This window comes from Saccopteryx leptura, chromosome 4, assembly GCF_036850995.1.
Source record: "Saccopteryx leptura isolate mSacLep1 chromosome 4, mSacLep1_pri_phased_curated, whole genome shotgun sequence".
Classification (NCBI taxonomy): domain Eukaryota; kingdom Metazoa; phylum Chordata; class Mammalia; order Chiroptera; family Emballonuridae; genus Saccopteryx; species Saccopteryx leptura.
Window position 1 is genome coordinate 3,381,741 of NC_089506.1, and position 72,089 is coordinate 3,453,829.

The 72,089-nt window shown below is 49.3% G+C and overlaps 1 protein-coding gene across 1 annotated transcript; it reads left to right on the forward strand.

Moving 5' to 3' along the window:
• The first annotated feature begins 13,321 nt into the window (after positions 1–13,321).
• LOC136403484 (mucin-22-like) lies at positions 13,322–30,368 on the forward strand. Its single transcript, XM_066382270.1, has 3 exons — positions 13,322–13,439; positions 16,837–16,947; positions 29,068–30,368. Exons 1-3 carry the CDS (start codon positions 13,322–13,324, stop codon positions 30,366–30,368), a joined length of 1,530 nt encoding a protein of 509 aa, XP_066238367.1.
• The last annotated feature ends 41,721 nt before the right edge of the window (positions 30,369–72,089 follow it).

Sequence of the window (72,089 nt, forward strand, 5' to 3'; positions counted from 1 at the left end):
TCCACCCGGCATGCCCACTAGGGGGTGGTGCTCTGCCCATCTGGGGCTGCTGCTCTGCTGCTCAGCAACTGATCCATTTTGGCACCTGAGGTGAGGCCATGGAGCCATCCTCAGTGCCTGGGGCCAACTTGCTCAAACCGTCTGTGCCATAGTTGTGGGAGGGGAAGAGAGAGAGAGAGAGAGAGAGGAGAGAGGAGAGAGGAGAGGGGGAGGGATGGAGAAGCAGATGGGCACTTCTCCCATGTGCCCTGACTGAGAATCGAACCCAGGACTTTTACACACGGTGCCAACGCTCTATCACTGAGCCAACCGGCCAGGGCCACAAGTGAAACTTAGAGTGAGGTCTTACACTCTATCTCTGTGAGAGCAGAAATTATACATACATTATCCGGAATTCTTCTGCTTGGGAGGCTGTCCCTTCTACTGCATCAATTTAGTCGATCCTAAATTTGTAAGAGTATGGACTCCTAGATACTTTTCCTATGTCTGGGGTTGCCATCTAACACTAGCATGCTAACATTATTCTTACCATGTTCAAACGCCTTCAGCTGTGGCTATTCCAAGGCTTTGAGTTGGCACCTGTGCCCTGTCAGCACATGCCCATCATTATGTGGCTGTCATTTCTTATGAGTATTTCCTTATTTTTCTGGCACTACAGGGTACTTCAGGCTCATCATATTATATTCTCTCCAGCCCTATACTCAACCAGTTCTCCGAGGAGTCCCGGTTGTTTTTAATTGGAGAATGATACTATGGGGGGGGGGGGTCATTGCTTCCAGTCCATCTCAGATGAAAAACCAAGTGTGTTTACTAACCTGTGTATGATACATGTATCTACAAGTATTGCTCTATATAACCACCTGTGCCTATCTAAAACTAAACATGAGGGTCTCCTGTCCCCAACTCCAATCTAGAAGCAAATGAATTATTGTTGTTTCCTCTCATCCTTATTGATCAGCTTCCACTGCGACATTGAGAAACTCGTCCCAATCATCCAATCGTCCAATCGTCCACCCTCCGTCCACTGAATTCTTCATTTCCAGGGTACCTGTGTGGCACAGTCAGAACTAACTTCTAACCCCTGGGGAACAACTTCAACAACTAGAACAGGTTGTTGGGGTGAAGCTGCCTTTGCCTTTATTCCACACACGACAGTCACACACCCCAAGGTACTTAGGTCGGCACTTTTCCCCTCAACACGTACAGTAAGGTTGTTTCATGCATTTGTAAGAGTTAATGTCACATTCTGCATTCCATCCTGCAATCGTCCGAGTACACGTGCAGGCGTACACACACACACACACACACACACACACACAACAAAACTGCTGTCAATATCTATGGATCTGACAAATGAATAATGAATAATGTCATGTACCCAACATTGCCATATCAGACAAAACAAGGTCACCACCCTAAAAAATTCCCTGTGCTCTACCTCTTTGCCCCTTCCTCTTTCCCCTGCATCCCTGGCAACCATTGGTCCCTTTAGTGTATCTGTCACTTTGCCTTTTCCAGAAGGCCACAGAGTTGGAATCATGTAGCATGTAGCCTCTCAGACTAGCTTTTTCTCTTCGATATGCATTGAAGATTCCTTCGTGTTTTGTGGTCCGGTTTCTTTTTATAACCTAAAAATATTCCATTGTATGGATAATCATTGTATGTTTAATCATTGTTCAATTGAAGGACAACTTCCATGTTTTGGTGCTTTTGTAAATTATATGTTTGATTAATTTCAAATTCAAGTTGTTCATTGATGCTATTTAGGAAAGTGACTGAGTTACATATAGTAACTTCTTATCCTGTACTCCATAGTAGTTTAAGAATTACTTGTTGCTCTTGATTCTTTGGGATTTTCTTTTTTATATATATATGGACAGAGAGAGAGTCAGAGAGAGGGATAGACAGGAACAGACAGACAGGAACAGAGAGAGATGAGAAGCATCACTTATCAGTTTTTCATTGCAACAACTTAGTTGTTCATTGATTGCTTTCTCATATGTGCCTTGACCGTGGGCCTTCAGCAGACTGAGTGACCCCTTGCTCAAGCCAGTGACCTTGGGTCCAAGCTGGTGAGCTTTGCTCAAACCAAATGAGCCCGCACTCAAGCTGGTGACCTCGGGGTCTCAAACCTGGGTTCTCCGCATCCCAGTCCGATGCTCTATCTACTGCACCACTGCCTGGTCAATCTTTTTGGGATTTTCTATATTATTGTTGTATAATCTGCAAGCAAGGATAGGTTTATTTATTCCTTCTCAATATTGACACATTTAATTTCCTTTTTTTCCTTTTCTTGTTTCACTGTACTACCTAGGATTTCTATTATAATGTTAAGTGCTGAGATCAAACATTCTTGACATTTTTTTCTGATTTTAGGAGGAAAGTGTCCTGTTTTTCATATATACATACTATTAGCTGTAGGTGTTTTGTAGATGTTCGTTATCAAGTTGAAGAAGTTTTTCTCTCTTCCTAGTTTTCTGAGAGTTTTAGTTATAAAAGGGGTGTTAGATGTTCTCAAGTGCTTCTCTGAACCTGTTGATGTGATAGATTACGTTAATTGATTTTCAAATGTTGACCTAGCTGAGGTACATGAAACAGATGTCCAGTGAGTGGTCATGGTGGATAGCTCTCCTTGTATAAAGTTGTACTTGATCTGGCAGTATGTTGTTGAGGATTTCCACTGTATGTTCATGAGATATGTTGGTCAGCGCTTCTTTTTTGTAGCATTCTTATCTAGTTTGGTATGAGAACCTTGTAGAATAAGTGAGGGTGCATTACCTCTGCTTACATTTTCAGGAACTGATGTAAAAAAAATAAGACAGTGAAACCAAGGGGGTTCAAGAAAGAAGAGGCAAGATCACAGTCACAGGAGTGAGCCTGGGTGCAGTCACCTTGGCCCTCAGGAAAGAAAGTCACAGAAGCAGAAGAAGTGAGCCAGCTGGGCTGCGTGGGCTCGGGAAACATGTTACAGAGGCAGAAGAAGGGCCCTTGGAGCTCAGGAGAAAAAAGGCAAAAGACAAGTGCCTGAGAGAAGAAGGGAGGGAAGTTGCGGGTATGAGAGAGAGAGAGAGAGAGAGAGAGAAAGCACTGGGTCCTTTGTCTTAAGGATTTTTTCTATATTTTCTGAAGGCAAGAATTTTAGGAGAGGTCTCAGGGGAGGATTTCAATAGACTATTCATTGGCTTTCCAGGTGCATCCTTCACTATGCTTATGCATCAAAACGAACAGATAGGGTAAGGGTCAGGGTCTCTATGGATGGGTTGGCAGTAGGGTAGGGGGTCACTAGTGATTGCATCTGGTTCTGGTGTCAGCCATGGTGTTACTTCATCTGGTTTGACTGCCTTCTGGGCCTGGAGCTGAAACGCAACTGAGGCCTACACGTCACCTCTAGTTTGACCAACACTCTGACTCTGTGGTCAGCAGACCCGCGGCTCTGTTCCTAAGATTCTTCCAGGCTGGCCAGAGCCTCATTGTCCTGAGGCTGTAATGCCTAAGGGAGCGGTCATGCCAGGGAGAAGGGGGCAGGTGAGTCGGGGTGCTGGATGGGGCCAGATGGGACCAGCCATCCGTCTGTTTCCCCATTCCAAAGAATTTCTCTAACTTCTTCTTCTCCTGTCTCAAAACCAGACACACAAAGAAATACAGCCTGTGGGTGCCTCTACTGCACGTAGAGAGAGAAACAAAAAGCAAGCCCTGCAATTCAGAACGGCTTCTGATCCCGGGTCGGAGGCACACAACCAGCCAAGTTTCACGGCCTGATTAGCATTAATTTACTCACAATTTGAAGAAACAGCCATTAGCTTAGGAGTGTCAGGCTTTGGGAGCGGTAGGCCAAGCCGCAGTCATTGCCAACTTCCCCCAGGGCCAGGATTGAAGCTGCCCGCCTCGACGCAGAAGCAGCGATCGTTGGCCACCGTCCTGGCCCCCGCCATCTGTCCTGCCTCCCATACAAACGCCCTCCCCCGCTGACTGGTATCTGGGGCATTCCACGGCCCGCCGGCCGGCGCACACATTTCTGAAAAGCCTTGCCGGGCAGGAGCCTTCCTGGCCACTTGCATCTGTCTGGGTTTTTGACAGGACTTGCTCACAGGCTGGCCTGGAAGGCACCCTCAGGCAGGGCAGCGCCCGTGTGACACATTTAAGGTCTTGAATTATTGACTGCTTCCTGCTGAAGCCAACGCGCACCAACCCTCCGCGTCCACGCCGTGGGATTCCAAAGTGGGTTTAACGGACCGTGCATTTGGTATTTTGTTTGCAATCACTGTTTATATGACGTGGGGGAGGGCCGGGGAACAGATAGATCACATTCATGAGCACAGTTCCGTAACTGTGTTCCTCTGCGTTTGTTTGTCTAATCTCCCCTCTCCTGGACACGCGCCAGCGGCCTCAATTACTGAAGCAGTGATGTATACGTGTGAGCCCGTGGTGGGAGCGGTCTCCTAGGAACGGAGCAGAAAGGGTGCTCATGGCGACTGACCGTCGCTGCCAAAGATTTAGTTGGAAATAAGCCCAGAACTCTTCATTTCTTTATATCCTATTCAGCACTTTATGCTCTATCAGGGTTAAATGATTAAAAGTTCCATAACTAATTTACCCAGGATTCACTTAGAGTTTAAAGAAATGAAGGTTCACTTGCTGGGTTCCCAATAAAGGGTCAAGATGCCACTCCCACAGGGCCTTTAATTCACGTCCCGGTCAGCCCAACGTCTCTCTGAGAAATGGGTGTTCCAGTGACACGTCACCTCTCCTTCTGTGCCGACAGGAAGCACATTCAATCCACCCTGGAAAGCGTGACGAAGGCAGCACTTGCTGAATTTCTAGAGTATCAGTTTCTTAATCGCCCCTCTCTTCCCCTACACTTCCAACTCTTAAAACTTAGGAATAAAAGCAGAGAGAGAGAGATACAGAGAGAGAGAAATGACAAGTGTGTATGTGTGCACACGCGTGTGTGTGATTAGTACTTGGTAACCAATCATGTGAGAACATTAAACGCTCTACTCACTATAGCTTAATATTCTTTTCCTCCTGCAGAATAGCTTTCCTTCGAGTGGATTCTGCTTTAACGAGAAAGCTTTAAAAACAATGGAGACACTATAGGGAGAACCACAGCCTACATCTAACTCCAGCCAAATGCCAGCATCACATTTATTTAAACACGTGCTTTGTTGTTTTTCTTTACTCTGAAAACCACATAGCCTGCATTAAAAAGGCTAAGTCAACCTTGAACGTCATCGTGATAATGGCAGAACCCCTCCCTGACTGCACAAGAGTCAGGAACAGGTGGGTCCAACACTTCCATCCCTCATTCAGTCTCCCTGTCTGCTTGTCTGAGACCTCTGCGTATCTATAGATGTGTTTTATGTGTGTGTGTGTGTGTGTAACAATTTAAAGTATAGAACCCCTAATAACATAACTCTGAACTATAAAAAACTGAAAAGAAACGAAAGAATAAAGAGCTCATCCCAGGATTATGTTGGGAAAGTTGAACATTTATCTCTCGGTCACTAGTAGAAAAAGTAGGCAACATACACTCTACAATGCAAACACGAGATCAACTGGCTTGAATCAGCTGAAATATATAAAGGGTGACCTCCAACCACTGCAGAATACAAACTCTCTTCATGTGGAGGTGAAATGTTTACCAAGATTGACTCATTATCTGACAACAAATCTAGGGCCTATATGCATATATATATATGGATATATATATGGATATAAATTAGTACTTTAAGTATATATATTTAAATATTTAAATTTTTGTTAAAGTTTAGCTGGCACACAATACTATATTCGTTTCCGGCACACAGCATAGTGACTCGACATGCCTCACAAGGTTGTTGACATGAACTGTGCTGTCAGAGAACTGACTCCTGTCCTGACTGCAGGGCTGCACTGTGAGCAACATCTCTCTCAGCCCTGCATCCCGCCCCCAGCCCCTGGGAACCCCAGCGTTTCCTCTCTGTTTCTACCAGTGTGTGTGTTTCAGGTTCCACAGAGGAGGGATCTCTCGGGTTATCTTTCTGCTTGATCTCACCTGGCCTCAGCACACAAATTTCATCAGCGTGGTCGCCAAAGACAGGGTTTCCTTCTTTTCTGTGGCCGTAACTTTCCACTGTATCCACTGGGCTGCTATTGTGAGGGGTGTGTGTGTGTGTTTGTGTGAGGGGTGTGTGTGTGTGTTTGTGTGTGTGTGAGGGGTGTGCGTGTGTGATTGTGTGCCTGTGTGCGTGTGTTTGTGTGTGTGTGAGGGGTGTGCATGTGTTTGTGTGTGTGTGTGTGTGTGAGGGGTATGTGTGTGTTTGTGTGAGGGGTATGTGTGGGTTTGTGTGTGTGTGTGTGTTTGTGTGTGTGTGTGTGCACATGCGCCCATTCTCCAGTAAGTGGACACTTAGTTTGTTTCCACGTCTTGGATACTGAGACTAACGCTGCAATGAACATGGGGTGTGGGTACCCCTTCAATCTTCTGTTTCATTTCCTTTGGATAGAAACTCAAAGGAGATATATATATCTCCTTCTGAAAGCCAAGGACCGACCTCGATGGGCTAGAAGTGTCAGGACCAAGGTCATCTTGCTGAGGTTGACAGTGCCCTCAAGCCCGGGTCAGGGTAATGAGGTGTCTCCGAGGACTGCCTGGGAGGCGAAGGAGGAAGGGACAGTCTCCCTTTTCCCCAGACAGGGGTCACAACCTGCAGATTTTGAAAATCCATATAGGTTTGGGCCAAAACTCTTTGTTCAAAATGGTCAAGTCCAAAACCTTCAGAAAGCAGAATTCATACCACTGTGAACTGACCCGAGTTGTGTCCACACCCAGGGTGTTTGATGCCTTCTTCATCCACTATCACGGAATGTTTGCCTCTTACGGTAGAAGCAGTCGTGTATCGGATTAAAGGAAGCCAGCCCAGATATGTTCGGAGGGCGTGGGGGGTGGGGGAGAGGAGTTTATATGGTATATACATTGTATTACCTTCCTAAAAGTTAAAAGATCTATCCCTAAACATTGTTTTGAAAGGGATTGCTGACCAGTTTTGGATCAGGGTATTATAAGGCAGCAAGAATAAGAAAATGAGAAAGCAGTTCTCTTTCCTCCCCCGAGCACTCCACTTTGTAGCGAGCTGACTCTCTGCAGATAACTCATCTCAGATTCCTCACCTGGACAGTGCACCAGAAACACACACCCACTAGGGGCAGTTGGAGCGTTACAGAAGCAAATGTTGTAAATGACTACAATGTTTCATCATATCTCATATTTACAGAATGTAAGCTCTTCTCCACTCTTTTCCATTGTTTTAATCATTTTATTATACTTTTAAGTGTTTATTGATTTTCGTGAGAGAGGAAGGGAGAGATAGAGATAGAGATAGATAGATAGAGAGAGAGAGAGAGAGAGAGAGAGAGAGGCAAGAACGTTGGTCTGTTTCCGCATGTGCCCTGACCAGGGATCAAACCAGCAGCCTGTACAGACTTCAGCCTGATGCTCTAACCAGCTGAGCTTTCTGGCCAGGGCTATTTCTTTATCACTTTATTATTAAATTATATGTGATACTTTCCTGAATGGAGCAGCAGAGGATTAGGAAGCCGTGCTCTGTCGCTGCCCTACTGTTAAGAAGAAGAGACCTGTGCGCCCCACCAGGTGGGCTGACTGCACACCCCCCTCCGGCAAGCTCCCCAAAGCAAGCCCGCAGGGGCTCAAAGCTCCAGCAGCAGCTCCAGGGGGCGTTCTGCAAGGACAGGGGCGCTGACTGCGTCCTGCGGACAGCTGGCGTGCACATTGCGTTCAACGCAGTCCACCTTTAACGGCTTTCACGCTGAAATTCACCCACATCTTCCCGTAAGAATCAGGAAGTGCAAGGCCGGTGTTTGTCTTGCACTTGGGCCACCGGGATAAGAACTGTGCACAGTCTCCCCCCCCTTATCCACAGGGGACACATTCCAGGACCCCCAGGAGAGGCCTGAGACCACAACCGCACTCCAACTGCACACCCTGCTTTTTCCTTAGGTGCACAGTCCTATAAGTGCCCCTTATCAGTTAGGTACAGTAAGGGATGAACAACAGGAACTAGAAATACACATGGGCAAGTGTGAACATCCCCTGTCCTCACAGTGGCGTGAAAGTGGACTCCCTGCCTCCCTCTCTCCTCCCCACCTCTCAAAACCCCTTGCGGTGGTCCTTACCCATTTTGTCTCTGAAAGGATACACTTTCCGGTGGGCGTGTCCCCACGGCAGGCAGCCTCAAGGACCCGGCGCTTTGAGGCTCCTGTCCAGTGAAACCAGGGTGACTTGAGCACAAGCCATTGGGACATGGGGACAGTCCAAGGCCTGAACTGCGTGCACCTGCGTGGGGACACCGGACAACGCAGGAGGAGCGTGGGTGGTGACGTCACCTCCCCGCGGGGGGGGGGGGGGGGGAGGAGGCACCTGCCCCTCGGAGAGATTTCATCAGGCTACCCAGAAGGAGGCGGGATTTAAAACGGAAGTATTGTTTATTTCTGAAATTTTCCATTTCATCTATTGAGACCGATGTTGACCCTATGTCACTGAGACAACGCAGCCCCAGATTTCTGGTTCTTCAGTATATAGTGACACCGATGCAGGGTCCCTACCATTGCCTTTTATCCCCTAAGTCATGGCAGACAGGAAAACGGAAGACACCGATAATTGGCGAATGAAAAGGGAGACCGAGGCTAGATTTAGTAGACTTGGCGTAAATTTACGTGCTCAAAATGAATGGCATTTGAAATTGGGGAGGGGGTGGGGACAGGCAGGAACCCCTGTAACCTAAGACAGCGTCACGGCTGCCGTGCCTTTTCTCCTGATTTATACGCACACGTTATACAACAATAAAAAAAAATAATTGCAAGGTGTCAACACTCCGCTTCCCTGAATTACGGTTTTTCATTTCCTCCGGTGTCACAGAACAATAATGGATTGATTGGTCTGGCTCTCATATAAGGAAGGAAAAAAAAACTGTCACCCAGCTAATTGGAATCCTGTAGCATCTCTTTCCTCAAAGGTATTAATTTGCGTGAACGCACCTGGTCCCCTTGGGCGCACCGGTGCTCGCCAGGGACTCGTGTTTCCCACGGGCTCCGCCTCGAGCTGTCCGTGCCGAGTGTCAGGCTGGTCCGCCCGAGTGTCCGGATCGATCTGGGACCTCGCTCAGGCCCCGGGAACGTAACCTGTGCCTGGACTGTGACTCTCACAGGTGTGGTTTCTTCAGACACTGGACCCGGGGTGAGAGGAGCCCCCGAGAGGGCAGGTCAGCTCTCAGTCTGACGCTGTCGGCTCTCCGGATGCCCTTGGGTTGATACCTGAGGAACGGCTCTGGGTCGGAGGGCCTGCTCCTCTGCCCGTCCGTGTCCATAGAGCAGAGGGCACCCACGCCGGCTTACTCCAGAGGGAACTGGACACCGTGGGTCTGCGTCAGAGCAGTAGAGCAAGGCGGAAACTCCAGGTGCGGAAAGCACCCCGGGACGGAGGGGTGGAGGGAGAAGTGTCCACAGCAGGGACAGGGCGGGCACTGCCCGGGCAGGACCGGGATGTGGAAGGAGGGCCCCCAGGTAGTAGCCAGGGCCCAGAGGGAGAAGAAGCCATTGAGGAGACATTGTCACTTGCAGAGATAGAGACAGACAGACAGGCTGACAGGAATCTCTACACACTTGTTTTAGGGGAAAAAGGAGCATGTTTCTGAAAAGTTCGAGGAGTCGGGAATGTCGTGAGAAACTCGCCCAGCTCTGAGCCGGTCACCCGGGTGGCTGGCACACCCCTGGGGGTGCTGGTGTCCTCGGGAGGGACTACGTCCATCTTCTTTAGGGCGACCCGGTCCTCACAGCCGAAGGTCTCAGAGCGGACACTGCAGTCCCCTGGTGGCCAGGGGGAAGATGCCACTCTCCTTGGCTTGTGTGACAAATGGCAGACAGTTCAAGCGCAGGCACGTGTTCACCACGATGGGATGGGAGAGGCCCCGTGCGCACGAGAGACAGGGCAAGAACTACGTCCCCAAGACAGGGGAGCCAGGTGGGTGACATGGACATGGACGTCCACCACCTCGCTGCCACACCGGTGGTCATTCCCTCCGTCTCAGCCAGCGGCCAGGCACGCGCTGGGGAACTGGGTCACAGCACCTTAGGAAGACTCACCACCTGGAACTATTTCTCATGAAAGGAGCCAGGAGCCAGGAGAGGGCCGTGTGGGCGTGTGGCTCTAGGCAGCGAGATGCAGTCCAGTTTGAAGGGGACACAGGGGCAGTTCAGGTCAGAAACGACAGTAAGAGCCTGGCTGGAGCCCGGGACTCCTATCTCAGAAACACTGCGGAGACCAGCGCTGGGGCTGAACTCCTGGCAGCAGAGGTGAGCTGCCCGTGTCTGCACTAGACTTCCTCCCTGGTTTCGGAAACAGTTCCCTGAGTGGGCAGCGAGCCGACGTGGGTTGCAGGAGGAAGCAGAGACTGGCCACTCGGGACACGGCCTGGGTGTGTCCGTGCTTTCCACGGGGACACAGTCTCTTCTGCTTCCCAGAGACAGAGTTCTGGTTTTCTCTGTCACAGCATCGTGTGCACAGGCACTGTAACATTCTCAACTAAGAAAATGCTACTCAGGCCTGACCAGGCAGTGACACAGTGGATAGAGTGTTGGACTGGGACGCAGAGGACCCAGCTGTGAAACCTTGAGGTTGTCGACTTGAGCGTGGGATCATAGACATGACCCTATGGTCGCTGGCTTCAGCCCAAGGTCACTGGCTTGAGCAAGGGGTCACTCGCTCTGCTGTAGCCCCCCAGTCAAGGCACAGATGAGAAAGCAATCAATGAACAACTAAGGAGCTGCAATGAAGCATTGATGCTTCTCATCTCTCTCCCTTCCTGTCTGTCTGTCCCTATCTGTCACTCTCTCTGTCTCTGTCAAAAAAAAAAATGCTACTCAGATCTCATTTTTCTTCTTAATTCATTTTCCTCTCCTCTTATTGATTGAGTTAAATAACATAATTAAAGCAACACCGTTTTTGTATATTGTCTGCAGTCAGGATGTTATCTGCCAATTTTTTTTTTTTGGAGTTGTATATAATTATATTAAACTGAAGCTTTTCAAACTAACTCAATTGATCTTTAATAGAATATTGAGTTAATTAATTGATGGTAGGAAAGTATATATATATATATATATATATATATATATATATAAATGTCTAGATAGATATCTATGCACATATCTTATTCACTTCAATCTGAATGGCCCCAAATGTTTTTATACTTGAGTGAGTCCATTCATCTTGGCTATCCATTATACAAAACCTGACTTTGGTTCAGACCTTATTCCTTATTTTTATTTATTCTTCCGTGTCTGTATATACATTCTGCCTGCAGAGAGCCACAGTCTTTCAGACCCGCTACCATCTCCGAAGAGTGGATGGGTACCTTCCGTGTGCCGTATTCAACTTGAAGGCCAACCATCCACTATCATCAATCATTCATGAAAATTTGATACTGAAGAAAACTCAATAGCCATCCCCAAATAATCTTTTTTTCTTTTATCATTAAGAGAAACAATGGCAAATTATGCATGAATGCTCACAGTGGAATCTCTTTAAGTGCTTCTGATGGCCTCCATCAAATATTGATGCCACAGGGGAGGCATCCTGGACGTCTCGCCAGCCTTTACCGGAACACCCTGCCGTAAAGCCGCTGGGATCTCCGTGGCGAAGGGGCTGGTGCCATCCATCGAGAGCAAGATGCATCCTTTTGTAAGTGGGGTCAGAGATACCAGGGCGTCTGCCCTGACCCGGAAGTCAGAAGCCCTGGGTGAGAGTAATGACTGGTAGAGCCAAGCTCTGCGTCCACCTGTTTCCAACAGGCCTACATGGGGTCACCCGGGAGCCCCAGCTCCCCTAGACACAAGCACTGTGGGAAAAGAAAAGAAACAGCTAGAAGAAACGAACGGCAGTTTAAAAACAGACACCGAGTCAGCAATGAGGTCTAGCGAGGTGTTCAAGCGACCCACGTCTGCCCGAGCGCTCAGCGCTGACACATTGATACGTCTGGTGGTGGTGGTGGTGGGGGGGGCTCAGGTCCCGTCTTCCTGGAAGGAAACGGCATCTCTGCCATGTGAGACTGGACCTCTGGGATGAGGAAGGAGGAGAAAGATCCCGGGCTATGAGTGCTTCTGTTCCCGTGATGAGTGGCATTGCCCGTTTTTGTAATGCTTTCTCTCTTCACCGTGCCTACACCCCTTCCATGTGTAACCGTGCAGCACCAGGCTGTGACGGCAGTTACTCTGCAGAGAAGAAAACCCCCCAAGGGTCCAGGTAGGTCACTGGGGAGTCCCCGGTCGACACGTGGGCTCCAGGAAGCCTTTGAGGACCGACTGCGGCTTCTGTGCAGTCATGCTTGCAGAATTTTTTTTTTTTTTCTGGGGATGACATCTACCGGCTGACAGATGATTCTTAATATTGCATACCAAAGTTGAAGAATTAGTGCTGTAGGAGCTAGATTCTAATAAACTCATCTGGGGCAGGTGATGACGGGCTGGGAGACGCTTCTCCTGGCTCCCTTGTGTTTCTGCGCTCCCACAGGCAGAGGCTGGCCCTGGACCGCCTTCCCCAGGACGCGTGCCGGGAAGACAGAGCCAGGGACGCCGTCTGTCACAGCTCGGGAAGGGTGGGCGCAGAGCCTCCGGAGAGACAGACTCTGTCGGGAGCCGAGGACCGAGCTGCTTTCTGACCGTTTCTGGAGGAGCTTTGTGCCCCCTTCCCTCGGGGTTCCTCTCCCGGGAAGGGGCCCGGTGCACGTGTCAGTGTCGGGGTGCCTCTCCCGGGAAGGGGCCCGGTGCACGTGTCAGTGTCGGGGTTCCTCTCCCGGGAAGGGGCTCAGTGCACGTGTCAGTGTCGGGGTTCCTCTCCCGGGAAGGGGCCCGGTGCACGTGTCAGTGTCGGGGTTCCCCTCCCGGGAAGGGGCCCGGTGCACGTGTCAGTGTCGGGGTTCCTCTCCCGGGAAGGGGCCCGGTGCACGTGTCAGTGTCACCTGAATCTCTCAGCATCATCCTGTGGGAACCGGGACACAGAGAACTGGGATAGGACAGAGGCTGACCATCTGGCTCCTGCAATGCTGTGTGGTCACGTCGTCTGCCCTGACCCTGAGTGGTATCTCTTCCAGGCAGCCAGCACCCGGGAACCCGCGGCCGACTCACTGAGCAGTATCTACCTTCCCCCATTTTGGCCACAAGCATGAGACCGAGGACAAAGGCAGGTCTTTCCGGACAAGGGAGAATCAAAGGCCTTTCGGACGGATTTACTGGATTGGAGGGAAGTGGCGAGTCCCAGGCAGCAACCAGCATGTACCGCCTGCTGGGCCGTAAATGCGCCTTCGGACCACAGCTGTTCAAGCGTAGGAGGGATGGGGTGAGTCCCATCACGGAGGCTCGAAGACGTGTGTCCAAACAGCGCTCCAGTTGTGGGCACCTCTCCTGAGGAAAAGGGGCTTTCTGGACAGCCAGGTGCCGGCTCAGGGTGGCCCCTCTGTAATCACTAGGACTCTTCTGGGGGGGGGGGCAACTCCATGTGCTCCCCCTGGTGTTTCCAGCTCTGGGTTTCCAGGAGGGACCGAGGTGCTGGGAGCTGGCACATCCTGGAGGGTCCCATGCCACAAACTTTCTAGAAGGATGATTTCCATAGGGGGTGCCTCCTGGACAGGATTGCTTGTTCTTGGGGACCCCGCAGCCCTAGTGAGCCATTAGGGATCAGTTTCTCTGATGGAGGCTGCCTCCAAAGGGAGCTTCTGGAAGGGAAGGCACTCTCCACAGGGAGACAACCCCCCTGGGGCGTTGGTCTTGCTGCCCTCTGGACAGCTCCCGGGTACACCCTGCTTGAAGAGCGGCCATCAGCTTCCTAATAGTCCTGCGGCTTGTGTTCCAACAAGCACCTGGCCCTGGAGGCCTTGCCCTGCGATGCCCATTGGGGTGTGTCCACTCAGATGCAAGCACACCCGGGGTGGGCGGGCCTGCTGACCCCCACGGTATGTTCCAGAATGTCACAGACTGCGCCCTGGACCGATGCCTAGCCCGGTGGCCCCTCTGAACCCTGTTTTTCACTTGGCCCCAACCTGGGCCCATGAGAATCACAGGCTGTCAGTACAGGAGATGGTGTACCCCCACCCCCACCCCGACCCCTGAAGGGACTTGAAGAAACAAGATTTCATCAGCTCAGGCTGCCACGATGAAAGAAAGTGAAAGAAAGACGGGGTGGCTAGAACAACAGAACTGGATCTCTCTCAGTTCTAGAGGCTGCGAGTCCACAATCAAGGTCAAGGGAGTCCACGATCAAGGTCAAGGGAGTCCACGGTCAAGGTCAAGGGAGTCCACGATCAAGGTCAAGGGAGTCCACGGTCAAGGTCAAGGAGTCCACGATCAAGGTCAAGGAAGTCCACGGTCAAGGTCAAGGGAGTCCACGATCAAGGTCAAGGGAGTCCACGATCAAGGTCAAGGACGTCTGTGGTGGGGCCCCTGCCTGGTGGACACCAGCTCCTGGCCTACAGGGCGCAGGTCCTCACACAGGGAAGAGCGAGAGAGCCCTGGTGACTTCCTCTTCTGAAAGGGCACCAAGGACCTGGTCTAAACTCAATTTTAACCAACAGGCCCATTTCCTAACACCATCCCACGGGGAGAGTATTCCAGATAGGGAATTTGGGGACATTCAGTCCATAGCAGAGCACTAGCCTCTTTCCTCACAGCTGAAGACCACCTGCTAGGATGACCCAGCCTCCCTGACAGTGCCCCGCCCAAGAGAGCCCGATCCTGCCCCCCCAGATTTCCTGTCTGTTCAGCCAAAGCAGATGAGAGGCAGGTGTCCCCGCCCCCAGCCCCTCCCCCACCCCAGCCCCCCCTGAAGCCTTGCTTTCGAAAGCTAGTGATGACAGATCTCTCCTCCCCACCTCCCCAGGGAGGTGTAAGTCCTCCACCGTCCAGAGCCATCTTTCCAGGGACCTGAGAGCCTTCCCTTTGAAATGTACACACCTAAGGAGGAAGTCTCTCCCCCTGCTCCTCAGGGTGGCGGAGCCCAATTTCCATAAACCCAGTCAGTGAAACCCAGACTAATAAGCCCCCCCTCCCTGGCTGTAACTTCTCACTTTCCTGTTGCTGCTAACCCCCCCCCCCCCCCACACACACACACTACCCTTCCGACTCTCATTCTCTCTTCGCCCTCTAATCCGTCCTTCCTGTGCCTGGACGCACACCACAGGCCAAGGGAAAGGTCTGTACAGAAGCCCGCGGAGAAAGCCACCGGGTCTACCAGGTCCCTGGTGCTTAGAGATGGTGATCCGGACACTGGAGGCCGGGGCTGAGGGCCACACCGCCCGGAGTCCGGCTGATGGCAGCCTTCATCGGACACTGTATGAGACGCACTGAATAGACTGTGCCCCCTCCCCGTTAGATCCTATTAGTCTGCGTGGCTGACAGAGTGGAGACAGTGTAGCCATGAGTGGGTCGATGATCGAAAGACAATTCCCGGGGGGCCTCTCGGGTTTCTGCGTACGTTGCAATAAAGCAGACGCACTGGGGGGGGGGGCTGCCTTTGTCTCATACTATCTTTTCTCCCCAAAGGTCAAGGGTGTTGTCACCGTGATCACAGCCTTGGAAGAGAAGAGAGGGCATCCCCAATCAGAGCAGAAGGCAAGTGTATCTATCTGCCGGCCGTGATAGAAGTCATGTCCCCAGTGTCCCCAGGGATGGACCCCTCTCCCGCCGGGCCACCCACTGTCTGCGTAGGCAGCACCCGACCATGGCACCCTGCGCAGAGGGAGTGAGGGCTGTGGGACCCACTGCAAAAAATAAAATAAAAAAGGCCACCGATACTCTGGCTTCCTCCTGTTTTTGTGAATAATGACGCCCTTTGTTCCCGACCCGGTTCTCTCTCAGGGCCCAGCCAGCACTCCCGACCCGGTTCTCTCTCAGGTCCCAGCCAGCACTCCCGACCCGGTTCTCTCTCAGGGCCCAGCCAGCACTCCCGACCCGGTTCTCTCTCAGGGCCCAGCCAGCACTCCCGACCCGGTTCTCTCTCAGGGCCCAGCCAGCACTCCCGACCCGGTTCTCTCTCAGGGCCCAGCCAGCACTCCCGACCCGGTTCTCTCTCAGGGCCCAGCCAGCACTCCCGACCCGGTTCTCTCTCAGGGCCCAGCCAGCACTCCCGACCCGGTTCTCTCTCAGGGCCCAGCCAGCACTCCCGAGCCGGTTCTCTCTCAGGGCCCAGCCAGCACTCCCGACCCGGTTCTCTCTCAGGGCCCAGCCAGCACTCCCGACCCGGTTCTCTCTCAGGGCCCAGCCAGCACTCCCGACCCGGTTCTCCCTCAGGGCCCAGCCAGCACTCCCGACCCGGTTCTCCCTCAGGGCCCAGCCAGCACTCCCGACCCGGTTCTCTCTCAGGGCCCAGCCAGCACTCCCGACCCGGTTCTCCCTCAGGGCCCAGCCAGCACTCCCGACCCGGTTCTCTCTCAGGGCCCAGCCAGCACTCCCGACCCGGTTCTCTCTCAGGGCCCAGCCAGCACTCCCGACCCGGTTCTCCCTCAGGTCCCAGCCAGCACTCCCGACCCGGTTCTCCCTCAGGTCCCAGCCAGCACTCCCGACCCGGTTCTCCCTCAGGTCCCAGCCAGCACTCCTGACCCGGTTCTCTCTCAGGTCCCAGCCAGCACTCCCGACCCGGTTCTCCCTCAGGTCCCAGCCAGCACTCCCGACCCGGTTCTCCCTCAGGTCCCAGCCAGCACTCCCGACCCGGTTCTCTCTCAGGTCCCAGCCAGCACTCCCGACCCAGTTCTCCCTCAGGGCCCAGCCAGCACTCCCGACCCGGTTCTCCCTCAGGGCCCAGCCAGCACTCCGACCCGGTTCTCTCTCAGGGCCCAGCCAGCATGCCCGAAGCCGGCAGCCAGGGCTCCAGCGTGTCCGTGGGAGAGATGACCAGACCTTTCACACGTTTGGCCTTCCTTGCATTTGTTTTCTGTCGACTCATTTCAACTCTTTGCATTTTATCCACCAAGGAGGAGTGGGACACGTAACGAGTTGGGGTGTGCAGGGCGCTACCGAACACGCCTCCGTCAGAGTGGACTGTCTTACGTGTGCTTGTTACTCCGTGTGCTGGGCAGGCGTGGAAGGCCCACCACGCTCTAGCAGTTACAGGGACGCGGGTGACGCAGCCTCACGCAGTCGGACACACGCTCGGGGATCACCTCCTTGCACTGGAGCTCAGGGGAGGATGGACGCACTGCAGGGCTGTCCACGGCCACCTGATGGGCCGGTGCTCACGTCCGCTGGGCCAGGGAGCAGACAGGTCTGTGGGCAAAGAGAGGAACCCACCTTCTCGGACGCCCACTGCTCGTCCACGTGGCCTCCCTGACCCCTTGTTTCTTATTTCCGCCTCTGCTCGGTCAGGGACCTCCCCCCCCCCGCTTCACTCAAATAAAATACAACAGCACCTTCCCCAGGATTCTCGCCCTGCCGTGGACTGTCCCACAGACACGGAGGCCCCGGGGGATTGGAAGGGTAGAGGATAAGGGAAATGAAACAATCACATAGAGGTGACACAGAGCAGCAAGAGAACAGAACTGAATTTAAGACATACATATGTGTGGGCACCCCACCCACACGAGAGTGTCAGGGACACCCCCAAGCCGGAGAGGCTCAGAGATAGAAAGGGGACAAGGCATATAATAAGACGTCCTGACCCAGCGGGCAGGTAAGGGGCCTCTGGGGCTACAAAGGGTTGTTGCAGGATGCTCTGTAAAGAAAAGGGTGTCCTGCCCTATCAACGGGTCAAAAAAGTTACCTCGGATCATCCTTTCTGCGCAAGGCCCTGCATTCTCGTTCTTCCAGGCAGTAAAGGGAGGGATGGAAGATTCTGGAGCCTGGCATAAAATTGCCCTTAGCTCAGAACATCTGCCTTCCACCAGGCCCATCTGGGGGTGACTCATTCACAGACAGACGTCACTAATGATCACAATGCGTACATGGCTTTATACTTGTCTGCTCTAGAACAGGGGCCGGGAAACTATGGCTCGCGAGCCAGACGTGGCTCTTTTGATGGCTGCATCTGGCTCGCAGACAGATATTTCATAAAAAAATAATAACGTTAAAAATATAAAACATTCTCATGTATTACAATCCATCCATTTCCTACCACTTATGTTCATGGTTGCGGGTGGCTGGAGCCAATCACAGCTGTCCTCTGGGACAACACCACATTTTTATTGGATAATGCATAATGTACACGGGTCGTTGTATGGCTCTCAAGAATTACATTTTAAAATATGTGGCGTTCCTGGCTCTCTGAGCCAAAAACTTGCCTGACCCCTGCTCTAGGAATATTGCTTTGTCCGCAATTTAAAAATTATAAGATTTCTGGAGTGTATTATCTTGAAACTCAGAGAATGAAACATCATGCAGTAGTTTTTTTTTTTTTTTTTTCCAGAATATTTACTCGCAAGTCACCCTACTGGGAAGACTCTAATGTAATGTTAGTGGAAATGTGGCACTCTCAGATTTTCATTTAAACTCTTTTGTTTATTTGTTTATTTATTTATTCATTTTTAAATGAGAAGAGGGGAGAGAGAAACAGACTCACACAGGCGCTCCGACCGGGGTCCACCTGGCAAACTCCGTCTGCAGCCATGGCTGGAATCAACCAAACTATTTTTACCTCCTGAGTCTGAAGCACTCGGACCAACCAACTGAGCTATTCTCCGTGTCTGGGCCAACAATTGGCCTATGGAGCCACTGGTGTGAGAGGGAGAAGGGGGAGAGGGTAGAGAAGCAGATGGTTACTTTTCTTGTGTGCCCTGACCAGGAATCGAACCCAGGACATCCACGTGGCCAGGACCTGAACACTTTCAATGATGGGTTTTAGAGGTAGTGATCACTGAACACTGGAGACTGCTTAAAAATCAAATAATCGTATTTTATGGTATGAAATAAGCTCAGCAGTATCTGGCCCTGGCTGGTTGGCTCAGCAGTAGAGCGTCAGCCCAGGGTGTGGAAGTCCTGGGTTTGATTCCCGGCCAGGACACACAGGAGAAGCGCCCATCTGCTTCTCCACCCCTCCCCCTCTCCTTCCTCTCTGTCTCTCTCTTCCCCTCCCGCAGCCGAGGCTCCATTGGAGCAAAGTTTGCCCAGGTGCTGGGGATGGCTCCATGGCCTCTGCCTCAGGCGCTAGAATGGCTCTGGTTGCAACAGAGCAACGCTCCAAATGGGCAGAGCATCGCCCCCTGGTGGGCATGCCGGGTGGATCCTGGCTGGGCGCATGTGGGAGTCTGTCTCTCTGCCTCCCCACTTCTAACTTTGGAAAAAAATTAAAATATAAAATAAATAAATAAGCTCAACAGTATCTCCCAGAATTTTTATCTGACTAAAACTTCACGGAAACACAGGGGATATCCTGGTGTTTATGCTGCTCTACACTGCGCTGGCTTCACCATGCCAGCCCCTGTGAACTCGGTTCTGAGGACCTCTGAGTGGGCCGTGCGGTTCAGAAGGCGTGGTGCTCTCAGGCTACCACATCCTGGAGTGGACGCTTTAGAAACTTACTTTCGAAGGTTAAGTGTCTCTAAAAATGCATCCTATGAAGTGTCAGGGTGGTGGCCCTTTAAAAGACTGATCTCGGCTTCATTTCCTTTTATAGGACGTCAGAAAATCCTGCCCTGTGGCTTCCTCTATTTCATGGACAGGTAGTGGGTTGTCACCGGACCCAGACTCCCTGGAGATTTAACAACATCAAGATCAGTGATAATGGCTAGGGCCAGGCTTTATTCCTGGGCTTCCTCAGACAGCGCATTAAACTATAACCTTGACCCCTTGCAGAAGGCATCACATTGATGCCAGAAGGTGCATTTTCACCAATCTTGGGTACAGCATCATTTACACAAGTCTTACTTCTCACGCAGACCAAGACAAACAAGTGTTAAATCTAACACAAGTCAACAATGCCCGGGTCAATCTAAAATAATTGTCTTGGGCTCCAAGGACGCAGAATAATTGAGAGGACTGTCATCATGTGTGAGAGGAAGACTAATCTGAGAAAGGGAACTATTCACACAAGCCGGTCACACAGACATGCCCAGGACTTTCGGCAATGTCGGCGTGCTTGTGTGTGAGGCGGTTATTTTGAATATCAGGTCTGCCGTTAGCTGGCGTGAGAAAATTCCTGCTTTGTTACATTGGGATAATCATACATCTCTCCCAAGGGGGTGGTTGGGATGACGCGGGAGAATCATATGGATATACTCAGCGATTCTGTCATTTCTGCATTTGTACACAGGGGAGAGAAAGAGGTCACATGAGCTGTGAAACAAAACCGACGTGACCAATGAGGTCCTGTCCCTACACTTGCAAAATGCTTCGACTCAAAGATGAGCTCATCCTCTAACGGTTCCTGGATAGGGTTCTTCTGTCCTTTCAAAAGTCATTATATGTTATCTCTACCCCTTAGACACCAGGAAGAAATAAAAATAAGAAGTCCCTCATTTAATCAATTCAGATGAGTGCTTATCATATTCTAGACATTTTTCTAGGCACTGGGAATAAATTAGTGAATTAAACAATAATAAATATTTTCATTTTAGGGGTTTAAATTCTAGTATACTGTAAGCTTAATGCAAATAAAATCATTTTATCATTCTTGAAATAATGCAAATATTTCATGGACCATGCTATGGACTGAATGTTTCTTTCACCCCAAAAATTTTTTTGTCAAATTCTTCTTCTTTATATATATATATAATGTATTCATTTTCAGAGAGAGAGGAAGGAGAGGAGAAAGAGGGGGGGAGCAGGAAGCACTAACTGAGAGAAACCTTCTCAGCCACCCTGGTCCCCGTTAGCACCTGGCAATGTTTAATGATCAGACCACAGGGTTTTAAGCCCCTCCCTAAAGACAGATGATTTTTTCCCCCAGTTCTATTGAATTTTCACTTGTGCCCTGAAGGTGACAGAGCCAGCGGCCTTCCCACAGCCGTTTAAAGCTTGTGCTCCTTAGAGAAGAGAGAGAAGGGGGCTTTACAGAGCTTCAAGCTGTCCCCCCACAGCACCCTGTCCCCCGTGCCTGGGCTACCAGAGGCCTCTGTCCTGTCTGCTGACCAGTCCGCCTTCCAACTCCCCGGGGGGCCAGTGGAGGAAGAACCGCCGGTGTGGGTCCCAGGGACAGTGGTGGCTTCTGCCAGCTTACACTTGGCCTTCCACAATATAGTATTAAAAACAAAACTGGATGTGACCATCTCACTACATCACCAGGTCTCCGACACCGTCCAGGTGAGCCCGACTCCTACCTCACCCCTCTCTGGAGCTCTGACTGTCCGCATGTCAGCTGGGGTGGCCTCAGCTCTCAGAGAGGCCAAAGAAAAGTGGTGATTCTACAGATTCTAAACCTTTCTTCGGAGATTATACATCAGAACGGTACAGGCCAGGGCAAGGTTTTATTCTGCTTTCTGTATGCTAAATACAGAGACAAAGTAGAAAAGTAATTTTTTTTTGTAAATAATATATATATTTTTAATTTCAAATCTGTCATTCCCTCTGATAGAAGATAAAAAATTTTGGGGAAAAAAATAAAAAATTATCTTTCAAAATTTAAAAAAACTTCCAAATAAATTTTTCTTAAAAAAAATGTATGACGCCTGACCTGTGGTGGAGCAGTGGATAAAGTGTTGACCTGGAAATGCTGAGGTCGCCGGTTCAAAACCCTGGGCTTGCCTGGTCAAGGCACATATGGGAGTTGATGCTTCCAGTTCCTCCCCACCTTCTCTCTCTGTCTCTAAATTATTCTTTCTTTTTTTTTTTTGTATTTTTCTGAAGTTGGAAACGGGGAGAGACAGTCAGACAGACTCCCACATGCGCCCGACCCGGATCCACCCGGCACGCCCATCGGGGTGACGCTCTGCCCACCAGGGGGCGATGCTCTGCCCCTCCGGGGCGTTGCTCTTCCGCGACCAGAGCCACTCTAGCGCCTGGGGCAGAGGCCAAGGAGCCACCCCCAGCGCCCGGGCCACCCTTGCTCCAATGGAGCCTTGGCTGTGGGAGGGGAAGAGAGAGACAGAGAGGAAGGAGGGGGGGGTGGAGAAGCAAATGGGCGCTTCTCCTATGTGCCCTGGCCGGGAATCGAACCCGGGTCCCCCGCACGCCAGGCCGACGCTCTACCGCTGAGCCAACCGGCCAGGGCCTAGTACATAAGCTTTTTAAAGTATCTTTTTTTGCCACTTCTCATAAAGGTAACAGGATTGGATGCCTTCCCAAAACACAAAGTTATACACACACACACACACACACACACACACACACACACACACACCTTATGTTAGTTTCATTAGTCTTCCATTAAAAAAAGGATGGTTTAAAACAATAGGAATATATTCTGTATTGTTCGGAAGCCTGGAAGTCTAAAACCCAGATGTTGGTAGGACCATCTGTCCTTAGTGTGACTGCCCCTTAGTTCCTGGGGTTTCCTGACAATCCTGGGGCCCCCGGTTGGAGGAAGAGCACCTCAGTCCCTCCACATGGCCTTTCGTGTGTCTCTGTGTCTGTTCTCCTCTCCTCACGGGAACACCAGTCAGGTTTGATCAAGGTGGCTTCCTACTCCAGGACAACCTCCTCTTAAATTAACCTGTTCCATCTGCTTTGGCCTATTTCCAAAATAAGTTACATTGTGAAGTCCTGGGGGCTGGACATCAACGTGCACTTTTTCATGACACAATTCAACCCATCACTCCCACTCACCTACACACACAGGCACCCAGCACACCTACAGACACACAAGCACACACACACACACACACACACACGCAACAAAGGCAGGGCTGATTTTAGCTGGGACTGCAAGGATGGTTCAACATCAGAAAACAGGTCCTCATAATTCATCACACTGACAGTCACATCACCATTTCCGTTGATGACAGAAGAAACATTACATCACACTTGACCCGTGCATCCTATATACAACGCTGGATTTGAACTTTAATCTAATTAAAGTTTATCTACTGAAAATATTTCTCAGGTAGCATATGATTTATGAAACTTTAGGAATATCCCAAATGATCGGAGGGGAACATGACAGACAATCGCCTTCTTAATCTGATAACGTTGCTCTGGAGTCCTTAGTAATGTCCCAACATAAAACAAGACAAACTTGCATGAACGCTGAAGAAGAAACAACACTTGCATTCGTCCAGGTGATTAGATATATCACTGGGACTTTTCACAGACTTATCAAGATGTGTACTTAGTTATGCTGTTGTTTGTTTTTAGTGTTGATGGCTCGTCAGCAAGGCACGAGAAGACAGTGGTAGGAACGGATGGAAGGAGATCATCGCTGACGGAAGAGCCTCCACGACCCAGATCGGAAATAGCACCTAACAAAACAGAACCAGCTAGAAAAAGACAAGCACTGAAGCCTCATCTGCCCCATGTGCTTATCAGTTAGGTTTTACCACAAGCAACACCTGAGACCTTGGGTTCGGGATGACAGAATGCCAGTCAGAAAGGAGGGTGAGTCTTCTGCTCTCAGTGTCAGTCAGTTCAAGAAAGACCGACTCACCGGCATCCTAACAGAAGAGGGTGGTGAGTAAAGCGAAACACCCATTTATTCACACCTATGTCTAAGAGTTCTCTTGCAGATGGTTTAAGCGCACTGTCAGAAACGACGTCTGTTACACGACATCCACTTTATAATTCATTCAGATCATTTGTGGTCCTCCTAAAGTCTAAAGAGAAAGACAAACCGTAAGTCTTGTTAAAGAACGAAATTGACCTCAGAGGACGCAACTAATTCCGAAGCGCCCGCTGGAGGGTCCAGGGACACGCTTTGAATCCTACGGTTCAGAATTCCAAACGTCTGGCTCTGACTCGGTTAGGGAGCTGCGCTGCGGGAATCGAGGGGTGGGGGGAGGGGAACTGCAGCCCCCAGACCACGCCAGGGGCAACCGCTGTGCTGAGCACGAACCCACGATGTTAATTATCTGCCGTGGTCAATTACCCACAGCCATGATCCCCCTTCATTGCATCAAAGAATCGGAAGTTTCCCAACTTGACTCAGATCACATACAAATCGGGTTGAACTTGAGTGACAACATTCTAGACTATGAAGGACAAGAAAATAAAAAAATGGCCCTGGCCGGTTGGCTCAGCGGTAGAGCATCGGCCTGGCGTGCAGGAGTCCCGGGTTCGGTTCCCGGCCAGGGCACACAGGAGAGGCACCCATCTGCTTCTCCACCCCTCCTCCTCTCCTTCCTCTCTGTCTCTCTCTTCCCCTCCTGCAGCCGAGGCTCCACTGGAGCAAAGATGGCCCGGGCGCTGGGGATGGCTCTGTGGTCTCTGCCCCAGGTGCTAGAGTGGCTCTGGTTACAACAGAGCAACGCCCCAGAGGGGCAGAACATCGCCCCCTGGTGGGTGTGCCGGGTGGATCCCAGTCGGGCGCATGCAGGAGTCTGTCTGACTGCCTCCCCGTTTCCAGCTTTGGAAAAATGAAAAAAATAAAATAAAATAAGTAACCCTTTAATTCCTGTGTTTAGCGTTTAAGTCTCCCTGTTTAGTCAGCACAGACAGGCAACAAGCCCGCCAGCACCCTGGCAGGTACAGCCTGCTTTGCAGACTCTGTCTAGTTAGGAGCGAATCAGTCAGTATGGCTCTGTGGGCTGCCTCATGCCGACGCTTTAAGCCACTTTTAAAAGTGCGTGTGTCGCGTCGCCTGTAGACGCGAGCCTCCACAGATATCCTGACCCTTTAAAAAAGATCACATACAGAAATGTATCCCCTTGTACTGCCTCTGGTGTCGGCTTCTCCGCAAGCTGTTCAACAGCCACCCTCCTGTTCATACCCCTCACAGAGCCATCCCTGTGTGGAGAGGGCCCCGTGACACCCATCTCCCCAAAATGACTCCGACATAGGCCTCCACGCCCACCATTTCCCTCACAAGAAGCAGACACTTTCCTTGGCTCCTTAAATCTGAAATTAAGAAATACTAAGTAACTCTGTATGAGAATATCTGTGGGGCCTCAGAAAAGCTACTGATGACCTTGGTCCCAGGCGGTGTCACCGTCTTTGCCAGGGGTTTAACCTGCGGTGGAGGCTTGCTCTCCTTTTCACCTGATAGCATTCTGTGCTGGGTCCCGGGTTGTCACCCACACTCGCCTCTCAGAAACGAACCCGGATGAATCGGAAGACAGGCGAGAACAGGGGCTGGCCGGGACGTGGAGGAAAGGACACCCTTGTACACCGATGGTGGGGCTGTCAGGGCGGTACAGCCCTGTGAAAAACAGCATGGAGGGTCCTCCCAAAAGTTAAAAATATAACATACGATCCGATAATTCCACTTCTGCGTGTATGTTCAAAGGAAATAAAATAGATATCTTGAAAAGGTATCGGTACCTGCGAATTCATGGCAGCATTATCCACAATGGCCAACACATGGAAACAGCCTGGGGTCCTTCAAGGGAGGCCCTGGCCGTTTGGCTCAGTGGTAGAGCATCAGCCCAGTGTGTGAATGTCCCGGGTTCAAGTCCCGGTGAGGACACACAAGAGAAGCACCCATCTGCTTCTCCACCTCTCCTCCTTCTCTCTTTCTCTCTCTTCCCCTCCCACAGCCATGGCTCAGTTGGTTCAAGCACATTAGCCTGGGACACTGATGGCTTCATGGAGCCTCTGTCTCAGGCGCTAAACAAAAAATTGCTTGGTTGCGAGCACGGCCCGAAATGGCAGCACATCAGCCCCAGACGGGAGCTGCTTGGGTGGGTCCCAGCTGGAGCGCCTGCGGGAGTCTGTCCCTCTGTCTCCTCTCCTCTCACGTGCAGAAGAAGGGGGGGAAAGAGTCCATCATGGGATGAAGGGTTAAAGAAAATGGGCTGTATGCATACAATTATTCAGCCATAAAAAGGAGGAATATGCTGCCATTTCTGACAACATGGACGACCCAGGAGGACATTATGCCAAGGGGCACAGGTCAGACAGAAGAAGACAATACTGCGTGACTTCACTCACATGTGGAATTTTAAGACGCCACACGCAGAGAGACAGAGACAAATGGCGGTTTCCGGAATATGGAGATGGGGGAAATGAGACCTTGGTTAAAGGCACAAACTTCCGGTTATAAGATAACCACTTCAGGGGGTGTAACGTCCAGCATGGTGACGGCAGTTAACACTTGGGATCTATTGTACAGTAGGACGAAAGTGCTTTCACTGCTGTAAAAATGTAACCCTGAAGTGATGATAATCATTTCACGACACTGCGTTTGTTCAATCGTCACCTTATACACAGCCCACATGACACAGACGCGGACGGGACCACGCCGCCTCGTGCACCTCCCTTCCGTTAGAGGGGGGCGCGTGTTTGCTACTCAGACGGTGACCTCACGAGAGCCACCGCAGGCTGGATAATTGAAGTCACTCCTCTTATGAATTAACGGTTTTCCAGGAAGAGAAAAATCACTGTTACGAACAATGAGGACATTTGGGTATCCCCGAAAATCAAAAAGACGCACACAGGTGACCCCGGGAGAGAGGTGCCATTGAACCAGCCGCAGAATTCCGTAGAGCTAGCTCCCTCTGACCCACCCGTCCCTCGCCTGACTTCAACAGGCTCCCGAGTGAGGGAAACCTGCGGCCTCGGCCAGGCCGACCTCGGGAGGACGTGAGGCTGGGGTCCGGGTCACAGGACGGAGAGCAGGCGCAGGGCGTTCACGGAAGTGGTGACTGCAGTTCTCAGACAGGGGGTTTCCTGGGCAGAGACCCAGGAGTCTTCCACCCTAACGCCTGGGCGGATACTTCACATCACGCTGTCTGAGAGAAAAATCACGAGTCCGTGGCCCTTGTCACTGTCTCATTCTTAGAAATGCATCCAAATCCCCTCCTGATTTCAAAAAAAGAGAGAGAGAGCTACTTGAAATACCAGTTAAAATAGCATTCGCCCAAGGAGATGGCTTCTGGATCGGAAATTTACCCCTGTGAACCCAAGGCCCATGCAGCACGCTGAAACAAAATAATAATAATAATAATAATAATAAAGAAATAAGTAAAATACAATGAAGCGAGGACATTTTCTTACGGTGATTCCCAATATCCACTTTTCAAAGGAGAAGTGTGAGTGGATGGAGTTCATCAGTGAGGGAAGGTGAGAGGCAGTCATTCTGAAAAGTGGCAGTTAAGCCTTGTGATTTTTTTTTTTTGAGGATTTTCTATAACAAATAGATACGCTGGCTCTAAAATTACTTCTAGCTCCAGGATTACTCCACATATGGTTTGCAGCTCATCAAATAAGGTAACGGGCTTTAAATGTGCTTGCTTCCTTTAATGACGCTCCACCCACCCTGCTGTCACCAGAGGACAGAGTTTCACAAGTTGTGTCAAATGTCTCATGAAACCAACTTCCTGGGATATCATCAATCACTGGCAATCGGAGTGCTGGACATCACTGAACATCTGTCAGTCTTCCACACAGAAAATAAACATACTGCATGTCTGTTAAAAAGTGTTTGCATGTATTTTTGAATCTGCTCTTTATATAATTCCATCTAAAAAATGATTCGAGGCCCTGGCCAGTTGGCTCAGTGGCAGAGCGTCGTCCCAGGGTCTAGAAGTCCCGGGTTCAATTCCTGCTCAGGGCACGCAGGAGAGGCGCCCACTTGCTTCCCCACTCCCCCTCTTGCTTCTCTCTCTCCCTCACTCTCCCTCTCTCTTTCTCTCTCTCTTCTCCTCCCCTACCTCAGCCATGGCTCAATTGGAGTGAGTTGGCCCTGGGCACCGAGGATGGCTCCATGGCCTCCACCTCAGGCACTAAGAAGAGCTCAATTGCTGAGCAACAGAGCAACACCCCAGATGGACAGAGCATCATCCGCCAGTGGGCTTACCAGGTAGATCCCTGTCAGGGAGTATGCAGGAGTCTGTTTCTTTGCCTTCCCTCCTCTCACCGAGTAAAAAAATAAAAATAAAAATGATTCAAATACAGTAGCAATAAAAATGTATTCTGCAAATATAAAAGATCTGAATAGGGCAACGTTATTCTCAAGACATTTCATGTTTTATTTAAAAAGTATGGCTAGTCTTATGGGTTTATGCTTAATGCACTCAGTTTTAGGCTGGGAAGGGGCAGGTTGCAACTTCACATCCTATACATTCTTCTCAAAGGACCCTGAAAGGGTTCTTCACAGTCAGCCTTGGAGAACGAAGTACTTTCTCCTCATACTAGTGGAAAGACTTTGATTTAATTGATGGAAATGATGCCCTCACCAGCGTCTACAGTATATGTATATTGACCATATATTAATATATATGATCAGGAGCTGGTCAGTGCATTCTGGAATCTTACACAAAAATTCAGCCCTGCACAGAGGAATAAACTGTTTTCTTCTTCTTCGTAGACTGCAGTTTCCAAGTTTTGTTTTAGTTCTCGGTACCAGTGCCCTGGGTTGCCGCGGCTGCATATGGACATTTAATGAGTATTTAATGATATTTTGAGGATGATTTACTGTGCTGGACAGGTGATATCATGAATAATAGCTCCAAGTGTTGAGATGTGAACACAATTGTTGGCTACCTTCCGCCTAAGTAACTTTAATAGTCTGCCGGAATTTGCTATAGTTACAAAAAAAAAAAATCTGATATGGTCCGTTATGTCCTCATACTTCTTGTATTAATTACAACGTGACACTGCCCAAGGTTACAATGTCGGGGTTTCCTGGGGCCAGTGGTCTCCCAGGCAGGAACCCAGCTGTCAGGCTGGGCGTCTCCTTTGGGGGTCAGGTGCACTTCCTGGTCATGCAGGTGGTCAGCCCAAGGCAGTCCCCTGCGGTGGCCGGACTGAGGTCCCCGTGTCCTCGGAAGCCTCTGTGATAGATCAGCCCCCGCTCTGTGAGGTCTCCTCCAGGTGCGTCCTTCCTGTGTCCCCTGCGGGCTACTCACACCAGCGCTTGCTCCATCCTGGGCAAGTGTGAGCACACCACACTGCCTTCCGACCCCTGTCCCTGTCTGGTCGGCTGTCTACGGAATGCCACTTCATCGTAGGACTGACCGTCCATCACCACCTGCCACATAAAGTAACTGAATCGAGGGAACTGGCACCCAGAGACCGCCCGCTCAGAGGCTGTGCCCGCTGAGACCGCCCGCTCAGAGGCTGTGCCCGCTGAGACCGCCCGCTCAGAGGCTGTGCCCGCAGAGACCGCCCGCTCAGAGGCTGTGCCCGCAGAGATTGCCCGCTCAGAGGCTGTGCCCGCAGAGACCGCCCGCTCAGAGGCTGTGCCCGCTGAGACCGCCCGCTCAGAGGCTGTGCCCGCAGAGACCGCCCGCTCAGAGGCTGTGCCCGCAGAGACTGCCCGCTCAGAGGCTGTGCCCGCAGAGATTGCCCGCTCAGAGGCTGTGCCCGCTGAGACCGCCCGCTCAGAGGCTGTGCCCGCAGAGATTGCCCGCTCAGAGGCTGTGCCCGCTGAGACCGCCCGCTCAGAGGCTGTGCCCGCAGAGATTGCCCGCTCAGAGGCTGTGCCCACAGAGACCGCCCGCTCAGAGGCTGTGCCCGCAGAGACCGCCCGCTCAGAGGCTGTGCCCGCAGAGACCGCCCGCTCAGAGGCTGTGCCCGCTGAGACCGCCCGCTCAGAGGCTGTGCCCGCTGAGACCGCCCGCTCAGAGGCTGAGCCCGCAGAGACCGCCCGCTCAGAGGCTGTGCCCGCTGAGACCGCCCGCTCAGAGGCTGTGCCTGCAGAGACCGCCCGCTCAGAGGCTGTGCCCACAGAGATTGCCCGCTCAGAGGCTGTGCCCGCCCGCTCAGAGGCTGTGCCCGCAGAGACCGCCCGCTCAGAGGCTGTGCCCGCCCGCTCAGAGGCTGTGCCCGCTGAGACCGCCCGCTCAGAGGCTGTGCCCGCCCGCTCAGAGGCTGAGCCCGCAGAGACCGCCCGCTCAGAGGCTGTGCCCGCCCGCTCAGAGGCTGTGCCCGCAGAGACCGCCCGCTCAGAGGCTGTGCCCGCCCGCTCAGAGGCTGAGCCCGCAGAGACCGCCCGCTCAGAGGCTGTGCCCGCCCGCTCAGAGGCTGTGCCCGCAGAGACCGCCCGCTCAGAGGCTGTGCCCGCCCGCTCAGAGGCTGTGCCCGCTGAGACCGCCCGCTCAGAGGCTGTGCCCGCTGAGACCGCCCGCTCAGAGGCTGTGCCCACAGAGACCGCCCGCTCAGAGGCTGTGCCCGCTGAGACCGCCCGCTCAGAGGCTGTGCCCGCTGAGACCGCCCGCTCAGAGGCTGAGCCCGCAGAGACCGCCCGCTCAGAGGCTGTGCCCGCTGAGACCGCCCGCTCAGAGGCTGTGCCCGCAGAGACCGCCCGCTCAGAGGCTGTGCCCGCAGAGAAGGGGCGGACCTGCAGCGGCCCCCTGTCCTGCCCCGGGTAGGACCCCTTCTTACCCTGCCGTCCAGGCTGCTGGGAAGTCCTACGAGCTCACGTTCTCACTGTGAGAGCTGTGCCCCATTGAAGATCCTGGCTGAATTTTAGATACTCAAATTCTTCACCTGATCATGTTACAAGAAAAAAAAGAAAATGGAACCTCCGATTTCCGCCATGCCGTTGCTGTGGATTCTAGTTAGAGATTCTGGAAACAGGCCTGCAGCCAAGTTTGGGGATGCTGCCTTCTCAGTTAGAGACGGTGACCTCGAGCCCACAGGGAGCGGGTTTCGTTTCAATACCCAAGAATAGAAAGAGAACAGTTATTTCGAGTTTTTCTGTAAACCCGTTTGCTGACACTCGGAAACGTTAATCCCGGGGGTTATAAGTTCCATAAACGGTCTTGATTTCTCTGTCCCGCAAAGACTGAGAGCACCGGTGAAGAATGTATGTGGTGATTCCCTGTAACTATTATCTCTCACTAACCTCTAGGAATTTCTCCACTTTCTGTATTTCGCACACAGCCTCTTTGTCCGGCGATTGGTTCCATAGGATTCGTGTGTCTTCATTGCCGATGACGGTTCAGACTAAAGTTGGCTCCCTGGTGGCCAGCCTGGAACCTGGGCACGGGGGCAGCAGGTGCGGCTTAGAACCCCTGCTCCGACACAGGTGCTGTGTGTGAAAACGATGAAGCCTCTCTCTTCTGGTTACTGTGAAAGCTAAAGGAGACAGCACTTCTACAGTATGTGGGAATGGCCCGACACACGACAGGCCTCAGGCGTGCACCGTGAAGTGCAGTTTGACCTTAGATGTCGGCTCTGCTCTGGCCCACGGCCTGGCTCATGACCATGCCTTGTATTACTCAGGAAAGTACTTTAGAAACATTAACAGTGGCCCTGGCAGGTAGGCTCATTGGGAGAGCATCGGTCTGGCGTGTGGATATCCTGGGTTTGACTCCCAGTCAGGGCACACAGGAGAAGCGCCCATCTGCTTCTCTTCCCTTCCCCCTCTCCTTCCTTCCTTCCTTCCTTCCTTCCTCCCTCCCTCCCTCCCTCTCTCCCTCCCTCTCTCTCTCTCTCTCTCTCTCTCTCTCTTCCCCTCCTATAGCCATGGATCGGTTGGAGCAAGTTGGCCCCAGGTGCTAAGGATGGCTCCATGGCCTCTGCCTCAGGTGCTAAAATAGCTCAGTTGCCGAGCAGCAGAGCAGCATCACCCCCTAGTGGGCTTGCCGGGTAGATCCCGTTCGGGACACATGTGGGAGTCTGTCTCTCTGCCTCCCTGCTTCTCACTTCAGAAAGAAACCAAAAGAACAGAAATACTAACAGTGAGATTTCCCCTGTACGAGCTCAGCCTCAGGAAGCTCCAAACTCCTTCTATTTCGAGCCACTGAATTATCGTGCTATCACCCTTTATAATCAACTTGCGATGTTGGGAGGCTTCTCGGTCACTCCTCGGATGTAAATTTTGTTTGATCCTCTAACCAGCTCTCAATCTTTGAACTGGAACTGCTCTGTTCACATCACCAACTCTAACGATCCAACTTCAGTGCTTTCCAAGAATATGTTCCAATACTGAACTTTTTGTGATTAAAAAACAAAACAAAACAACCCAACAAAACTCTAAGGTAGGCAAAATGTAACAGCAGGAAGGAAGACAGGCCCCTCCCACCACATCCTCCACTTTCCTGTGGTCGGCAGCCCTCACACACATGCTTCTATTTATATATAGAACTGTAGCCATACTGCTTCTCTCTGGTAACTTCATATTAGATACTTTCCATGTGAAATACGAATCCGCTCTCTTTTAATCCCTGAATGGTGTTCAGTTATATCGGGGTACCGCAGTTCATAGCAATCCTCTATTATTGAGTTGTTTCTAATTTCCAACATGCACGCACACATACCGGTACACACACACACACACACACACACACACACACACGCTCTCATCCAACTGATCCTGTGTAAACAGATATATTATACCTGCCAGACCTCCAATTCCTCTTCATCCTAGATTACCTCCTGAAAATCAACGCTTAGAAGTGAGATGACTATAAACTGCATCATTACGGTTTTCTATAGGTCGTTACAATTTTCACTAAACTATGACTCTAGCTCACACTCTGACCACAGACACAGGAGAGGCGACCAGGCTACCAGCGCTTCTGTGTCAACACGGAAACTGCCATGCGAATGAAGCTCTGGAACCTTCTCACTCCCTCTCACCTCCCTCCGCTCACTAAAACCGGACAAGATGCTAGAACGTGCTCAACTCGTGACCCGCTGGGAGGTGACAGGCTGCAGATGCTTCGTCTTTTACCCAGTTTTACATTTACTTTAAATTAAAGCAAAACCAACCGAAGGGGAGAAAAGCACTGCTGATCTAACACCATCATCATCTCTGCAGAAAAAGAGTAAGTCAAATAAAGAAGGTTTAATTACTTAATACAAGTGATCAAGGTGAGTGTTACCTACTTACAGAATAGTCAGTACATAAGGACTTTATAAAAATTACAAACATTGACATCCCTATTAATAGACAGTCACATTATATGATATAAAGCAGAAACTGATAGAATTAAAGCCGGAAACGGGCAGTTTTAAATCAATGGCTGGAGGTCTCGATTCTACACTTCCTGGATGGGTGGAGCAACAGGACCGGAAGACAGGTGAGGAAACAGAGGACCCGACCAGCACAGAATGGCAGCTGGAACTGACGCACACGTGCAGAACTCCCCTCCCAACAGGGGCAGACCTGCTCATCTCAACCACACAGGGAGCGTTCTCCGGGACAGACGCTCTACCGGGCCACACGACCAGTGTTAATAAACAGGAGAGGACTGAAACCATGCAAAGGGCCTCTTCTGGCCACGACGAGTGAGATCAGACATTTAACAGCAGAAGGAAATCTGGAGCGTTCACAGACGTCTGGAAATTAAACAACGCCCTCTTCAACGACCAACACTCAAAGACGGGATCAGAGAAGAAATTGGAAAACAGCCTGAGAGAAACGAAACAAAACCACATCACACCAGAACCTCTGGGACTCAGCGACCCAGAGACAGCAGGGAGGAGGGGGTGACGAGGGAGGCAGAGACGCCTAGGCTAGGTCAGGTAAGGGGCACCTCCAGCCACCAGAGGGGACAGGAGGCAGAGAAGGGTTCTCCCAGGAGCCTGGGGTGGGGGCAGCCTGGAGGGGTGGCTCCCAGGACACCTGGATCTCACACTCCACACCTCCAGAGCCATGAGAGAAAACACCTTTGTTGCTTTAACACACCCAAGCGGGTCGTTATTTGTCCTTTCAGGTTCTGTGTTAAACTCCTTGAGTGACAGGTGGATGGTTCTGTCCAAGGACCAGTGACGTTCTGTTGATCCCTGTACATCAGGGGTCGGGAACTTTTTTGGCTGAGAGAGCTATGAACACCACATATTTTAAAATGTAATTCCGTGAGAGCCATACAACGACCCGTGTACATTACACATTATCCAATAAAAATTTGGTGTTGTCCCGGAGGACAGCTGTGATTGGCTCCAGCCACCCGCAACCATGAACATGAGCGGTTGGAAATGAATGGATTGTAATACATGAGAATGTTTTATATTTTTAACGTTATTATTTTTTTTTATTAAAGATTTGTCTACGAGCCAGATGCAGCCATCAAAAGAGCCACATCTGGCTTGAGAGCCATAGGTTCCCAACCCCTGCTGTACATGTTACAACTTACCCCTTCCTTTTATTTTCAATCTGTCAAAGTTGTCTCAATGTATTTACTACTAGCTGAAATTTCAATCTTTAAGCCTCTGGTGTAAGATTTAAAGTGAGACTATATTCTGTCTTGATTCTCTTGAGTATAGAAAATAAATCATAGCGTGTAAGAAATAATAAAGGGGTTATGGGCTTATTTTCATGTTCTTAAATGATAAATTTATTGATACAAAAATATCAACAAATATTACCTATTCAGTTGACTCAATATCATATTAATGTAAGAGTCTTAAAATAGTCTTATTATAACATTTCGTCGAGAAGCAGATCCAAGTTTCTGAGTGGATTTAGAAAGAGTTATATTTAGAAAAAAGAAATATAGGTATCTCCATAACCAAATTTAATTCTTACCCTTGCAATAAGAATTCTTTCCATGAAAAATACGATCAGACTAAATGTTACCTAACACAAGTTGGTACTAATGTTAAAATGATATAATACATGGTGGTACAAAAGTAAGTTTATCATTGTTTGTATGGAAGATAATACAATTGTTAATAAATAATCATACAAGAATAAACTGTTTCATAGTCTCACAACGGTAAACCTCCTTTTGCCTCACCTTGTACATGTCCCAATTTATTTACCAAGTTCAAATTATGGATCACCTCTCTATTTGTCTGTACAAAATGAGCAAAGATGAAGGGACGCAGGACACACAGCGCGCAGAGGTCAGATCAGCTGTGCAGAACAGACTTCCCTGAAACAGAGATGGATTGCCCTGCATTAAATGGCAGCCAGACGTTTTGGAAAGGCTGAAGGGACAGATGTTGGACTAAGTTTCCAGAAACAGCTCCAAAAGCTTAGTCACAGACACACACTGCCAGGTGAGATATCAGCGGTGTTCAGGGCATCTATTGTACATCACTTTCGTGACAGCAACCCAAACTAAGACAACATGCAATTATGCCATCAGCCAATAAGTACCATTTTATTTCTTCCTTTCCAAATGGTATATACGTCCTTTATTTCCCTTTCTTGTCTTATTGCATTGCCTAAGACTCCACCCCCACCCCCATCCCAACCCCGTCACACACACACATACTATAGTAAGAGGTGGGAGTGAATAACCTTGCCTTATTCGCTGATAGGAAAAAAAAAGTATTCAGTCTTTCAAAATCCACATATCTTCTCAAAATTCAAAATTAAAGATGATGTTTATTGTCTCTTTGTGTGTGTGTGTGTGTGTGTGTGTGTGTGTGTGTGTGGAGGCTCTTTGTCAGGTTGAGAAAGCCCCCCTCCCTTCCAATTTTTTGAGACATTTTATCATGAACGGGTGTCAAATCTTGTCAAAGGGTATCTTCATGTTGATTATATAATCATGTGATTTGTTTTCTTCTTTAGCTTATAAATAGAGTGATGACATAGATAGAATTTTTTGGAATAATGAACCAGTCTTGAATCCCTGCAATAAACTCTAATTTATCATGGTGCACGATTGTTTTTTATATAATGGTGATTTCTATTTGCCTATCGTATGCTAATGTTTTCTCTTTTATATCAAACCTTCTTGAAGACACATATTAAGTTCTTAGCATGTGGTTTTTACATACATTTATGATGAGTATTTGAACAATAATAAAATATTTCTGTTATTTGTGGAATGACTATGGGCCAGACTATGTTAATCCTGCAGGATTATAACACCATCCTTGATGTATCCTTCGAGAGGTATGAATTACCATTTTCAGTTTTATAACTGGGGCTGAATAAGGTTTATTAACATATCCAAGGTGAAAGAGCATGTCGCAGGAGAAGCCGTTCTTTGAACCAGATGTCTGCATGCTGAGGCGCTTTTATCCGGCCCTGGCCCTGTTGCCCGGAGCTGTGCACAGAGGCTGCAGCCCATGAGCGTTGAGGAAAACAACAGAGAGCAGGAGGAGAGGCAAAGTCAGGCACGGAGTTGAATGCAAGTCAGAGGACAGAATGAAAAGGGAGGACTTATTTCTGCTAGTTTATAATCTGTCACCTAGTTTATTATGCCATTTCCTGTCATCACAATTCTTTCTATTTTATTTATTTATTTTTTTGTATTTTTCTGAAGCTGGAAACGGGGAGAGACAGACAGACTCCCGCATGCGCCCGACCGGGATCCACCCGGCACGCCCACCAGGGGCGACGCTCTGCCCCTCCGGGGTGTCGCTCTGCCGCGACCAGAGCCACTCTAGCGCCTGAGGCAGAGGCCATGGAGCCATCCCCAGCGCCCGGGCCATCTTTGCTCCAATGGAGCCTTGGCTGTGGGAGGGAAAGAGAGAGACAGAGAGGAAGGAGAGGGGGAGGGGTGGAGAAGCAAATGGGCGCTTCTCCTATGTGCCCTGGCTGGGAATCGAACCCGGGTCCCCCGCACGCCAGGCCGACGCTCTACCGCTGAGCCAACCGGCCAGGGCCATAATTCTTTCTTTTTAAAAAATGTTTTATTTATTGATTTTAGCAAGAGAGGAAGAGAGAAAGAGAGAGAGAGCGCGCGAGGAAGAGAGACAGGAACATCGAGCTGCTCTTGTATGTGCCCTGACCGGGGATTGAACTGACAACCTCCGCACTTCAGGACGATGCTCTAACCAACTGCACTCTCTGGCCAGGGCAATCCTTTCTTATTTACTATAAAATAATGTTTTCATACAGCTCAGTGAATGCAACATGATTCTTACTTTTCTTCTATCTCCCTAATCAATACAGTTAAATGCAGGGCTAATTTCAAGAGCGTTCCTGTTGGTGGGTTGTTAGCCGGAGATGAAGGGGAGCGATTCAGCCCAAAGTTCCCCCCCAGTGGCGTTCCCGCTCACCCTGAGGGGCTTTAGTCCCCGATGTGGGTGGCCCTGTCGGTCACAGGGCTCTGGATTTAAAGCGCCCCACCGAATAATGTCTGATCACGACAGCAATGCGGTCCTGCTCTCTCATCACCGGTCTTGGGGGAAGCGGTAAATATTTTTTAAATTAATAAAATTATAAATCATTTCACACTTAACTTTAATTGGCTTGCCTTGGGGACCTCTGCATCTCTATCCTGGCCGCCCGGACGAGGGAGTTCACACACCTCCTTCAGAACTGCAGTCGGAGTGACCGAAGCGTCACTGTCCTCCCATCGGCTTGGACATGCGGGTCCAAAGTCACCGACAAACAGCTTTCTCTCCCTGGGACCAGAGACCCTCCCCCTCACCCCAGGTTTCGCATGCCTGGCTCTTCCCAGGAAGGGTCCCGAGGTGCTGTGTAGGACCGCTCTCCCCGGGCGTAACGCGCCAAGGACGGTTTCTAGAAGCCCAGAGACGTCCACGTGGACAAAGGCGAGAGCGAGCCTTCCGGCGCAGGCGCAGCGCGGACACACACAGGCGCTCCGGTCCACGCCCCCCTACCGCTGAAGAGTGAGCACGTGAGCTGTCATCGGCGCAGGCGCAGTGCGGACACAGGCGCTCCGGCCCACGCCCCCCCTACCGCTGAAGAGTGAGCACGTGAGCTGTCATCCAGCGCAGGCGCAGCGCGGACACACACAGGCGCTCCAGTCCACGCCCCCCTACCGCTGAAGAGTGAGCACGTGAGCTGTCATCCGCGCAGGCGCAGCGCGGACACACACAGGCGCTCCGATCCACGCCCCCCTACCGCTGAAGAGTGAGCACGTGAGCTGTCATCCGCGCAGGCGCAGCGCGGACACACACAGGCGCTCCGGTCCACGTCCCTCCTACCGCTGAAGAGTGAGCACGTGAGCTGTCATCGGCGCAGGCGCAGCGCGGACACACACAGGCGCTCCAGTCCACGCCCCTCCTACCGCTGAAGAGCGAGCACGTGAGCTGTCATCAGCGCAGGCCCAGCGCGGACACACACAGGCGCTCCGATCCACGCCCCCCCTCCCGCTGAAGAGCGAGCACGTGAGCTGTCATCCGCGCAGGCGCAGCGCGGACACACACAGGCGCTCTGGTTCACGCCCCCCCTCCCCTGAAGAGTGAGCACGTGAGCTGTCATCGGCGCAGGCGCAGCGCGGACACACACAGGCGCTCTGGCCCACGCCCCTCCTACCGCTGAAGAGTGAGCACGTGAGCTGTCATCGGCGCAGGCGCAGCGCGGACACACACAGGCGCTCTGGCCCACGCCCCTCCTACCGCTGAAGAGTGAGCATGTGAGCTGTCATCCGCGCAGGCGCAGTGCGGACACAGGCGCTCTGGCCCACGCCCCCCCTACCGCTGAAGAGTGAGCACGTGAGCTGTCATCCGCGCGTGCGCCAGCAAAGCCCTGGGAGCGCTCACTTCCTGCTAAGCACACACGTGTCCACGTCTCCTCCCCGGTCAGTGGCAGCCAGCCCGCAGCCTGGGTGGGGGGGTCCTCAGGCTGTGACCCGTCACCCTCGTCCCTCAGAGTGTCCCCACCGCCCTGGGACGAGGCTATTACCCGACTCGCCTGCTTCTCCCCATCTCAAGCCCACTTTCTTCCCCTTCAAGGTAGTTAGTGCTCCTTCCGACTCCCGCCGCCTCCGGATCTGGGCTCAGGTCCCTCCACCTTGCAGCCATCTGGTGACGGGTGTTCTCGGCCTCTCCTCGCCTGACATGGTGCCCAGCTCCTTGTTTGTTCTCTTCCTTTCATTGTTTTCCTCTCATTTGTTCTGTCAGTGAGTCAGGCCAAATCAGCACTGAACCTTGCTAATTGCCAAAATAGCCCTGATGATAAACGCTCCTTATAAAAAAAAAAAAAAAGGGAAAGCTAAAACTCAGGGCGATAGAACATTGTGCACAGAATAATTAACATGATTAACCTTTGACTTCCTATAGCAAAGTGTTCAAAAACAACTCCGGGGGAAGCAGGACCGACTTGAATGTAAATAGCAAATCTCTCAATCCAACGAGAAGAATAAAGTTTGATCCTTTCATTTATTTATTTATTTTGACAGAGACAGAGAGAGGCAGAGAAAGGGACAGATAGGGACAGACAGACAGGAAAGGAGAGAAATGAGAAGCATCAGTTCTTCGTTACGGCACCTTAGTTGTTCACTGATTGATTTCTCATATGTGCCTTGACCGTGGGACTACAGCAGACCGAGTGACCCCTTGCTCGGGCCAGCGACCTTGGGCTCAAGCTGGCGACCGTGGGGTTTCGAACCGGCATCCTCTGAGTCCCTGTCGAACGCTCTCTCTACTGTGCCACCACCTGGTGAGGCTAAAATTTGATTCTTATAAGTTGTCTCGTAACATTTTAGTTTGGGGGCGTCTATGGCTTTAGAGTAAGTCCAGTAGTACTATCAGTATTTCCCAGGAAAGAAAACACTGTGTAACGATGTTGCATCGGAGCCAGTGAAGCCTGGCATTTGTTAAAACCTGGGCTAAGCTGATTCAAGACTGTAAAACTGTACGCAGTTTATTTAACCTGAGAATATAGTCAATAAAAAGATGAAGTTGTTAGGGATAATTTTCCTTGTCCTTTTAAATGACTGGAAATTAAACCTTTTGCAATTCTAAAACTATGCTCCAAAATAATACAGCACCATTATTTTACTGCAAAGATATATGTCTTTCTGTGTATGTGTGTGCTTGTATAAAACACATGCACACACACACACATACACACACATATATAATTTAGTAGTTTGGAATCATTTTTGTTCTGTATAAATTCAGAAAAAAATTAAATATGCATCAACACACTTTAAAAGAAGACCACTGAGGCCTTGGCTGGTTGGCTCAGCGGTAGAGCATCAGCCTGGCCAGTGGAAGTCCTGGGTTCAATTCCCGGCCAGGGCACACAGGAGAAGCGCCCATCTGTTTCTCCACCCTTTCCCCTCTCCTTTCTCTCTCTCTCTCTCTTCCCCTCTCACAGCCAAGGCTCCATTGGAGCAAAGTTAGCCCCAGGCGTTGAGGACAGCTCCATGGCCTCTGCCTCAGGTGCTAGAATAGCTCCGGTTGCAATGGAGCAGCGCCCCAGATAGGCAGAGCATCGCCCCCTGGTGGGCGTGCCGGGTGGATCCTGGTCAGGCGCATGTGGGAGTCTGTCTGCCTCCCTGCTTCTCACTTCAGAAAAATGCAAAAAAAAAAAAAAAAAAGAAAAAAAAAAAAGAAAGAAACAAAAGGAAAAGCAAAAAGAAAGAACACCACTGAAAATATGCATTCCAGTAAAAACAAAATTGATAAAAGTGCAGTTTGTTCCATTATATTTCAGAAACACTGTCACCTTCACGTTGAGTCTAAACCGTTGAAGAGCAATGCTTTCTCCTCCTGGGACGGGTACTGGCTTGTTCTGCATAGTCTAAGCGTCCTGGCTGCTCGTCAGAGTTACTCGTGCACCCTCCACGTCTCCATCAGCTCATTCTGACCATATGCAAAGGACAGAGTTCAGACTAAAATGTTACAACAATGGCATGAGGGAAAGTTTATCTAATGGGAAGAAGAAAAAGTTATGAGCAAGGAAGAGGGGGCTGAGAGAATGCTGAAAATGTACTCACAGAATCTTGCCTCCTATGTGTGCCTCAGAAGAACCCTAAATCCAGGGACTGGGTAGACAGTTCTCCTTATTTCATTTAGACAACCTCTCTTTTAATAACACATCTTGGGAATGAGTGCTTATTTTTTACTGACCACAATTTGCATCTCTACGTGATCACTAGCGAGAAGAAACTTCAAGTGTGAGAGGGAACCAGAATCAATCCTGGCAAGGGCGTGCCTCAGAAAATGTCTGTGTCGTCTAAATCAGAAGGATTATGTTTCATTTACGTGACTCATCTATCTCCACTGGTGAGTATCATTTATCGTTTAAGCGATACATCCTCCTGGCATCTTTGCAAAGTGGCATCCCCCATACCTGTTTTCTTTAACTTTTTCATCTGATTTTTTTTCTTAACTGAGAAACATTAATCGTCAGATTGATAAACACAAGAACAATATACAATAGATGACAGGTTCATCAGAATTTGATTCGATTCAGATAAAAATAACTCAAATGACAGAATTGTTACTTGAAATTCGTGTAGAAACACATGCCCCTTCCTTAATGAAGGGTTCATCTTCCTGTCTCAGCAGGGAAGCACTCGGTTAATGAGGTCATCTGTCTTCATAAGGACGTGGGCTTGGGCCTGGAAAGGGTCCTACGGACCTGATGTGGGAACGGATTCCGCCACTGTCGCTCGATCATCTGTTGCGATCAGTGGCGTCTTGTGCCTCGATCCAGATTTTTTCCCAATCCAAATTCTGATTTTGATTAATTCTCCAGTGGGAAGCCCAGTGAAATAACTCAAGAGTGGATGGGTGAAAGGCGTCCAGGAGGTAAAAGAAAGAAAACGCCCACCTTCAAGGTCGTCCGCCCATGTTCCAGCCCTTGATTGTTCTTTAGAGTTTTGTGCTATCCCGCTAACCTCGTAAAGTCAGTTTCTCCATCGGTTAATTAAACAGTGGTTATTTTTAGAATTTTAAAGATTAATTTATTTACAAAGAACACACACACCATGAGTAATACTACAATTATGATATTAGACAGACTGCTGTGAAAGCTTCACTCATCAGCTTTTTAAAACAGAAGCAAGAGCTAACAGTGGACCTAAATAAAGCAGTAACAGAGCCCTGAAGGAGATCACTGGTTCCCAGCCACACTTCCTAAGATCGGATACTGATGAACAACTGGCAGGGTCAGAATTTAGAATCCGTCCAGAAGCCATTCAACGGGGATTCTCAGTATCTCCATCAACCCCTTATTTGTAGTATCCCATTTATTAGTTGTGGATTACTCATAGTTTATTTAGGGTCCACTTTAATTATTTTGACAAGCAAAAACAGTCAAATAAAGCAGAGATGATCCATACCAATAGCCATCAAGGAATGATGTGCATTTCATAAAACAAACATAAAAACTGTTAGATTTTTAGCCTCCATTTAATTTTTTTCCCCCTGCACCCAAACGTTGTTGTAATTATGTAAGTAGTTTAAAAAGTGTCCACAGATCAACATGGAAACATGCTCAGAATCATAAGATAAAATACACAATCGGGTAGTCTTTCGGTTTTAAGTTGCTTTTTGAAATTTCGGTGTGTTCCCACTCGTCTGTCTCACTGTGTCTTCCAATTCCTCTGCCACAGATGGGGTAAGAGGTCACCAACCATGTTTGCGGTTGAGCCAACAGGACCCATGTTCGTGAAGTCAAGCCCGTGATGGACACTAAACCTCCGGAATCCAGGTGTGGCGTTCCTTAAACACCTTGAGAAGGATGGACTGCCTTGCGTCCGTCCTACCACCACGGCCGCCTCTTGCCTTCGCGTCTGTAAATTATTCAGCGCAAATGAGTCCGTGTGCCAAACTTTCTGTATTGATTTCCTCCCGCAATGTTATTTCCTCTTACCGGGTCTCTATTCCTTCAGTTTGAGCATTGATCACAAGTTGTAATGCCATCTTCCAAAGGCCAAGTGGCTCCACTTAGAAGGAGCGGTTACGGTTATCAATATTTCAGAATTGCAATCAGCTCCTAGAGAAGTGTGCCCACAAAGGATCATTTCCCTTCTAATCTCTGTAGAACATCAACAGAGTAAGACACGGGTTGAAGCTCATTCAGACTTCCTTTGTGGAATTAGATGGCCATGCTCGTCTTTTATTTATTGTACTTGACCGTGATTTTAACACCTGAGGGAAGAGACGGACTTTCAGGGTGGAGACGGGTTTTTCAGGGTTTCCTGTGCCCTCTGAGGTCCTCGGTTGCTGACATTTTCATTCTCTTGCTCTTCGTGGACTATTTTATTTGTTCAAGAAGCAAACTGTTTACTTGGACTGTAAGGTGATTTAAGAACCTTTTATGTCTGGTTTGTGCTAGCTCTTCCCTTCCTCTCTATTTACCACTTATATCTCAATGACTTTTAAATGAGCAACTCTTTCAATAGGTGATTTAATTTAAGTTCACCTCTTTTAGTATGTCTTGATATTTTATAAAGGGGGTTGTCCTTGATCCAATCCCAGAATTTCTCTGAGCCTCATTTCCTTCATTGTAACTAAACTTCGGGAGATAACTATAGATTCATATGAAATTGCCAAATATGATTCGGAGATCTTTACCCATTCCTTATCCCCCCCTCCCCACAAAGTCAACAACTCACAAAACTATAGAACAAAGTCAAAGCCACAGGAAGACAGAGAACAATTTCAACACCACCCACCTCTGAGGAAGCACGTTTATAGCCACACCCACCTCCCTCCTCCCCTTCTTCATAAAAACCCCCCCGGCAATCACTAATCTGCTCTCCACAGGATTGATGTTATTTCGAGAATATTATGCAACTAGAATCATACGGTGTATTAACTCGTCGACTCGCCTTTTTTATTGCCGCGACATAATCCTTTGGAGATTCCCCAGATTCTCCTGTTATCAATAGTTCCTTTTACAGCTGGGTAGTATTCCATGATCTCAAGTCACCACAGTGTATAAAACCACCGCTGATCTCTGTCATCAGTTTGGGGATATTATGAATAAAGCTGCTGTAAACATTTGTCTAAAGGTTTTCCGTGGACATAGGTCATCATTTCTCCAGGAAAAAATGCCCAGGAGGATAGCTGCTGGGTCATAGGGCCATTGTGTGTCCAGAGTTTCTATGAAACAGCCAGACTTTATTAATGACAGATTCAATTTTCTTAATAGTTTATAGGGCTTATTGAGGTTGTCTGTTTCATGTTGAGTGACTCCTGCTAGTTTGTGATCTTTGAAGAATGGGTCTGTCTTGTGTAAGTGTTAAATTTATGAGCACAATGCTGTCTGTAATGTTTCTGTCTTATCATTTTAATGATCACAGCGTGTGTTGAGATATTGCCTATTTTATTCCTAGCATTGTTTTTCTGGAAGTTTATCAATTTCATTGATTTTATTGACTATTTTTAAAATAAATCTTTTAATGGTTTTAGTATTTTATTTATTATTTTGCTGGCTTCAATTTCACTGACTTCTGCCTTTATATTCATGTCTTCAATGGTCCATCTATTTCTTTTGAGTTTAACATTTTATTTTTTAGTTTCCTGATGTAGAAACTTACTTTATTAATTTCCCTCTTTCCCTTATTTCTAATTTGAGCATTCTGTGCAATAATTTTTATTCTCTATACTGTGTTAACTGCATTCCATATAATACGACAGGCTATATTTTCATTTAGTTCTATGTATTTTCTTTTTAAAATTTTCTTTCAAATTTTTTATTAGAACAATGACTTATTTAGATGTGTCTTGTTTAAATTTCAAACATTAGAGATTTTAATGTTCTCTTTCTGTTCCTGATTGCTAGTTCGATCCCATTATGACTAAAAAAGATGTTGCACATGGAATTGCTTGAAATTACATGTAATGGTTTGGAATTGTAATCAATTACTCATTTCCTTATTATCTGTTCCCCAGTTATTTATTCAATTAAAATATATGGCACTTGGTATGATCAAGTCAATTTCTAAGATTTTTTTTTTTTCAGAGACAGAGAGAAAGTCAGAGAGAGGGACAAACAGGGAAAGACAGACAGGAGCGGAGAGATGAGAAGCATCAATCATTAGTTTTTCTTTGCGCGTTGCAACACCTTAGTTGTTCATTGATTGCTTTCTCATAAGTGCCTTGACCACGGGTCTTCAGCAAACTGAGTAACCCCTTGCTGGAACCAGCGACCTTGGGCTCAAGCTGGTGAGCTTTTGCTCAAACCAGATGAGCCCACACTCAAGCTGGCGACCTCGGGGTCTCGAACCTGGGTCTTTCGCATCCCAGTCCGACGCTCTATCCACTGCGCCATCGCCCGGTCAGACATCTAAGAATTTTAAAATATTAAATGAATTAAGGTATAAAAAGAAGAACTAGTTAGCAAGCTGAGGTCCACACACCACACACCACACACCACCTGGCCCTCAGCACCCAGTCAGCTGCTGCTTGTTCATGTTCCATTATCTCTCGATGTGTACGCACATTTGAGTGGATCCACACAAGGTTCACAGCATCCTCATGCTTTTCTCCAGTTCTGTCTCCTTTCTGGATCTCCATGCTTTGCTGAATGTTCACTTACTGGCATTCTAGAAGTTTGCACCGTCTCCAAATGATTCACTGACTCCTCTGAGGGGCGGATCTTGGGTGAGAAGCGCGGTCACGAATGGGCGCCTTTATCTCAGCACGTCTGAGCCCGGCCCGCGGTCGTCCAGCTGGGAAGGTAGAGATGTCACATCCAGCGATGGCGTCATCACTGTCACCATCGTTCCTCCCTGGAGGTATCTCCAAGTTCAGCCTTTTCTCCTTCGCAAGGAAATGCTTTCCATGATTTGCCGATTGCTCCATCATTCCCCTCTTCATCGTCTGTTTTTCAGGTGTCGGTCCGGAAGGAGCCCCTCTCCATCTTTACATCTTCCTATGTGCTTTACAGCGTCTCGTATCCTAGTCCTTGTTTCACATAACTCACGGTGCTTTGAAAAAACCAAGTCCCTCTCAAAACTTCTTGATGAGGAAATCTACTTAATTTGAAACAGATTTTTGTCATTTGAGGTATGAAAATCACGCATACATTTTGGAGGGCACGGAAGTATTCTGTCTGATTTCAAAATATTCAGGAAGACTAAATATTTTAAAACAATCAGGTTATGAATTTATACATATATATGAGATTATTTTGTAACATGGAATGAAAGTAAATGAACATGCAACAAAAGCAAAAAAAACACCCAAACTCTGAATATTTGGTATTTACCATTGTTAGTGATTTGGGCTCATTTTAGCTACTCAATAAATACAGTTAATTTTATGAATAGTTGAATAAGTGAAAGAAATCTAGAGTTCTTTTCATCATGTGTGCAGGGATATGAGAGATTCTGAAACCAAATTTATGTTACGCTCTGAGACTACGGACAGAGAGAATTTATTGAGGATGCTGACGCCAGAAACCATATTAGTGGAAGATGAATGTTCTTCCGCTCATCTGGGTCTAAAGATTTTATAAACCCAGAATGGAAAGGTGCAAATCTGTTCTTGAAAACACAAGGGTTCGGGCTCTTTCTTATTAACCACTGGGGCTAAGGGAGCCTGCTATGAGATTTGCAATTCAAAAGAAGTCCTCTACGAGGGCTTAGAATGTTGTGTCTATTATTTATTTAACAGAAATCACCATGTTTTATTAATTCAGACTTCTCTATTACTCACTCTCTTTCAGAGAGGCAATTCAGCCTGAATCAGGCTGGACAAATGTGGGACCCACGGTGAACTCCGCTCACCTGTGAGTTTGGTATTAATGGAAGCAGAGATGTTCCTTAGGTAACTCCAGTCAGACAGTCAGTATATACACAACAGAAACATGAAACATTCAATAGTGAACGCTACAACGACGCCAACTGATGACTGACAGCGTGTAAGCGTTCTGTTATTTCCTAAACAAATGTACTGCGGTTTCTAGAAGAATAAACACATTCAGTAGTGTGAGGAACACTGACACCCTGCTCGCAGGGGAAGTATGAGTTTTAAACATGGGTTAGGGGAGGCCTGTTTGATTTGCAAAACAAATACAACACGGTATTAGACAGAGGTAAGAGCACCCGAAACCCACCATTCCGATAACCCCAAAGAGTCAGGGCTATTTTAGTCCCTGTGTCCCCAGCGTGGAACCTATCTTTTTACTCCTTCTGCCGATATTAGATGGCCTTAGGTTGTGGTCCATAAGGCATTCTAATGATCTTAACACAACAAGATGAAAGCGGAGAAAAATCGATTTCTGTGCCCTAAAGGTATAAGTACTAGCACCGGCTTGCTCCAGACCTCGGTTGCTTCGCTGGAACTTAAATAAGAACCCAAAGCTACTTAAGAGGGCGTGGGATTGGCTGTAGATGCAGCGAGGACTGTGTTTCCTTAAATAGCAAAACTAAAAGGAGCCGCAGAAAATGAGCATAAAAGAGAAGGACCGAAAATAATTTTTGAAAATGAGGTTATCTTTCGCTCTTCCTATTGCGGGCTCCTTACTAACATTCTCCAGCACCAGGCGCAGAGAACACAGCACACTTTTACCCTCTGAGGCAGACAGCCTGGGGTTCACACCTCTGTAATTATGCATTCGTGCATTTTTCTGGATTATTGAGAGGTGCCTTCAATTTTTCTTTTACGTTTTTTTTTCTTTTTTTCTTTACAGAGACAGAGAGAGAGAGAGTCAGAGACAGACAGACAGACAGGAATGAAAAGATGAGAAACATCAATCATTAGTTTTTTGTTGCAACACCTTAGCTGTTCATTGATTGCTTTCACATATGTGCCTTGACCGCGGGCCTTCAGCAGACCGAGTAACCCCTTGCTTGAGCCAGCGACCTTGGGCTCAAGCTGGTGAGTTTTTGCTCAAACCAGATAAGCCCGTGCTCAAGCTGGCGACCTCGGGGTCTCGAACCTGTCTTCCACATCTCAGTTCAACGCTCTATCCACTGTGCCACCACCTGGTCAGGCGGTGCCTTCAATTTTTCAAGGAGCCCTTGAGAATCTAGGATCATTGCCTGATGATAAAACGCAAGGAGGCTAACATATATTAAAAACCTACAACCTGAAACCCACTTGGGGAAATTGACCACGTTGATTTTGCACAACAGCCCTCTGCAGAAGCTATCTGATTCCCCACTGGAGGATACCGTTTCTGGGTGACACGCCCACGTGCTCAAAGCTAGCCAATGACGTCACTGGGCTTTCTGCTGCTACATCTTCCGATCCCACGTGCAATATTTTTTTATATCTTCTCGGAAGTCATAGACCCATGGATCATTTCCTCTTTGTTGTTCTTTCCTTTTCTCTCTCTCTTCCATTTGCATCCATGGACCAGATCCAGCCGAGGTCAGGGCCAGCCCACGTGACAGATGCGGTTTGCTTCTTGAGTGGGTTTGTAGACACGAGCGCCGGTGTGCTACATCAGTGAGTGTCTGCAGCCACATGGGGACTATCTGGTCTCACTTCACAGCTTCTCAGAGACACACGTATTCTTCATGTGTGTAACAGCAAAACTGCTATTTTTTTTTTTTTTGTATTTTTCCGAAGCTGGAAACGGGGAGAGACAGACAGACTCCCGCATGCGCCCAACCAGGATCCACCCGGCATGCCCACCAGGGGGCGACGCTCTGCCCACCAGGGGGCGATGCTCTGCCCCTCCGGGGCGTTGCTCTGTCGTGACCAGAGCCACTCTAGCGCCTGGGGCAGAGGCCAAGGAGCCATCTCCAGCGCCCGGGCCATCTTTGCTCCAATGGAGCCTCGCTGCGGGAGGGGAAGAGAGAGACAGAGAGGAAGGAGAGGGGGAGGGGTGGAGAAGCAGATGGGCACTTCTCCTGTGTGCCCTGGCCGGGAATCGAACCCGGGACCCCTTGCACGCCAGGCCGACGCTCTACCACTGAGCCAACCGGCCAGGGCAAAACTGCTATTTTTTTTTAAAGAGAGAAATAAGTTATGAAGAGTTGGAGCTTTCAACACCGCAAAGGCCCCGGTGGACGGTGACAGAGACGTAATACATCCGGGTATTTATAGGACGGAACTCTGAGGACACGTGAGCAGACGCGCACTTGTCCTGACAGCACCAGGTGTGGACGTGCTCTCTGCCCTCAGCTCTTTACAGTCTCCAGGTCCTGTGCAGTCACTGTGAGACTGACATTCCCTCAGGCCACCGTGTATTAAGAAATAGTGGTCTGAGGATCTTGTGTTTTAACCCACTCGTGCTTATGCCTATAAAACAGAACCCTGCCGGAAGGAGCTTTAGCAACATAACAATGAGCTCACGCAGCAGCCCCTGCCCTATCTCCCCAGGTAGAAGACGCACCTCTTTTGGGAGAAATTTGGGGTCTAAAAACTGGGTGCATCTTATACAGTGGTTGTGGCATTTCCAATGCCACTGATGGAACTGAGGACGAGGCAATCTATGAAGACAGTAATTCGTCATCAGACACAGGTGAGGACAGGCTAATGGAAGGGTGTTTTGACAGTGATGAGGAGTTGTATGAATTTTATGATGAATAAAACTTGAATTCAATAACTTGATGTAATACATTTTTTTTTCAAGTTTCAGGCCTCAAAATTAAAGCACGTCTTATACATGAGAGCATCTTATAAGGTACCTGATTCAGGGGCAGAGTTCCCCTTTGACAATGACCTGTATGCTCCTTGGGAAGTGTTGCCATCTCTGGGCTCCCAGGAAGGGTTTCTAGTTGCTAATGGTGGTTAATAAGTTCGATCGTGCTGGACGCCTAAGGAGACACCGGCAAGCAGCCACTCCACTGTCGAAAGAGGATCTGGTCTGACCTTCACACCTGCGCCCTGTTAGACATCCCCCCTTTGAAATGTGAATGATATAAACTTAAAAAAACAAACAAACACCTCACTGTAAACATATTAGCCGTCCCAATTAGTGTAATATGTTAGGTATAACCAAAATCTAGTTTTCGGTGAAATGATTTTAACCTTTGGTGACAGTACAGAAAAGTGCTTCTACTTTGGAGGAAGAATCATGACCTGTATGGAGGGGAGACTTTTATTCTAGCAACATACGTCCACCCCCCGGGGCGCCCAAGCCTGGGCGAGCTGAACGCTTTGGGCTGAGGGTGACCACAAGCGGGAAACTACCACAGACCAGAGGGATCCAACCCTCCCTGACTGAGGGGGGAGGAGACCCAAGACCGGGGACATCCTGGACCGCAGGCCAGACGACAGAGTCCAGGGACACAGAGCTGAAGATAAGTGAGAATGAAAGGGCGTCCGGGGTGGCCACGCTCTGGTTCTCCAGAGGCGCCCCTTACGTTGCTCTCAGGCGTCACCCCCACGGGGTCTCCCTGAGCTCTCATGACATGCTGGCCCTCGTGCCGGGGGTGGGGGTGACAGCGGTGAGCAGCACCGGCCACCTTGGTGTCTCGGCAGGTGAACTGCGCGTGTTAACTTGCAACTATGGTGAGTGCTGGGAAGCAAGGGCGTGCCCAGGGGTGAGAGCGTCTGAGCCGAGGATGAGGACGAGGACGAGGACCCGACCAGGGCGGAGAGGTCAGGAGAGGTGGAAGCCACGATGGACGACAGATTGAGCGCGAACAGGAGACCTAGGTGAGTAAGAAGGAACTATTGCTCCGGAAGGAGGATTCAAAGTGCACAAGCGCCCGTGCTGGGACAGCAGGGCGCCCGCCGCAGACGTTGAAAATATATCACTACAATGGTAGAGCATTGGCCTGGCGTGCAGGAGTCCCGGGTTCAGTTCCCGGCCAGGGCACACAGGAGGAGCGCCCATCTGCTTCTCCACCCCCTCACCCTCTCCTTCCTCTCTGTCTCTCTCTTCCCCTCCTGCAGCCAAGGATCCATTGGAACAAAAGTTGGCCCGGGCGCTGAGGATGGCTCTGTGGCCTCTGCCTCAGGTGCTAGAATGGCCCTGGTTGCAACAGAGCATCGCCCCCTGGTGGGCATGCTGGGTGGATCCCGGTCGGGCGCATGCGGGAGTCTGTCTGACTGCCTCCTGTTTCCAACTTCACAAAAATACTATATATATATATATATATATATATATATATATATATATATATATATCGATAAAAGCAGCCGCTGTGGTTCAGAGACCAAGCAGGACCGGGAAGCAGGAGGGAAGGCCCGAGGGGGTAGTTGAGATCGTGACCTGTAGCGCCATCCAGATGTGTGAACGACTTTGGATTTACGGCAAGGGCAGTTTGCAGACAGATGGACATCTTCCGTGAGGGATGGAGAACACTAGAGTGGAGTATTTTACAGACAGTTTGAGCAGCACCATGAGGAATGACTCGGAAGCCCGGAGCTGGGCGACCAGACAAGGGCCGTTTCAGGAGGTCACGTGAGTGAGAGTGTCTGTTTTGTGGACAGTGGGGTGGCGGGACTGGGGGCCGAGGGGGACGTGTGACGTCAAGCAGGCCCAGTCGCTGGACTGCACGATGCACCGGGCACGGAGCAGGGCCTGTCGAGGTGGAGAAGAGGGCAGGGTCGGGCTGGCACTCCAGGGCGCTGGACTGCACGATGCACCGGGCACTGAGCAGGGCCTCTCGAGGTGGAGAAGAGGGCAGGGTCGGGCTGGCACTCCAGGGCGCTGGACTGCACGATGCACCGGGCACTGAGCAGGGCCTCTCGAGGTGGAGAAGAGGGCAGGGCCGGGCTGGCACTCCAGGTCGCTGGACTGCACGATGCACCAGGCACTGAGCAGGGCCTGTCGAGGTGGAGAAGAGGGCCAGGCCAGGCTGGCACTCCGGGTTCCAGCTGGGGCACACCGGGGTGAAGGACACGGCCCCTCACTGATGTCATGATACCGGGCCAGGCCAGGGGGGGACGTGAGGTCCGCTGTGTCCTGTGCAGCCCGAGACACATCACCGAGAAGACGCCCATCGAGCAGCAGGGGCACACGCGCTGGAGTCACGCACACCACCACAAGACGGTGGGTCTGGTGACATTGCGTAGGCTGAGGGCAGGGCGGAGTCGGAAGAGGAGTGGCGTGGGGCTGGACTCGGAGAAAAGCCTGTTTTCAGAAACTTGTGCCACAAACAGTGAAGGGGAGTCACCCGAAAATGAAGAGGGGATCGGAGAGAGAAAGCCAGCCCAGACTTTCAAGGACGAGGGGAGATTGATGCTGAGCACAGCAGGGAGGCGTCGAGAACCGCAGTCACTTTTCCACGGCCTTGTGTGTGTTCCAGCAAAACCACCACAACCGATCTCAGGCAGAGCTGCTCGGCAGGGAGAGACAGACAGGACCCACGCTCGGAATGCGGCGCAGAGTGGACGGAAACGGTGCCGGCAGACCCTTTTGTGAAGAACGTCTGTGTACACTGAGACATTGTGTGTGTGTGTGTGTGTGTGTCCACACATTTTGTTAGAATTTTGAATCAAATACTAAAATCAATACTTAATTAGAACCAATTATTACTATAATTAAAAAAGAGCTCCTGAAATATAAAAGTTAACATAGGTAATACAGAGAGACTAATTCATTTTATTATTAAAATTATTGTTTTATTGTTATACTGGGGTTGTATCTCAACACCACGAATTGATAACCTGGCATACCTGTCTTTGGATACAGATTATATTAATGTAAGATTTTAATTAAAATATTATCTATGGCCCTGGCCCGGTTGGCTCAGTGGTAAAGCATGAACCCAGCGTGTGGATGCCTCAGGTTCAATTCCCCGTCAGGGCACCTAGCAGAAACAACCATCTACTTCTCCAAGCCTCCCCCCTCCTTCTCTCTCTCTCTCCTCCTCCTGCAGCCATGGCTCAATTTGTTCAAATGCATCAGCCCTGGGTGCTGAGGATGGCTCCGTGGAGACTCCGCCTCTGGTACTAAAAATAGCTCTGTTGCAAGCATGGCCCCAGATGGGCAGAGCATTGGCCCTGGATGGGGGTTGCCTGGTGGATCCTGGTCAGGGTGCATGTGGGAGTCTGTCTCTCTATCTCCCTTCCTCTCACTTGAAAAAGAAGAAAAAAGAAACAAATATACACACACACATACACACACACACACACACACACACATATATGCATATCATGTATACAGAAAAAGGGAGAGAAGGAAAATGAACCTATTGTAAATATGAATCGTGATTATTTTCTGCAGGAACACGGCTGTAACGCTGACAGGTAGAACGGCACGGAGGCCGCTAGCCGCCAGCAGCCCTGCAGTCACAATGCGACACCCAGAGGGCATGTCCTTGCACCTGCCCAGGGGTGTGCTGTCCTGACCTCTCCCCCACACACTCCCGTTGTTCTGTACACCACCCTGTGGATCCCCTGGTGTCCAGCTCCCCTCAGCTGGCAGTGTGGTTCTGATTTCCATTGAGTTAACTGGCTGTTGTTGGCTTACTCCTGTTGCTGTATAATACTGCTCTGTGAATATCCCACGATATTCTTCATCTGTGGATAGGCATTTGAGTTGTGTGCATTCTCCAGCCTTCAGACAGCGCTGCTATGAACGTGACTGCACACAGTATTTTTGTTTGTGTGTTTGTTTGTTTTTTGGTGACTATATGCCTATATTTCAAGAAATGAGAGTTTGGGGCCATAGAGCTTATGATAAACAGTTTTTGTATACAGAGCGCATTGTTGCAAAAATGTACACTCAGTCCAATAGTGCACAAGAATTGTAACTGGTGCACACTTTCTTCAACATTTAACTGTCACCAGACCTTTCTTTGTAGCTCTTGTGGGGGGCTGGTGTCAGCCTCCCCCGAGACTCTCCTCCTCACAGTGCGGGGGAGGAAAACAGACACTGACGGACGAACGGACATGCAGACCTTGTGAAACCAGACGTCAGGAAATAGCGTATTTACAAAGCGTCCAAGAGCACAGTTTCAACAAATTTACATTAAAAATGTATTCAAGAGACAGCCTGCTAAGCTATACAAAATCTTTAAATATATTCTTTAACTTACAACAAATAAAAACGTTAAATAAGATAATGGACTGGAATAATAAGGTCTATGACTGAGAGAAAAGAATGAACGATTTTTTTTTAAAAGGGAACAAATGGGGAAAATACATGGAGTCAATAAAATCACATCGGAATCGGTAGATCATATTCGCGTTGGAATCAGTAGGTCACACTGACGTTACCGAAAGAGGACACACGTAAGACGGTCTTTGAAAGCGTCCCCAACGAGGAGGAACTGCACTGGGAGGTGACGCCAGTGTGATGTCAGGAGTGCAGAGACCAGAACGAGGGACCACACGGGCAGAGAACCACCTGCCTTCCCTGACGTCGAGGCTGGAACGTGCTTCTGAGACCTAGTTCAGATTTCTGCAGCCTTGAATGTGATCGATGACAGAATTACCACGAAGTAATTCAATTGCTCTACCCATCAAGCAGCGAGGTCAAGCCCAGCAAGCTTCCTGATCCAGACGTGGGCAGGAGTCCACAGCTCGAAAACAGAGCTGTGTCCCTGGCTGAGCCCTGCACACCCAGGAAGGGTCCCTAGCAGCCTTCCAGGACCACCTGGGAGGACCAGCAGGAAGTCCAAGAGCTTCCAGCGGGGAGGGGAGCACGGACTCTCGCCCGCCCGCCCGCAGGGAGAGGCCTCACATCATCCACTCCATGCCCTGGGGACCCGCTCACCAACCGAGCCAGGCGGCATCCCGAGGCTCTGACCTCCCAGCCGGCTCCAGCCCTTCCGGAGAGACGGGGTTGGGACACTCAGCTGCCATCACAGGCTGTGTCACCCGTGGGCAGCCCCCTGGAAGCCAGGGCCTCACTCCAGTCAGACACATGGATGGAGAGAGAATGAGAGACCGAGAGAGAGATTCCACCAGAGAGACTGGGCCTGGAGATGATTAGGGGATGAAGAAACCACGGCAAACGAGCTAATATCTGGGGAGTCTGGGGGCGGTTCTATGGGAGTTCTTGGTACTATTGTTACAACATGTTTTTTTGCGACTTAATTTAAAAATAAAACCTTAAGCAAATAATCAGGGGCTGAAAGAATCTGACAGCTGGTTGCTTGAAGGGCATTTCTAGATTTATCTGGGTATACATCCTGTAAATTCAAGGTTTGTTTGTTTTTTAATGTTGGCATCAGAAAGAAATTCATTTGTAGGTGAAAAGAGCGTATTTCCAGATCTGTACATTTCGCTAAGGAACTCCCTACATTTTATGAAAATGTGCCCCAGCTCCCATTTTGTGAATGAATGTCTCCTGACCGTAAGTACACATCGGAAAAGGTACTTCAGTTAGGTTTATATGTGGAATACAGAAAAATACGAAGCTGCATCTCCAGTGTTCTGCACCCCTCCTTTGACCCTTTCATAAAGTATTCTATACTGCACACATTTAAACTCCTCTCTGAAGTTCAAATCCCTGTAAACCACAGTGAGAGAGAATTGTTACCCCCGCTACAAATTACTGGGGTTCAGCTGGATAAACTATGATAGAGTTAGGATGAAAATGAGCGCAAACAGCCCATGCAGGAGGATTTTTAATAAAATCCCAGAGACTCTTTGCTATTAACATGTAGCTTACGTACGGCACGACGCCTCTCTAGTTAATTCATAAAGAGGCTGATCAAAGGCGCAGACCGCGTGTCTTCACCACCTGACAAGGCAGTACCGTATCGTCCTCAAACGTACAGACATTCGCTGTAGATGTTATCAAGGAAGAACTGTCCATCCCCAGTTCCCAGCCCTTCTGCTCTGGAGAAAGAACACCCATTAGGGAAAGACGAACAGTGTGCCTGGAAGCAAAACAGCTCCTGGATTCAAGAGCCGCATTAGAGGCTGTCAGCCCAGTTCATTTGCTTTTTGTCTCGATCAATAATGCTGCATTTGCATACCGGAGTTTTCAAAGCTGGTTCAAATATATCATCTCATCTGCAAAGTCACCGAACTGCTTTGAAACTTCAATATAAAATCCCGTGATCCGGGGCAGGAGACGCCGTTATCCCGATATTGCTGGTGCGGTGAGAGAGGAAGACGGAGAGACAAGTGGCTTTTCTCAAATTAACGGGGCTCCAGGAACGGCAGGGACAGTCTCAAAACACGGGAAACCAACATGGTTCAAGGCAGCTTTCAAAGATCTACCATAAACGAATGGTCAGTCAGAGAAAGGAGGTAGGTAGGTAGCTCTGGCTGTGGTAGAGATATTGACAGCTAGAGATGTCGATGGGGCTATGGACACAGATAAATAAGTCAACGGCAGAGTGTTTCATAGAGAATCAATCTCCTTAGGCATCTCCAGGTACATGCAAAACTCCCCCCTGCAGGAGCAGAACTGAATGTCTGGTGAATTTTTTTTACAGACAGACGACATGGTGAAGGATGGGCAGCCGACAGGAAAATAAGATAATTTTTCAGATGACAAAATTAAAAGGACACGTGACTGTCAAGTTGGGTGGATTCGCAGGAAATTCTTTTAGAAGCATGCAGTCCACGGTGTTAGGATATGGAAAACAAGATAAGCAGGGTCATTTATTTCTCTGAATGAAGGGGGGAAATAAATCACTTAGACACACACAAAGAGAGGGGATTTTCAGACATCACGCACAACGGGGCAGAGCCCTCCCGGATCCTGGACACACGCTGCCTCCTCTGGGCACGTTTGGACGGGCGCCCAAACCGATCCCAAACTAGTCTCTACTGGGCATGACTTTCCTGGCAGGTTCCTGAACACATGACTGTGACTGATTACCCCCGTGGGGACTGTATCGTTCCCCATAGCTACAGAAGTGAGGGCACATATAGCATGTTTGATCCATGAGCGTTGAGTATTTGAGCCAGAATTCTCACAGCGATGGCTTGAATACAGCTTGGAAAACTCTCTCTCTAAATGTGTGTGGGAATAAACATTCTGGGGTAGAGCCAACCATATCCCATACTGGAATTTACTTACAGATATGTCCCAAAATATCTGCCGGAAATGTGATAAAAATGAAACAAAACTGCAAATACAATGTTTTCATCAAAGTGGGTGGTTTTTTAAAATATGGAACTGTAGGATTTTGTCTCTTAAAACTTTTGAAAAACACTTTCACTCTTTGGACACTCCCCAGGGACAAATAAATGGTCTTTGGAAAAAGCTGAAGTAGAAAAAGAAAATACCCTCTTTATTCACTTATGTTATCTCATTGGACTTTAACGCTATAGTTATTCCTTATAAACAATGGGCTGGTCCCCAGGCCTTGGTGGCAGTTGGAACGTGAACTAAGCAGTCTGGCTTTAAAACTTCTTTTTCATGACTGACCAAGCGGTGGTGCAGTGGATAAAGCGTCGACCTGGAATGCTGAGGTTGCCGGTTCAAAATAACCCTGGGCTTGCCTGGTCAAGGCACATATGGGAGTTGATGCTTCCTGCTCCTCCCTCCCCCTTCTCTCTCTCTCTCTCTCTCTCTCTCTCTCTCTCTCTCTTCTCTCTAAAAAAAAGTTATTAAAAAAAAAAGTAAATACCTTCTTTTTCATGACTGACCAAGCGGTGGCGCAGTGGATAGAGCATCAGACTGGGACGCAGAGGACCCAGGTTCATGACCCCGAGGTTGCCAGCTTGAGCGTGGGCTCATCTGGTTTGAGCAAGGCTCACCAGCTTGAGCCCAAGGTCACTGGCTCCAGCAAGGGGTCACTCGGTCTGCTGTAGCCCCACAGTCAAGGCACATATGAGAAATCAATCAATCAACAACTAAGGAACCGCAATGAAGAACTGATATTTCTCATCTCTCTCCCTTCCTGTCTGTCTGTCCCTATCTTTCCCTCTCTCTAACTCTCTCTGTCTCTGCCACAAAAAACAAAACAAAACAAAAAAACTTCTTTTTCATTATTTTACTTTGTACATGGCATTGTTTTTGTCCTTTCCTCTGAGATTGCCAGTCGCTGGAGAATAGAAACACAAGTGATTTTTATCAGTTGATTTTGTACTCTAAACTTTGTGGAGTTTGTTGATTAGTTTTTTGTGGGAGTAGGTTCTTTGGACTGCTGCTTGGGCATACTGTTATATTTATCTTTCCATATCTATTGCTACTGATTGTCTTTGGAATGCCCAGATCCTAAAAATATTTTTTAAGTAATAAATGTTATTGTTAGTTACATTTTTTCAAGTGCTAAAGAAATAACATACTAAAGGCAAACAATACTAGAATCCCTTGAGAACAAAATACAGAAGAAGTGGAGCCTGGCAAATCAGATTCTGACCCTGGCATCTCAGTGGCTGTCTCCTGAGTGACACGGGACACGTGGAAAGTCACAGCCTCCACTGTCACGCGCAGGGTGTGTCCAGACTCCGTCTCTGTTTCTCATCATCTGCACAGAGCGCCACGTCCCAGGAACCCACGACATCCGCCTGCCACCCGTAGGAGTCACGCCTTCTAAGGGCGTGAAGAGAGGAGGGCTTCCCGTAGGAGGAGGTCTGGCTGGCTGGAGCAGCACATTTCACACAGTGACAGTGGTGTCTGCTTCGTTTTTCTGTTTGACGTAGTTTGTGCCAGTTGGAAATAACGAAACAGGAAAGCAGGTGTGAATACAGAGGCCACCGTGGCTCTGTGAGTCCCAACACGATCCCGGTCAGAGCCAGCAGCCCCTCTTCCCGACAGGCACAGGGGCTCGTGCTGCCCTGTGCCTGACTCTCTTCCCCACCAGGGCAGGTGGGACGGGGAGATGTCACCAGTCCCATTCCCGTGGGCAGCGCCCGGAGACCGACGCGCTGTTTCCTGTCTCCTGTCCCCTCGCGTGGGAGACTTCGAATCCCGGCGATACAGCAGCAGTGACCCGCCAGGCTTCCGCCGCCGCTCACCCCTCATCCCCACCGGTGCTCCTCGGACGTGCCCGGGAAAGACGGACTAAATGAGAAACACATCTCTGCTTTACAAGGCCCTCAGATTTCAGAGTCACTTATTTACTTTCCCGTCCATCGCGTAGGCTGCCCTTGACGAGCTCACTGTGTGAAAACCCACTTCCTTATTCCTGACAAGATATAAATAAATAGGTTGATAATAGCATAGCAACACAGACGACAGAAAGGGACATGATAGCGTGTTTTAGAGAAATTACTGCTGTCCGAGTTCCGATGAAAATGGAGACGCGGTGACCCTGGGCAGCCTTGCGGGAGCTTAACAGCCGAGAAAGCCATCGCCGTGGACACGCTTCCCAGGGTGGCGTCTCCCGCTCTTCTGGTGAGCAGACGGGCAGGCTGGGACACGTGCGTCCTATTGTGAGGACTGTCACTCATTGACTTGTGCTTCCTGCGGGGTCATCTGACCTGGCATCGATCAGCATGAACATAGCAATTTTAAATTGACTCATTGTTGCCCTGTGGCCTTCACGGTGGCAGAGTACGGACAGTATGGCAGAGTCAAGGACAAGAACTGATACCAGGCGACCCTTAGCCGAGGCAGACGAGAGGCGAACCGTGTGCTGTAGACAGAAACCGGCTGGATAGTATTTATGTAAAGTCTTACCAATGACCCTGTGCCACCCACGATGACTGCAGACATCAATATTTATATGGACAATTTTAAGGAGTCTGTAGAATCATGTTTTTGTTTTTTTTTTCTGAAGCTGGAAATGGGGAGAGACAGTCAGACAGACTCTCGCATGTGCCCGACTGGGATCCACCCGGCACGCTCACCAGGGGCGACGCTCTGCCCACCAGGGGGCGATGCTCTGCTCATCCTGGGCGTTGCTCTGTCACGACCAGAGCCACTCTAGCGCCTGAGGCAGAAGCCACAGAGCCATCCCCAGCGCCCGGGCCATCTTTGCTCCAATGGAGCCTCGGCTGTGGGAGGGGAAGAGAGAGACAGAGAGGAAGGAGAGGGGGAGGGGTGGAGAAGCAGATGGGCGCCTCTCCTGAGAGCCCTGGCCGGGAATTGAACCCGGGACCTCTGCATGCCAGGCCGACGCTCTACCACTGAGCCAACCGGCCAGGGCCCTAGAATCATTTTTTTTTTTTTTTGTAAAATATCATACCATCACCAACTTGAACTCTTACTGAAGTTTTCTTAAATATTTTTTCATGATTACTGATAGATTTAAAACTTCTAAAGTATTTGTAATAACTTTATAAGCTTGGCCTGACCAGGCAGTAGTGCAGTGGATAGAGCATCGGACAGGGACGCGGAGGACCCAGGTTCAAAACCTCGAGGTCGCCGGCTTGAGCACGGGCTCATCTGGTTTGAGCAAAGCTCACCAGCTTGAGTACAAGGTCGCTGGCTTGAGCAAGGGGTCTCTTGCTCTGCTGTAGCCCCCTAGTCAAGGCACATATGAGAAATCAATCAATGAACAACTAAGGTGCCTCAATGAAGAATTGATGCTTCTTATCTCTTTCCCTTCCTGTCTGTCCCTATCTGTCCCTCTGCCTGACTCTCACTGTCTCTGTCACAAAAACAAACAAAAAACTTTATAAGCTTTAATGACAAGAGTATGAATATATTAGGGGTCATTTAAAGTTAATTTGCCATATATCCTTCAGGATTTATTCATGGCAGCAATATTTGAATTTTCAGAGCTGCAACTATCGATTTATTAAACAATTTAAGTAGTCTGCAATTCCAGACAGTATTCTAAAGTTAAATAAATTCATATAAAGACAGACCTGTTAGAAATGAAAATATAAACCCGAGCAAAGTCTAAAAATAGCAAATATATTGTAACTTATTTTAGAAATGTCAGTTCTCATCAAGTGGAGATGGTCACAGAGGAAAAAAAAATCTATTTAAAAATTATATTCATGAGTGGCAAGACTTGGAAAACATGAAATTGCACCAACACTAAAAAAGAGTAAGACTTATTTATTGGAAAATGTCAGTTTTTATCTAGCTGAGTTGTTCGTGCATGGGAAATTGCCATTTCCTGAGTAGACGGTGCTCCAGAAACAACTTAGTGCTCCGAGAATCCATATAAAGTAAAACGATACAAAGCAGACCGTTCCTCCTTCAGCACCATCACCCATTACTATTTGTCTCACCTAACCAGAGCTTTAGCAAGGTAAAACTGGATCGAACCATCCCAAACTCTGTCATGGAAAACAAAGGAGCAAAATACAAAACCCCTCGGATTTACTGATTACTCTTCGACAGTAAAAATACTAATGAAACCAGACCATGAAAATATCTGTCTAGCAAAGTCAGGATAACATCACAGTATGCTTATGATTTCTAAGTTTAATCTTAGCACCTTGGCATCCTCTCCTGATACACAAGGTTGGCTCCAAAATTGCAAATAAAAAAAAAAATTTTTTTTTCATATTTTTGGGTAAAAGAGAAGAGCTTCGGCCCTGGCCAGTTGGCTCAGCGGTAGAGTGTCGGCCTGGCGTGCGGGGGGACCCGGGTTCGATTCCCGGCCAGGGCACATAGGAGAAGCGCCCATTTGCTTCTCCACCCCCCCTCCTTCCTCTCTGTCTCTCTCTTTCCCTCCCGCAGCCAAGGCTCCATTGGAGCAAAGATGGCCCGGGCGCTGGGGATGGCTCCTTGGCCTCTGCCCCAGGCGCTAGAGTGGCTCTGGTCACGGCAGAGCGTTGCCCCAGAGGGGCAGAACATCGCCCCCTGGTGGGCAGAGCGTTGTCCCTGGTGGGTGTGCTGGGTGGATCCCGGTCGGGCGCATGTGGGAGTCGGTCTGACTGTCTCTCCCCGTTTCCAGCTTCAGAAAAATACAACAACAAAAAAAAAAAAAAAAAAAAGAGAAAAGCTTCCCTTCATTTGAGCAAACAAAACAAAGCAACGAACAAAAGAGCCTCCGTGTCCTAAACGCATACTGTCTGCTTTCTGTCTGATACTGTCTATGGTTCAAGAACAAGATCTGGGCTGTGGCTGGTGGCTCTGTGGAGATAGCGTCAGCCTGGCATATGGATGTTCCAGGTTCGCTTCCCTGTCAGGGCACACAGGGGAAGTGCCTCTCTGCTTCTCCACCCCTCTGACTTCCCCTTCCTCTCTCTCAGCCCTAGTGGCTCCCTTGGTTAGAGCGTGGCCTCTGGCCCTGAGAATAGCTCAGTTGATTCAAGCATTGGCCCCTGGGGTTGCCAGGTGGATCCTGGTCAGGGCACGTGTGGTAGTTTGTCTCACTAACTCCTCTCCTTTCACTTAAAAATAAAAGAAAGAAAAGAACAAATTTTGAGATGGAAAACCATAAGTCATATATTATACTGCTCACAAAAATTAGGGAATATTTCAAAGTAAATATGAAGCAATAAAATATCCCCTAATTTTTTGTGAGCAGTATACTTTCCTTTTAGGTTGACAGTGAAGGTCGGAGGCCTCTCACTTTGTATTTGGGATAGATTGACATATTTAGCATTTCCATGTGATGAAGGAAGTCAGGAACCAGAGGAACTAGGAAATGGATAAAATTAACAACACTCTAAAGGTCTTATTTTAAAGACATTGTTGGGGCAGGTGACTGGCAAAATAGAAGTCCATATGTTCAGGAATTTTAACTGCTGGAACATGAGTTAAATCAACAAGTGTGCTTGTAAATAAAGAATTAAGTTTAAAAAACCTTTTAAAAAAATCCTTATGGTCTATACGTGAAAAGGGAGCTGGGCCTCCGAGTGCTGCCCCCCAGCGGTGAGACGGACCCTGGGGAAGGGCCTGTTCAGGCCGCCGCTGCTGCTGTGTGACGGGGACAGAATGCTCCCGGCAAGGACGGGCACCGAGGGCCCGGGCTCGTTCCTGCTACGGACCTGAAACGCCCCAGAAGGGCAGACCTCACAGAACTGTAGAAGCAGAACCGCGTGCCCACTCGTCAGAGGACAGGAGAGAGATGCCGTCTTACTCCGAGTGCTTCCGTCCCCAAAATACAATACAATACAATACAACCATTGAAAAATTGGGGGAAAAAATCTCCTGCCTCCACAAAGGGGCTGTGTGTGCAGCGGGGCCTCCAGGGGGTCTGACGAAGCCTCCGTCTGGGAAAGTCACCGAAAGCAGTCGCGACGGTCAGTGAGCTGATACGCGGGTTAGAGATGCTTTGTCTGGGGGCCCGCGGTCCAGGCCGGCAGGCTTCTCACAGATGGAGCCCCACCAAATGTGAGTTCCTGATCGCACAAAGTACATAAAACATCAGGTCATCATAAGTGAGAATGAACCGAAATTCAAAATAAAATATGTCAGTAAAAATAAGAGGCCCCTAAGCGTTCGGCAATTAAAATTAGGGAAATCATCCTCTCAGAGGAATGGGGGCTTTGCTGTTCCCAGCCTGCGAAGTTGCAATGAGCCTGTATAGTCTCGGCCGGCTTTTCAAAGCACCCTGTCCCTTTTTTAGGCGTCATCTCTCAACTTTACCTTATCCAGCATATTAGCCATTGAAACAGAATCCCTAGGTATGTCTTAAGAGCATTTCAGGTGCAGTCAAGGAAAAATGCAATTTATGAAAGATAGTTCTGAAGCATTTATGTATTCAGGATGCGGCTCACATGATTTGAACATGAATTTAAAACAATAATTATTGGTGCACCGGGGACCACGGGAAGGGCTGAGAACCCCTTAGGATGGACGGAAAACATCAACCTTCAGATTCACAAAGGATTGCATAACATAAGCAGAATGGTTTCTTAAAAAGGCATACGGTTATATGATACTAAAGCAATGCATGCAATGAGGGAGCGCTTACAACCCACTCAAGCCCTAAAGGTCAGGTTGTCTGTATGAGAAGAAAAACAAGACAGAAAAGGTCTCCATTTCCAAGTGTAAGGAGTTTGGAAGTGGCCACTCCATCCTTACTCTTGGATGTACTGAAAAAGCGACAATTGTTTCTTGTCTCCTTAGGAGCCAGGAAGGCTAACCACTGTCCCCGAGAGACAGGTGAGTACGAGTAGTGGAGACTCAGGCGCACGCCTCCGTGGGAACCGGTGTGGGGCCAGCACACCGGAACTGTAAATAACAAGCTTCTGGGGACACAGGGTGGACATCTCTGAAAGGAACAAATGTTGGGGACCAAGTCACAGAGAGCACACGACAGTTCAACCAGGCTTTCCCTGAAGGTGCCAGAGACTAGTCCTCCCCTGCCCCTCAGAAGGGGAAAGGAATCATTTTGAAATAACACCCGAACATTCTGTTCTTCTTAAAAGAGGCCTGCCCTCCGGAGAAACGAGGTCAGGAAAACCTAACCCCTGCTGTGTCATCGGAGCCCAACAGACCTGGGACCAGGCAAGTACCCGCCTCCAGCCCACGGGAGCCATTCCGTCCACCTAAGGGGAAGGGACCATCTGAGACAGTGTCCTGCAAGTCACCATTAGAAAGCACAGCTGGCCCTGGCCGGTTGGCTCAGCGGCAGAGCGTCGGCCTGGCGTGCGGGGGACCCGGGTTTGATTCCCGGCCAGGGCACATAGGAGAAGCGCCCATTTGCTTCTCCACACCCCCTCCTTCCTCTCTGTCTCTCTCTCCCCCTCCTACAGCCAAGGCTCCATTGGAGCAAAGATGGCCCTGGCGCTGGGGATGGCTCCTTGGCCTCTGCCCCAGGTGCTAGAGTGGCTCTGGTCATGGCAGAGCGACGCCCTGGAGGGGCAGAGCATCGCCCCCTGGTGGGCAGAGTGTCACCCCTGGTGGGCGTGCCGGGCGCATGTGGGAGTCTGTCTGACTGTCTCTCCCCGTTTCCAGCTTCAGAAAAATACAAAAAAAAAAAAAAAAAAAAAAAGCACAGCTCACGGAAGATGCTCTAGACCCCCGGCCCTGCCCACCCTCACCCCCACGCTGAGAGATCTCCTTTATAAACGGTCCTTGTTACCTGTTTCATCATGTGTGCCTATGAAGAAAGCAGTGCAAGACATACCAACAGGAAACGAACAAGCGAATACACACAGTTTACACTGGAAAGAGACAGCGCCAACCTCGCCACCCGTCAGGACAGAAATGTTGGAATGAACAGACCAGGATTTGAACACAGCTCTGATGAACACGGTCGGGCGCTGATGAGGAAAGCTGACATCGTGCAGGAACAGATGCGCCCCATGCAGAGAGAGATGGAACTCCGGGAAAGAGCCTAGGAGAGGCGCTACAAATCAAAGCCACTGCCACAGAGACGAAGAAGAGCTGTGACCCGCACATTAGGAAACGGGGCGGAACTGAGGAGAGACTCTCTGAGCAAGAGGACCCAGCCAGGGGACCCCCAAACATAAAAGGGAAGAGAACAGAGACGGAGAAAAGAAACCCAGTCCAAGTATTCCCGACTGTGAAGACAACCGCAGAAGGTACACCTCACATGTAACAGGAATGTCAGGAGGACCAGAGCGAGAGAAAGGGACAGAAGGAATTATGCAACGAAAACTAAGAATTTCCTCAAATTAATAGTTGACTCCAAAGCACAAAGTCACTAAGCTCAGAGAAGTCCAAGCAGGATCAGTGTCACGGAAAAAAAAGGAGTCACTAAGGCATATCATTTCCAAACTACGGAAAATGGAAGAGAAAGAAAGAAATCATGAGAGAAGAGGAGAAACACCTTACCTGGAGAGAAACCGAAATAAGAATCCCAGTCAATTTCTCAGAAGCGACACGCGCTAGAACCGAGTGGGAGGATTGATTTCCAGTGTTGAGAGAGAAAGATAAGGTAGAATTCTGAGCCCTGTGAAATTATTCTTGAAAGGTGAAAGAAAATTTAATGACTTTTTCAGACAAAAAAAAAATTGAGGAATTTTGTTGCCAGTAGACCTGCCTTGCAAGAAATATTAAAAGAAGCTCTTTGGAGAGAAGAAAAATTATAAAGTTCAAAAACTCTGATCTACCTAAAAAAGGAAGAATGTCAAGTACAGAAACAAATTACTTTTCTTTTTCTTATTCTTAATTGGTCTAACACAGGGGTCGGGAACCTCTGGCTCATGAGCCAGATGTGGCTCTTTCGATGGCTGCATCTGGCTTGCAGACAAATCTTTAATAAAAAAAATAATATTAAAAATATCAAACATTCTCATGTATTATAATCTATTCATTTCCTACCGCTCATGTTCATGGTTGTGGGTGACTGGAGCCAATCACAGCTGTCCTCCGGGACAACACCAAATTTTTATTGGATAATGTGTAACATACATGGGTCGTTGTATGACTTTCACAGACTTACATTTTAAAATATGTGGCGTTCATGGCTCTCTCAGCCAAAAAGGTTCCCGACTGCTGGTCTAACAGATAACTCTTTTTAAAATAACAGCTATAATTTATTCAATTATGTATGCATCTCATGTGTATATATGTGCTTATGCATGCTCATACATAAGTGAAATGAATAGCAATTATTAGGCATTGAAGAAAGAATTAGACTTATTTTGTTATTAGGAGACATACTAACTGCCAAATGGTACAGTGTTATTTAAAAGAGGACTTGGATTAGCTGAAAATGTATATTGAAAACTTTAGAGCAACCACTAAATTTTTTAAAAGGGTTGTACACTGAGGCACTAAGAAAAAGCACAAAATTAAATGATATAAAAGGCTCAAGTGAAACTGCAAAAGGCAGGACGATAGGGGAACAGGAAAATAGGAACAGACAGCAAGGATGACAAACAGAAAATGGTGATGAATGATGGCAGATATTAATCCATCAACATCAATAATTATGTTGAACAGCCACGGTTTGAATGCACCAACTAAAAGACACAGGTTGTCAGAGCAGATTAAATAAATAAATAAATAAACGAGCCAACTCTGTGTTATCTAAAAAATCAATTTTAAATATAGAAAACTATAGATTAAAAATAAATTAATAGTATCATAATGACACTAATTAAAACAAAGTAGGATTATCTATGTTCATTTCAGACAGAGTGGACTTCAAAGCAAGGAATGTGATCCGAGACAAAGGTCACAACATAATGATACAGAGGTTGATTCTTCTGAAGAAGACTTAACAATCCTTAAAACGTATGTTTCCAACAACAGAACATCAGACTGTCTGAGGCCAAAAAAGAAAAAGAAAAAAAAAGATAGGATTGCAAAGAGAAATAGATAAATCCATTATCATAGTTGGAGACTTCAACAACCATCTATCAGCACTGGACAGCTCCACCAGGCAGAAATCAGTAAGAACAGAGTTGAACTCAACACCACCATCCATCAACTGAATGTAATTGACATCGATAGACTACTTCATCCAGAAACAGAAAAATATACATTCTTTCAAACTTAAATGAGACATTCTTCAGGAAGACCACATTCTGGGCAATAAAAACACATCTTAACAAATCTAAAAACACAGAAATTATACACAGCACACAGAATGCAACGGAATTTAGCTAGGAGTCAATAACACAAAGATAACTAAAAAAAAAATCCCAACATATATAGAGATTAAAGACACACTTCTAAATAATAATACGTGGGCCAAAGAAAAATTTCAAGTGAGTCTAAAAATATTTTGAACTCATTAGAAATGAAAACACAACTTATCAAATGTTGTGAAATATGGTAAAACCAGTGCTTAGAGCCTGACCTGTGGTGGCACAGTGGATAAAGCATCGACCTGGAAATGCTGAGGTCGCCGGTTCGAAACCCTGGGCTTGCCTGGTCAAGGCACATATGGGAGTTGATGCTTCCTGCTCCTCCCCCCCTTCTCTCTCTGTCTCTCTCCTCTCTCTCTCTCTCCCTCTTTCTCTCCTTTCTAAAATGAATAAATTAAAAAAAAATTAAAAAAAAAAGCAGTGCTTAGAAGGACATTTATATCAATGATTTTACATATTAGAAAAGAAGAAAAATCTAAAATTAGTAATCTAAGTTTCTACCTTGGAAAACTAAAAAAAAAAAAAAAAAAAAAAAGAAGAGCTGATTAAATCCAATATAAGCGGAGGAAAAGAATTAAAAAATCAAAAATAAATGCAGTAAATTTTGAAACATAAAATCAATAGAGAAAATCAACTAAACAAAAACCTTGGTTATTTGAAAAGATCAATAAATTCAATAAGTTCCTAAGGAAAAAAAGAGACAACACAAATGACTAAAATCAATAATGATCGGTGACCTCCCTACAGATTCCATGCCCATTAAAAGATAATAATGGAATACTTTAAATAACTCTATTTCCACATATTTGATAACCCAAATAAAATGGATCAATTTCTTAAAAGATGCAAATTGCCAAAACTTACAAAAGAGAAATAGAAAATTTAAACTGATATTGATTAAAGAAATTAAATCAATAATTAATAATTTTCCACAACAGAAAGAATTGTGTGTAGATGGGTCCGCTGATGAATTCTACCAAACATTAGGGAAGAATTATAGCAATTCTCCACAATCTCTTTCAGAGTACAGAAATAGAGAAACCACTTCTTTAATTCATTAGCTGAGGCCAGCATTACCTTAAACCTAAAACCAGGCTCCACAGTATGAGAAATGATTACTACAGATCAAATATCTCTCATTAACATAGGTGCAAAAGTCCTCTACAAAATGTTAACAAATCAAATCCAAAAACTGTATAAAAATAATTTTAATCGACAACCAAGTGGGATTTGTTCCAGGTATGCGTGGCTGGTTTAACATTCAAAAATCAAGTAATAAAATGCATCCCATCAATAGGAAGAATTGCATGATTATATCAATATGTTGCAACAAACCCCCACAAAAACAAATAAACAAACAAGAAAACACAAACCCTCTCAAAATTTGAACCCATTTATGATAAAAAAAAAAAAATCTCTCAGTAAAGCAGAAACTCCAGAGCAATGACTGTGAAGTTCTGAAAGAAATACAAGTTACAGCGGCCGACGGAGGATTTTATTTACGTAGAAATGATCCTTCCGGAAGGAAGGCAAATAAAGCATTTCTTAGTGAATGCACACAGAGGAATCGTCAGCAGGAGCAGCCCTTTGATGGAAGACGCACGGAAGGGTGTCCCGGCAGACGGGATGAGACAGGGTGGGAGACGGAGGAGGAGCTCCAGGCAGAGAGGGGAGCGACCCTGGGAACAGTATAGATGAAGGCACCTGCATAAGGTCGTGATTTCTCCCGAGATCTTTAACATAAAAAAATGAGCGCTTACGACAGGCCCTGTGACACTGCATTTCTGCACTTTGGAGGTTCTGGTCTGTGCAGACAGACAGACTGTATCCTCCACTGCGGCGTCAGGGACGTGGCAGGTGCGTGCACACCTCCACCCTTGACGCTGTCCCTGTCACGTCGTGCCAAGGTCCAGCTCCAAGCGGAGGTCTGTGAAAAGCTCAGCACGGATACTGTGATGCCCAGAGTGACCAGCAAAACATGTCGCCTTATAGTGAAACAGCTAATAGAGGAAATAAAAGGGACGTTGAAAAAAGTATTTCAATACAAAAGAGGTCAGGAGAGCAGGGACAGAGAGGCAGATGAGAGGAGAAGGGACAAGGACCTGTTTGCTGATGGCATTTCAGCCCCACCCGTGTGAGTGGCAGACCACACCTTCCTCAGGTGAAGGCCGGCTGTCTTCCGCCTTCTAGAAGGGGGTCTGGGGTGCTCTGTGCGGGCAGGACAATCCTGGTAGCCAACCAGGTGGCGGAGGAGATTCTCAGGGACCTAGGAAGATGTGGACAAAGGTTGAGATGAAGCAGCTGGGAGCTCAGGGTAGCAGATTATTATCACTCCTCCTGACCGGCAGGCCCCAGAGAACTGTTTCCAGAACCTGGAGAGAGTTGGGATTAAGGGAGACCGACTGGCTGCCCAACTGGAAGAAGAAAAGGACCCAACGGAGTTGAGCCTGCAGGGGATGAACACCTCTACCTGTCCCTTCTCCTGCCTGCGTCCTCTGCTTCTCACCTATTGGTTCAAAAAATGCCAGAGGGCGGGGAACTGGGGCTATTCCCAAGGTAGGAGCAGGGCACGGCCGTCTCAGACAGACACGGAGGAGAAGGGAGCAGGCACGGCCGTCTCAGACAGACACGGAGGAGGACGGAGCAGGCACGGCCATCTCAGACAGACACGGAGGAGGACGGAGCAGGGCCTGGCCGTCTCAGACACGGGGGAGAAGGGAGCAGGCACGGCCGTCTCAGACAGACACGGAGGAGAAGGGAGCAGGCACGGCCGTCTGAGGCAGACACGGAGGAGGACGGAGCAGGCACGGCCGTCTCAGACAGACACAGAGGAGAAGGGAGCAGGCACGGCCGTCTCAGACAGACACAGAGGAGAAGGGAGCAGGCACGGCCGTCTCAGACAGACACGGAGGAGGACGGAGCAGGCACGGCCGTCTGAGACAGACACGGAGGAGAAGGGAGCAGGCACGGCCGTCTCAGACAGACACGGGGGAGAAGGGAGCAGGCATGGTCGTCTCAGACAGACACGGAGGAGGACGGAGCAGGCACGGCCGTCTCAGACAGACACGGAGGAGAAGGGAGCAGGCACGGCCGTCTCAGACAGACACGGAGGAGAAGGGAGCAGGCACGGCCGTCTCAGACAGACACGGGGGAGAAGGGAGCAGGCACGGCCGTCTCAGACAGACACGGAGGAGAAGGGAGCAGGCACGGCCGTCTCAGACAGACACGGAGGAGAAGGGAGCAGGCACGGCCGTCTCAGACAGACACGGGGGAGAAGGGAGCAGGCACGGCCGTCTCAGACAGACACGGAGGAGGACGGAGCAGGCACGGCCGTCTCAGACAGACACGGAGGAGGACGGAGCAGGCACGGCCGTCTCAGACAGACACGGAGGAGAAGGGAGCAGGCACGGCCGTCTCAGACAGACACGGAGGAGAAGGGAGCAGGCACGGCCGTCTCAGACAGACACGGAGGAGAAGGGAGCAGGCACGGCCGTCTCAGACAGACACGGAGGAGGACGGAGCAGGCACGGCCGTCTCAGACAGACACGGGGGAGAAGGGAGCAGGCACGGCCGTCTGAGACAGACACGGGGGAGAAGGGAGCAGGCACGGCCGTCTGAGACAGACACGGAGGAGGACGGAGCAGGCACGGCCGTCTCAGACAGACACGGAGGAGAAGGGAGCAGGCACGGCCGTCTCAGACAGACACGGAGGAGAAGGGAGCAGGCACGGCCGTCTCAGACAGACACGGAGGAGAAGGGAGCAGGCACGGCCGTCTCAGACAGACACGGGGGAGAAGGGAGCAGGCACGGCCGTCTGAGGCAGACACGGGGGAGAAGGGAGCAGGCATGGTCGTCTCAGACAGACACAGAGGAGAAGGGAGCAGGCACGGCCGTCTCAGACAGACACGGAGGAGAAAGGAGCAGGCATGGCCGTCTCAGACAGACACGGGGGAGAAGGGAGCAGGCATGGCCGTCTCAGACAGACACGGGGGAGAAGGGAGCAGGCACGGCCGTCTCAGACAGACACGGAGGAGAAAGGAGCAGGCATGGCCGTCTCAGACAGACACGGAGGAGGATGGAGCAGGCACGGCCGTCTCAGACAGACACGGAGGAGAAGGGAGCAGGCACGGCCGTCTCAGACAGACACGGGGGAGAAGGGAGCAGGGCCTGGCCGTCTCAGACAGACACAGAGGAGAAGGGAGCAGGGCCTGGCCGTCTCAGACAGACACGGAGGAGGACGGAGCAGGCATGGCCGTCTCAGACAGACACGGGGGAGAAGGGAGCAGGCATGGCCGTCTCAGACAGACACGGGGGAGAAGGGAGCAGGCACGGCCGTCTCAGACACGGAGGAGAAGGGAGCAGGCACGGCCGTCTCAGACAGACACGGAGGAGAAGGGAGCAGGCACGGCCGTCTCAGACAGACACGGAGGAGGACGGAGCAGGCACGGCCATCTCAGACAGACACGGAGGAGGACGGAGCAGGCACGGCCGTCTCAGACAGACACGGGGGAGAAGGGAGCAGGCACGGCCGTCTCAGACAGACACGGAGGAGAAGGGAGCAGGCACGGCCGTCTCAGACAGACACGGAGGAGGACGGAGCAGGCACGGCCGTCTCAGACAGACACAGAGGAGAAGGGAGCAGGCACGGCCGTCTCAGACAGACACAGAGGAGAAGGGAGCAGGCACGGCCGTCTCAGACAGACACGGAGGAGGACGGAGCAGGCACGGCCGTCTCAGACAGACACGGAGGAGGACGGAGCAGGCACGGCCGTCTCAGACAGACACGGAGGAGAAGGGAGCAGGCACGGCCGTCTCAGACAGACACGGAGGAGAAGGGAGCAGGCACGGCCGTCTCAGACAGACACGGAGGAGGACGGAGCAGGCACGGCCGTCTCAGACAGACACGGGGGAGAAGGGAGCAGGCACGGCCGTCTGAGACAGACACGGAGGAGGACGGAGCAGGCACGGCCGTCTGAGACAGACACGGAGGAGGACGGAGCAGGCACGGCCGTCTCAGACAGACACGGAGGAGAAGGGAGCAGGCACGGCCGTCTCAGACAGACACGGAGGAGAAGGGAGCAGGCACGGCCGTCTCAGACAGACACGGAGGAGAAGGGAGCAGGCACGGCCGTCTCAGACAGACACGGGGGAGAAGGGAGCAGGCACGGCCGTCTGAGGCAGACACGGGGGAGAAGGGAGCAGGCATGGTCGTCTCAGACAGACACAGAGGAGAAGGGAGCAGGCACGGCCGTCTCAGACAGACACGGAGGAGAAAGGAGCAGGCATGGCCGTCTCAGACAGACACGGGGGAGAAGGGAGCAGGCATGGCCGTCTCAGACAGACACGGGGGAGAAGGGAGCAGGCACGGCCGTCTCAGACAGACACGGAGGAGAAAGGAGCAGGCACGGCCG

Bases quoted from the DNA above. Each gene is read 5' to 3' on its own strand.
- LOC136403484 (XM_066382270.1), top strand. From the start codon at position 13,322: ATGTACCGCCTGCTGGGCCGTAAATGCGCCTTCGGACCACAGCTGTTC. The intron at 13,440-16,836 runs GTGGGCACCTCT...GTTCTCCCTCAG, and splicing joins GTCCAAACAGCGCTCCAGTT to GGCCCAGCCAGCACTCCGAC. The intron at 16,948-29,067 runs GTTTGGCCTTCC...ACTGGCACCCAG, and splicing joins GATGACCAGACCTTTCACAC to AGACCGCCCGCTCAGAGGCT.